This window comes from Artemia franciscana, chromosome 8, assembly GCF_032884065.1.
Source record: "Artemia franciscana chromosome 8, ASM3288406v1, whole genome shotgun sequence".
NCBI lineage: Eukaryota > Metazoa > Arthropoda > Branchiopoda > Anostraca > Artemiidae > Artemia > Artemia franciscana.
The window spans coordinates 34,121,975-34,194,063 of record NC_088870.1 but is presented as its reverse complement, the minus strand read 5'-3'; the positions used below and the strand labels follow the sequence as shown (position 1 = coordinate 34,194,063).

The window sequence follows — 72,089 nt, the reverse complement described above, 5'->3', positions numbered from 1 at the left end:
ATTAATAATTGTTTATGCTAGTTTTACGCTTGAATTATTATTTGACTTTATATCTCCTTGTCTTAGGTCTAGAATAATTCTTTGTTTTTCTTTCAAAACGTCTTTTATGGAAAAAATTTTGTTTTTTACCACTAAAAAGAGTTAAGTTAATAGTAAAATACAAAAGCTTCAGGTTGCACGAAAGCAAAATGGCTTTGTCTGTAAGTTTTGATTAAATTTCAGTGACACAGCTTTTGAAGATAGAAATTTTTTCTCTTATGAACAACTTATTGCCTCCCTGGAAAAATGCCACCTCGTAAATACCCAGATGGAGAAAAGTTTATCCACACGCTTCTTGCAATCTTCAGATTTTTTTATATATATCTCCTTTGTATTTTAATTAATTTGTCTCTTTTTGTGTTTTTTGGTTACATTCCCCACCCTCCCAAATAAAAATTGTTTTTACTCAGTCTAAGAGAATTCCAGATGTCTTTTGTTTTTTAAAGAATAGATATTGCGTATTTCTATGCAGTCTAATGGCTCATGCCCCAACATATTTTGGCCAAACTATTCGTTGCAAAGAATCCAATGTAAGAGATTATTTTATTTGAAACCAGAAAAACTTCGCAATGCAAAAAATCACCTGCTTTAGACATTCTTACAGACCTAAATAATGCCCTCAAAGGGCTAAAAAACACTTACCGGGATTAATGTTTATTACTTTAACGCCAAAACGCTTCGTTTCGACGCGGATCCCACGACAAATGGCAGCTGCTGCAGATTTTGAAGCAGCATAAACTGAAAGACCAGGTAAAACCCATGACCCACATGTACTTGAGACAGTAATTATTCTTCCTGAAACAAATGACATGGTAAGAAAAACAAATTTTATTTTCGCTATTAGTAATATTAATTTATTAAAAAAGCTAATAATAACATATGACGTTGTTATTTTCTTGCCTGCTGTTTGGCCTAATGATCCTACTATTTAGTTGCTTGAAGTCCAGAGTGTCTTTTCCTCTTTAATCCTTCTTTTGTTACATGGAGATAATCCTTTCATCAAATTTTTTCACGGGATATTGGGCAAGGGATATCCTGATTTTTTAGCACTCCGCTCACCTCTTTAAAACAGTCTTACTTCCCATTATCTTCGAAGGCCTTTAATTTATTCCAAAGTATTACGCACAAAAAGTAAAAGAAAAGTCTCCCTCACCCCCCCCCAAATCTTTCCCAACGGGAAAAAAAAATTAAATTTTCGGAAGAAAACTTGCCAATATTTAACTGATCAAATTTAATCGATAGAAGTCAATGAGACAACTCGTGAAGGTGATGGGTTGCCGAAGTATGTATCGGACTCTCGATGTCAGTTCTACTACTTCTACTAAGAATTCGTGTTCATACCCAAAATTGGTCTACACATACTTTCAGCCGCGTTTTAATTTCTACTGTCAATAACTCTAGGAAATAATTGTATTAAATAGGACATAATTGTAATTATGTCCATTACGTAGGACATAATTGTACTACATTAAATCACGCTATAGTAGTAATGATATTCATGGAAATTCTCCAAACTGTACATCAATTTTGAAACTTTAAGTGGGCGTGTGTTTATGCTCCTTATCTTTGATCGAGTCTTTTTTTAAGGAATTTGGGAAATACATCTTATTGTATTTAATTTTTTGCTGAGAATGTCACTTGCGGGTGGATAAGAAGTCCTTGACTCTTTTCAGTTTTCAAAAACAACCAGGAATCCATGTAAACAAGAATGTTAGGAAGACGTAGTGCTGTTGAATTGACAGCATTTTCCTTTCTACACATCTTTTCCTGCACATCTTAATTTTTTTTAATGTTAGCCTTAATGGAATTTGATATTCGGAATTTCTGTCGCATAATTTAAAGCTACAAATTCTGTCTTATCGAGATACTAAGAAACGGGACAAAGAAACAGAAATATTAGAAAATCCCGTTCGCCAATGTTAATATACACTAAACTCAAATGTAGAAATGGATTTTGAATAGCTGTGTTTTCCTTGGCTATCTGTAATTTATTATCGCTCGAAGGAAGAGATATTTTTCAATTATTTAAAACTGTTTCTAGAATATAAGTCATTCACTAAAGGCATTTAATGGCGAACTCATTGCTGATGTACGACCGTCAAAATAAAATTATTGATGGACAGTTGTTTTTGATCAACGATAATTTCTGCAAGAACGTAATGCTATTTTCGAAGATCGCTTACTTTCAACCACCCAATGTACATTTTGAAGTGCCACAAGTGTCACACCGTTTTGCCACATGTGGAACAGTTCTGCCACGCTTTGAACAGTTCCGCCATGCTTTGTACAGTCCCCACCACGTTTGGAAAAGTTCCGACACGCTTAACACGTGTGACCTGCTGTAAGCAATTTTCGAAAGTCAGTGACCTATCAGTTATTATTGCTGAAAATAAAAGGCAATAGTTTCGAAGTCAATTGAGAATTTCTTTACTGTTTTGTACTAGACTCGTGTTTATTCAAGTAATTTTTACTGTTTCTTCATTATATATTTTACCGTTAGATCCAGTTCCAAAAGTTTTAATTTGTTTCATGCTGCACTTGTGTTTATTCAGGTAATCTTATGGCACTTGGTATTAACCAAGTAACATATAGCAATCGCAAATTCTGTCGGTCTGTCTGTCTGTCGGTCCCGGTTTTACTACTTTAGGCACTTCCAGGTAAGCTAGGACGATGAAATTTGGCAGTCATATCAGGGATCGGGCCAGGTTAAATTAGAAACAGTCGTTTTCCCAATTTGATCATCTGGGGGGGGGGGTAAGTAGGGGACCCGTTAATTAGGAAAAATAGAAAAATTGAAGTATTTTTAACTTACGAACGGTTGATCAGATGTGATTTTTGGAAGGATGTCGTGACTCAGACCTGTTAATTTAAATCCCGACCGGATCTGTTGACATTGGCTGGGGGGACTTGGTAGGGGGAAAACTAAAATCTTGGAAAACACTTAGAGTGGACGGATCGGGATGAAACTTGGTGGGAAAAATAAACACAAGTCCTAGATACATGATTGACATAACCAGAACGGATCCGCTCTCTTTGGGTTAGTTGGGGGAGGGGGTTAATTCTGAAAAATTAGGAAAAAATGAGGTATTTTTAACTTACAAATGGGTGATCGAATCTCTGTGAAATTTGATATTTAGAAGGATATCGTGTCTCAGGGCTCTTATTTTAAATCCCGACCGGATCTGGTGACATTGAGGGGGAGTTGGGAGGGTGAAACCTAAAATCTTGGAAAACGCTTAGAGTGGAGGGATCGGGATGAAACTCGGTGAGAAAAATAAGCACAAGTCCTAGATACATGATTGACATAACCGGAACGGTTCCGCTCTCTTTGGGGTAGTTGGGGGGGGGGTTAATTTTGAAAATTTAGAAAAAATGAGGTACTTTTAACTTACGAACGGGTGATCGATTCTCAATGAAATTTGATATTTAGAAGGATATCGGGTCTCAAAGCTCTTATTTTAAATCCTGACCGGATCTGGTGACATTGGGGGAGTTTGGGGTGGGGGAACTTAAAATCATCGAAAATGCTTAGATTGGATGGGTCGGGATGAAACTTGACGGGAAAAATAAGCAGAAGTCTTAGATACGTGATTTACATAATTGGAACGGATCCGCTCTATTGGGGGGAGGAGTTAATTCTGAAAAATTAGAAAAAATGACGCATTTTTAACTTACGAAGAAGTGATCAGATCTTCATGAAACTTCATATTTAGAAGGACCTCGTAACTCAGATCTCTTATTTCAAATGTCAACTGGATCCAGCATCATTGGGGGGGGGGGGCAGATGGAGGGACCAGAAATTTTAGAAAATACTTAAAGCGGGAACAGGATGAAACTGGATGGCAAGAATAAAAACCTGTCTAAGATACGTAACTGACATAACCGGACTGGATCTGCTCTCTTTGGTGGAATTAGGGGGGGGGGTAATTTTGAAAATTTAGGTATTTATAACTTACGAAAGGGTGACCAGATCTTGATGAAATTTGATATTTAGAAGGATCTTGTGCTTTAAAGCTCTACTTTTAAGTTCGGACCAGATCCTGTGACATTGAGGGGGAGGGAGTTGGAGGGGGAAACCGAAATTCTTGGAAAATATTAAAATTGGGGTATTTTTATCTTACGAATGGGTGATCGGATCTTAATGAAATTTGATATTTTCGTTTTCCCAGATTCGACCATCGGGGGGGGGGGGGACTAAAGAGAGAGGACAAATCAGAAAAAAATTAGTTATTTATAACTTACGAGTGGGTGACCGGATCTAAATGAATTTTGAAATTTAGAAGAACATCGTGACTCAGAGCTCTTATTTTAAATCCTGACCGGCATTAAGCCTCTGATTTTTCTTTTAAGTCAATCTATTGGTTCTTAGAATTTTGCTAGAACTCATACCATATGAGCTCTTGGCTCTTAGCTCTTCTTGCCTCGTCACAAGTGCCATATGAGCTCTTAGCTCTTGTTTCACTGTATATTTCATAATTAAATTAGATTCCAAAAGTTTCTGTTTTGTAAAACAAAATTTGTTCAATTTTATCAAAGGTGAGTGCTCTTTTGAGGAAATAGAAAAGGATTATCTAACAAAAAGTACCTTTCCGTGTCTTATTTAGGTGGAATTTTAGGCTCATATTGAATGTCACAACCTTCATCTCAAAGTAGGTGCTTTTATTTCTTCTAAAATAGTAAAAAAAAAAAAAAAAAAAAAAAAAAAAAAAAAAAAAAAAAATTGAAGGGTAGCAGCGTTAGGTGAGTTTCGGTCTATTTTTTGTTGCCCTGTCCTTGGTTAAAACGGTATAAAAGTAAAACTAGAATTGAAAACAAAAAATCCTTACCTTTATAGTAAATAATTTCTGGCATAAATTTCTTTAAAACCCTGATATGTCCCAAGGTATTGACTTCCACTTGATGCTCAAGTTGCTCCTCTGTCTGCCATTGAAACTCACCAAAAACCAACACACCAGAATTACTTACAATCGCATATAATGCTGAAAATTAAAGGCGAAACACGGTTTTAAAACCACGGGTATAATTTTGTAGAGATATTTCACAACATCTAAGTTGCATAAAATGCTATAACTATACAGTGTTTCACTTTATCTTTTTCAATTAAGAAAAAAACAAGTTTTTTCTAACTGAAAGTAAGAAGCAACATTAAAACTTAAAACGAACAGAAATTTTTCCTTATATGAATGGTTGCCCCCCACGTCAATGCCTTGTTCTTTATGCTAAAGATCTTAGCACTTTTAAAAAAGTTTCCTAATTTAATTAAATAACCTTTTTGTTTCTGGAATCGGTCTTAGCAAACTGGGAAAAACATTCAAAGTTTAGTGTACAGAGGAGGGGACAACCCCTTCATACACAGAATCATTTCTGTTCGTTCGGAGTTTTAGTGTTTCTCCTTAATTTCATTTGAAAAAGACTGCTTTTATTATTTAATTTCTGGCCGTTTTTAAAATAATAATATGAAAAAAACTTCGTTTTCTTAAAGAGTTAAAGAGGCTGCGTCCCAAAGTCGAATCTTAAAACGTACAGGAATTAGGAGAGGCAGTAGGGGGGCTACCGCCCCCCAAACCCCCCGCTTTTAAAGACTCTTTTGTACAGGTTTTTTGTTGTGGGGGGGACTTCATTGTTACTAATTACTAGTTTCGGCGCAATGGTTCTCCTGTCCTCTTGTGTTTAACATTTTTCGAAGTTATTCCATTATTCATTCATTTCAATTTTTGTTAATTAAAAGAGGGCCTTTCCGAAGCCAAGAGGGGGGGGGGGGGTTAGGGGGTGGCAGCCCCCCACAACAAAAAACCTGTACAAACCTGTACAGGTTTTGAGAGTCTTTAACTCTCTAAGAAAACGAAGTTTTTTTCATATTATTTCTGTACGTTTTTCTACAATCCATGGTGGATGTAATTTAATAATAATTTTCCATGTTTATTTTCTCGCTTTCTGTATCAATAAATTCAAACTGACAAAATTATCTAATTTTGATAATTTTAATAGTTTAGCAGCTTAATTAAAAATTTAGCAGCTAGTGGTTTTTACCCAACCGCCTCCGGTTTATGGACCCAGCGTGATTCCGCTGCGCCAAGCTGCTGTTATGCTTGTTATCAAACAAGTTATTACAATAGAAAATTTCACCAACGGCTTCAACTAGGAAATCAATTTAAATGGTTCTTTTAACTTGCTTCCATCAAGCCTTATCCCCGCTTCATTATAAATTCTTGTGAACATTCCAGTATGTAATTCTGATCACATGTTTCCATGTTTATTTTCTCCCTTTCTGTATCAATAAATTCAAACTGACAAAATTACCTAATTTTACAAATTTTAAAAAGTTAGCAGCTAGCGGTTTCGATCCACGACCTCTAGGCTATGGGCCCAGCACGCTTCCGCTTAGCCAAGCCGCTGTTACTGTAAGAATTTTTCAAACAAGTGATGTTATTACAAGAGAAAATTTTACCTTCAATGGGGAAATGGGTTTTTCTAAGCTAGAAAATCGGGTGGTTAATACTTTCCGACGAAACTTTCCAGGAAAATTACTCGGAGAATTCCGCGTCGATGAGTCTTCGTACACCCAGATCCGATGTCGGCTGTGACCTGTAGGCGTGGCAGAAAAACAAAAAAAGGGTTTCTGTCATTTGTCTCAGATAAAAATTTTACAGATTAAGACAGAATTTTTTGAAGCTTTCAGTCAGTCTCATCATGTCGAGCTGATCATTTTGATGTACTTGATGTTGAAATTCGTAACTTTTAACAACAAAAAACTTAACATGGGCTCTTATAGGGAAATGGAGTTTTTCTAAGCTAGAAAATCGGGGGGTTAAGATTTTCCGACGAAACTTTCAAGCAAAATTACTCCGAGAATTCCGCGTCGAATGAGTCTTCGTACACCCAGATCCGATGTCGGCTGTGACCTGTAGGCGTGGCAGAAAAAAAAGAATATGAACATTAAGTGGCTATGCGTGGTTTCTGGAAAACAGGGAAGGAGTTATTGGATCGAGCTGAAATTTCGCGGATAAGCTTCTGGGCCCTAGGGGACTTTAACTTGTGAATTTCAGCCCGATCGGACAACGTTAAAGGGGGGCTGGGGTTGGTGGGTCGAAACTTTCGGCCAGATTTTTCCCATGAAGGGAAAGTCGGAGGGGGATGAAATTTGGCAGGTTTCTTAGTTGGAGCTCGGGCTACGAAATACATCCCTCCCCATTCCTCTGCGACCAATGGAACCGAAGATCGCTTAACATTGTCGTGGTTCGCCTCTTTAAAGAGGCACGAGTGTGCCTCCTTGATACTGGTGCACCTGGCTCACCGTCAATGCAAGTTCCCTCCCCTCACGGGAAAATCTTCCGTTGAAAGTTCCCTCCGCGTGATTTACACTGCCCCCCGTAAAATTCCTTCCGAACAATTTTATCCTCGCTGAAAATTCCTCCATTCCCCCTCCGTAAAATTGCTTCCAGAAGATTCAGCCTAAAAAATCCTCCCTGGCATACTTTGATTTGAAAAATCTTTTAAGTTCTTGCAGTTTTTCGATCACTCTGGAAATCCCCCTTCCATAGAAAATATTTAGCAGAGAACCAAAAACGCTAAGAATTTCCCCCGAAAATTCTCCCAGAACATCTTAACATGCAAAACTGAGCAGGCAAAGAGAAAGTAAAACAAGTAAAAATAATTTTATATAGGGATTCTGTTAGATCTCCCCAGTGTAAAATTTTCCCTGGAAAAATCATCCCCAGATACTTCCCTCCACACTGAAAATCATCCTTATAGTAACCCAGCACAAGTGCAGAATCCCCCCACCCAAAAAAAAATGTATGTATACTTTCCAATAACAAATCCTATACGTAAACATCAGGCAAACTTTTTAACTTGAAAACTATCCCCATGGATATCCCGAGAGGAGAGTAGGTCATGATATCTCCAAAGGCATGATTTTAGGACTTTTCAACAATGCTGAAGGAAATGGCTATCTCAAGATTTTTACCGAATGATTTTGAGGAAAAACGGGGCGTCAGAAGGAGGCTAGATGCCCTCCAATCTTTTTGGTCACTTAAAAATTGCACTAAAGCTTTTAGTTTCCATTCAAATGAGCCCTCTCTCGATGTTCTAGGACGATAAGTTCGATACGATCATCCCTGAAAAACAAAAGCAAATAAAAAATTTTTCCTTTAACAGAAAATTCCAGTTTTTTGCAGACAGGAGCTTGAAACCTCTACAGTAAGGTTAGCTGATTATGTGAATTTCACTAAGATTCTTCAACTTTTAGAGGGTGTTTCGGTAGTGTTGACATTGTGGAGGCGAGAATTAAGTCTGAGGCTCTAAAGATTATAGTCTAAGCTTCATTGAGTATACACTAAACCTCATTTGCATACTTGCATGAGCAAATATTCAAGTCAAGATAATTATATGAATGAAATTTTTATTTGGGTTGAATGAAACTGTTCTTTTGACACACGCTTGGTAAAGTAAATTGGAAACATTTTATAATACGCACCAAATTTTAATGAGTCAAAAAACTACAAATCTACCACTCTTTTTTCTTCTTATGACATGCGCTTGGGTAAAGTAAGCCAGCGAACTTATGTCATCAATGAATCGATTGCTATGGCATTTTTTAGAGGGAATTTATGGTCATCTGTGTCCCACCTCCAAGGGTCTCTAAAACGAACAGAAAATATTACGTGTTTGAGAGGGTTGCCTCTCCTCAATAGTTCGCTCTTACGCTAAAGTTTTTTTAACGTTTGAAAGAGGTTATTATTCTAATTGAATAGCCTTTGTGATTCAGGAGTCACTCTTAAATAACTGGAACAAAAATCAGACTTGGTTTATTTATAAGGTTAGTCGTATTAGTTAAAAAAAAAGTAAAATTAATATGCAAATTTTGTTTTAATTATTGATGTACGGTCAGTAAATTCAAAACCTGTATTAATTCCAAAATGTTCAGAAATTACAGGGAAAAAACAAGTTTTTCCAACTGAAAGTAAAGAGCGAAATTAAAACTTAAAACGAACAGAAATTATTCCGCATATGAAAGGGGCCGTCCCCTCCTCAACGCCCCGCTCTTTACGCTAATGTTTGACTCTTTCTCACAGCTCTACTTCTTAAAACAATAAAAAAAAAACTTTAGCTTAGAGAACGGGCGTTGAGGAGGGGACAGCCCTTTCATATACGGAGTAATTTTTGTTCGTTTTAAGTTTTAATGTCGCTCCTTACTTTGACTCTTTCTCACAGCTCTACTTTGTAAAAAAATGAAAACTTTAGCATAAAGAACGGGGCTTTGAGGAGGGGATAGCCCACTTCATATACAAAATAATTTCTGTTCGCTTTGAATTTTAATGCCGTTTACTTTCAGTTAAAAAACCTTGGGTAAAATTCTAGTCAATTGACTTCTTGCTATCTCGGAAAGGGTCTAGGTTAGGAAAATGAAACTTTCAGGGATGGGTCTATAGGCTAAAGCATGTCCCGGGAAGGTATTTTCAATTACCCACCTCCACTCCTTCTCCCTCTAGAGGGCCCTGAAATTTGCCTATGTGACCGGTCTATACCTATCAAAATTTTGACAAAACCACATTTTACCTTAATTTTCAGTTACTAGTTGCTTTTTCTCTGCCTTTAGTTCTGAAACTGCAATTCCTGTTATTTGAGTAGAATTATGTGCCATATCAATGTTTTTTGTTTTTTTTTTTTAATTTAGGAAATGTATTTGCATATCTTTAAAACCTTATAAAACAGAATTGAGGAAACTTGTGAAGCTGAAAACAATTTTGTTGTACTTCAATTAAGCAGAAGATCTATTTTGCAGAGTTTCAATTTTATAACACACATATTTTTAAGAGTCATCAAAGGTAAGGGCCCTCTAGAGGGAGAAGGAGTGGAGGTAGTTGCTTTAAAATACCTTCCCGGGACATACTTTAGTCTGTAGATTCATCCCTGAATATTTTATTTTCCTAACCTAAGCCCTTTCTGAAATAGCAAGAAGTGAATTAACTAGAATTTTACCAAAATTTGTTTTTTTATTTAATCTTTAAATTAAGAGCAACTTATCTGAAGACAGCCAAAAAAAAACTGAATTGCATGCTAAACCCGTCTCCCTTTTCAAACCCAGCCTATCTAGTGACCCATCGTTCCGTGAATGAGCTTGGCAAGGGTTGTGGAAAAATCAGCAGCTTAAAGTAAATTGGGTTCTCCTGAAATTGATATCCAAGAGTTCACCTGTACAAACGGACCTTTGACAATCTTTCAACATTGTTGAAGCTTTACTACTTACAATAATCGAGATTTTCCAACAGTTTAGACACCTTTAAGTGTAGATTTTGAACATCTTGCATTTGAGTAATATCACACTTCACTACTATTATCCTTTCGTCTTTCAAATTATGGAGGGCTTGACCCCCTTCACTGTCCAGGCTTAAGCAGCCGGCAACAGTGGTAAAGCCATTCTTGAAAGCTTCATTCGCAACAGCATAGCCTACTCCAGAATCACATCCGGTAATAACAACTATCTTCTCTTTGGTTGGTTTTAATATTTTGGGGTTGTTTTTAATATAAAAATACAAAATTAACAGTACTCCTAATGCAATCATAAAATAGAGCATAGCAGCTTGATAAACTAACTCTTTTAGTTAACTAACGGAAATGGACACGGATAGTTTATATACTGGTTAGATTCTTCATACCCTTAGGAACAGTGATTTGAATTATGACCGCATACGTAATTATCATTCGAATTTTGTACCGGTTCTCAAAGCTAAAGCTCTTGTTCATTTTTCTGCTCTGCTAAGATATTATTTCACGTATCTTGTATTGCTTTGCTCAGATTTTTTTCCCCACAATCACAATGATAATTATGGGGTCAATTTTGTAGGGCAGGGGGGTATTTGCTCTCCCTCGTAAATTTCTAAAATGCATTTTTTGATGTTTTCCTATATAAAAAAAAGACAAATTTACCCCTCTATATATTTAAAAATACACCCTTCCCCTAAATTTTCATGAATTGCCGCCACTGAGTGATAATATCTTTGATCTTGTTGATTTCAATCAAAAGTGCCTAAATCGAAAAAAAAACACCAACAGAACAATATAAAATAACAACTTGATTATTTCGTCATTAAAGTCTGTAGGCCCATTGGTCAGAGCAAAATAAACTTCGGTTTTCTGAAGCAATGACTGGAAGCAGAAGATCTAATCTTATTATCTTTTTTTCGTTGAAGTGGCCAAATAAACGTTTTTCACAATCAGTCTCTTTACTCACTGAATATAAAAACTAATTCATAGAGCCAGGTACCGTCCAGTTCTACCCCCAAAAAAAGTCCGAAACAACGAAAAAAATATCCGGAACAACGAGAAATATGTCCGGAACAAAGAGAAAGTCATCTGGACTAAGGCCATTAAAGACAAGGTAAATAGTGATACTTTTCCTCGACTCTAGAATGACAAGATAATTTAAAGAAACGAGTGAAAAACTTCCCGGTACTATACTTACAGCTTAACATAGAAATAATCAAGGTGCTGGATAAAAATTGACCTACCTAAAACAGTTTTTGCAGTTTAATTTTAGAAAGGATCAATCAACCAAACTGGGAAGTTTTCCTTAAGAAATAATGGCTAGATCACACTCTTACTAATGTATATAGGATTTTCACCAATTGGTGTCAATTCCGCTTTCCTAATGAAGCTTGAATTTGTTCTAGACACTTGAAACCTGTAGGAAAAACGTTAGCTAACTGCTTATTAAGGTGGGCTGGATCCGAGAATTATTTTGATATGTGTCCTGGCGACCAGCATTTAGGGAACCCCAGCCCTGAAAGGATTTGGATTGAATCACCACCCTGATAAGGCACACCACATAAAGTACCCATCATATTCTGTAAAATCTTCATGAAATCTGATAAATCTCCTGCAGTAGGTTTCCTAGTTTTAGAAATAAGCTCCTTCCCATTTTCCCCTTGAGGTAGGATTATGCCTAAGCCCCAAAACCTGATAAGCCACATCAGGATGCACATCCCAATTCAGTGACAAACTTGACAAAGACCCAATAGCTATTATTGGTAGATGTAGTGAAAAACAAGAGTTGGAGTTAGATTGCTTGCGATCACCAAAAGAAGCAACTAAGACTAGGGGCGGATCTAGAAAAATCTTGAGGGGCCACTGGACCAAGGGCACCAATATGATTCGAGCTTAATGATAGGTGGGGGTGTAGATATCGCTTTTGTCAGATCATTTAGTTTGTGTGAATCTGGTTGGTGCGTATGTAAAATGACAAAGAAACCTCTTTGAAAGCCAATACTATTTTCCGATAACAGTAAAATGCGTAACAACAGACGCGAGCAGATTCTTTGATGAAAAAATTACTGGGGCTTCACTGAAACGTTTTGAATGAGTAGGCTACACTATTTTTTTTTTTCTTTAGAGTTTTATAAAAAAAAAAATAATTAATGGGGCAACCTCTAATTACTAAGGGTGGGAATATAACTATTTTTACAAGAGGTAGAGATTTGTAAAGCAACCCCTAGATCCGTTACAAGATTCCAACGTTTTCTACAAAGAGACTGAAAACCTAGGTGATGTCGAATATCTGAGGAGCACTTGAAATGTTTGGGTCCTGCCTTGTTGCTTTGGCACCCAGAAAATGTTTTGAAGACGTTCCACGACAAGCAAAGGAATATTTGATTTTCACTTGTGTCAAGGGCTCCTTTCTTCGAGGATTTTTTCAACCGGAACCAGAAACAAAACATGAAATTGGTCGTGCCCCCCACTGTCGAAGCTGATTTTTTTTCAAAAAGGTAAGTATTTATATTAGGATGTTTAATATAAATCCTACCCATACCGCTGCAGGGTTCAATACCCAAATATATTTAAAGTTCCCAATTTCTTTGAAAACTATAAAAGTCTAATAATGACAGAGAAAAATATATTATATTAGTGTAAATAGATATTTTATATTGAAATATTGTCATGTACATTATCACAAAGTATTAATATTGTAATGTAAAATAGTTCCATTTCTTACTATTGCCATTGTAGATATAGCTTTCTCTTAAAATCATACGCCAATAGAAGGCTCGTTAACTCAGCCATTTGAAGTTTTTTATTATTTTTTTTTTAGCAGGAAAATTCTGACGAAATGACGTTAGTGTAATACCCCCCCCTTCCTTAATCTGAAATTTAAACTAGAAGAAAGATCAATTTACCCATCCATGAAAGTATTTTCTACTCCTTGTTTGAATTGTAAACTACAAAACAGTGTCTCATGGTGGCTGGGGCTTGAGAGTAAGGGGTAATAGCCCTTACAATACCTTAATACTAGCCCTGAATAGCCTTATATTGTATGATTTTTAACCTAAAAATTTAATGTCTCTTTCCTTTAAATTTCCTTAAGAAATACATAGATTTATAAAATACATAGAATTTATAAGAAAAAATTCTAATGAAACGTGGGAATTTGATTAGTAGTAACAGGGACACTAAAATGAAGGTTCTCCAGTGCCACCCCCGAATTAATAACAATAAAACCAACCCCCAACACCTAGCTATTTTTTCTATGATGATATGAAGCTATGTTATATTCCAAGATGTAAATTTCGAAAAACTGTTTGTCCTAGGTAATTGGATGGGTGAGTAAGGTTAATGCCTCATTCAACTGCATATCTGTCTTATTAGTTTTTTTTGTAGTAGTATTAGTAGAATAGAAAAGAGTGTAGGGGTGAGTATGTATATATGTATACCTAATCTTTTTGTGTGTGTGTGTGTTTGTGTGTGGGTTTGTATTTTATGTGTGTGTTTCTGTATGTGTTCGTGTGTGTATGTGGGTGTGCTTTTTCACTAATGTTTTTTTTTTACTATATGTCACTCCTATTCTCCCATTTCTAACTTTCTAGATCACCTAAATCACGTTCTAATCTAAATATCACTACGAGTAGTAGTAGCAAACGAATTTATTACATCTTCTCTTTTCGGCAATTTGTCCCTATATACTTGCATAAACAATGTGATGTTGTGATTGTGAGCAATGCAAAGATTTTCGGGAAAATCTGCTCCTGACAGCTGTTGAGACCGAAATAGCCGTCTTCAGCTTCTCCGTTTCTACGTTCGACTAGTGGCAAATCAGTACATGTAACTTTTGGAAGGTCCTTGTACTTCTCGTACCCTTCCTTCAGATCGTCCCAATTCTTATTATGGACAATTGTTGAAATTAGTGATGAAAGTCTACCCAAGTGAATAAAATGGGAGTTGTATCTTTCTGAGAAATCAAGGAGAATAGCATCCATGGCTGGGATAAATGCTGCCATCTTGTTGTGGCTTTCTGTATCCAGATTTAGTACTCCTATTTGGTACACAGAGCGTTAGGTTATGCGTGGCTGGACGACTTTCATGGCTACATCAATTTATTTTGCCATGTTCCCGACTTCCATATAAAGAGATTGGAACTTGATTTCTGCACCGGTTCACATTTCCTCTAATTTTGTCTTCAAGCTGCTTATGAGTTCTAAAGATCTTACAAGATCACCGTCCTTTTGTTGAAGTGACTCTGCCAATGGTTTCATTAGAGATGAAACCATCGGAAACGAATTCAAGTAGACCAGTCCGATCAACATGTCTGATTTCACCAAGCAAGAACGTAGTAGATGCGCTTTACTGTTGGCCTTTCGGTCTAGCCAACCTTCCATCTCCTCCAGAGGGGAAATAATAGACTACAAGGAAATACAGAACCGACTAATTGCCCCATGCCTCTCTAAAAATCTAGTGGTATAAAGACCAATCAGGGTCTCAGCTCTACAGCTGTCTGAAATTAGATGTTTCTTCAGAAACCTTGCTCGTTTGGTACTCCCGCTGAAATGAGAGATGGTTTCTCGTACGACATCTTGTGCATTCCGTAGAATTGGGACAGAAACTATTTTTGAGCAAGAAAGATTAGTGGCATGGCTTACACAATGAAAACAATCTGCAGGTTAGTAACTGCGCTTTATTTTGCCAATAGTCCCATTTACCAAGCTTGACATGCTAGCGGCTTTGTCATAGCCTTGGCCGACGCACTTTGTCATATCTAAATCAGATTTTTTTTATAGATAGGATTTTATTTTCACCAAAATTTTCATGGCGCTGCCAAATTTCTTTGGTATAGTCACATTAAAAACCGACGCAAAATAAAAGATCAAAAACAAAACAAAGAAAACAAAACAAATCAATCCTCCTGACTTTCGTTATATATTTTTACAAAGTTAGGTATAAAACTCTTCACTAACCACTGGTGGGCACAGCGTAGCCGCTGAAGTTTGTCAACAGGCACTGCAACCCTGCGTGGGAGTCGTATTGTTGTGGATTGAGGGGGAAAAAGGGTTTTTTGGATTGGGTGGATCAAAGATTTTCGTCGAAATCCATGCAGAGTTTCTCTCTTCTTTTTTTCCAGAGTTTGTATTTTAAACTTTGTCAGCAGCTCTTCATACAACATTTTTGCCTGCTTTGAAACTATCATTGGAGCTTTTTTCTGAACTCTTTCGAGCCAGGCACTTTGCTCAGCCGTCAGTCCAAAATGCTATACAGGAGCTGCATATTCCAGAATTGGGCGAATAAAAGATGTAAATAATCGGAGGAGGTGATCTGGAGGGGCGCTGTGTTTCGACATAAGCTTGAGCATCTGCAGCCCAGCATTACCCCTTTATACTAGACTAGTTGTGTTTGCTTCCCATTTTAAATCACTGGTTATAATAACTCCCAAGAGTTTAATCTTACTGACTTTAAGAGAATCAGAGATAGTTGGTCGGAAATTAAGTTCAGAAGCATTTAAAAATGAAATAGTTAAAATAGAAGATTTACTGTCATTTACTGTCATATTTGAATCGGAAGCTTTAGTCTTCACATTATCAATTAAAATTTGGTCTTACCCAATTTCTTACAAATCTAGTCTTACCCATCAAAAGTTACGAGCCTAAGAAAATTTGCCTTTTTGTAGAAAATAGGGGGAAACACCCCATAAAAGTCATAGAATCTTAACGAAAATCACACCATCAGATTCAGCGTATCAGAGAACCCTGTTGTAGAAGTTTCAAGCTCCTATCTACGAAAATGTGGAATTTTGTAATTTTTCTTGCCAGAAGGCAGATCACGGATGCATGTTTATTTATTTATTTTTTTTTCAGGGGTGATCGCATCGACCCAGTGGTCCTAGAATGTTGCAAGAGGGCTCATTATAACGGAAATGAAAAGATCTAGTGCCCTTTTTAAGTAACCAAAAACATTGGAGGACACCTAGACCCCCTCCCACGCTAATTATTTTCCCAAAGTCAACAGATCAAAATACTGAGATAGCCATTTTATTCAAAGTAGTCCTAAAACCTTATAACTATGTCTTTGGGGACGACTTACTCCCCCACAGTCCCCGTGGGAGGGACTGCAAGTTACAAACTTTGACCAGTGCTTACATATAGTAATGGTTATTGGGAAGTGTAGAGACATTTTCAGGGGGATTTTTCGGTTGAGGGGAGGGGCTGGGAAGAGGGGGATATTTTGTGGGAACTTTCCATCGAGGAATTGGTCATGGGAGAAGAAAATTTCTATGAAGGGAGCACAGGATTTTCTAGCATTATTTAAAAAAAAACAATGAAAAAATAAGTATGAAAAAGTTTTTTCAACTGGAAGTAAGGAGCAGCATTAAAACTTAAAACAAACAGAAATTATTTCACATATGAGGGGCTCACCTCCTCCTAATACCTCGCTCTTCACGCTAAAGTATTTTTAGTAATTTCAACTATTTATTCTACGGCTTTTGTGATTCAGGGGTCATTCTTAATGAATTGGGACAAATTGGCTGTTAAGAAAGAGAATAAAAAAAATCTGCCAGCAAAAGAAAAAAAACACAATCTGAAGATGAAGATCTAGCAAGCAAGTTTAATTATATGATTTAATTTTTCCCAAGAACGAGGTGTATCTTGTAATTTTATGAAGAAATGATTTGTTGATTCGACATGATTCGTAAACTTATCGTGCGAGCAGTTTCATGTCTAAATCTCTAACAGATCAAGAGCAAAATCTTGGGCGCTGGGGCCACTGGACCAAGGGCGCCAATGTTACTCAAGGTGGGCACCAAATTGAAAAGTTTATTTTAAAAAAGTTTAAAAAAGAATTGAAAAAGGGTGCCAGGATTGTCTTAGGGGAGGGTCGCCCCTCCGATCCCATGAATCTGTTCCTGGCCTAAATTGCTTTTAACTCTTTCATTCATAAAATTTCAACCAAATTAGCTATATAGTTAAAATAAATAGATGGATAGATTTATTCAAGCGAAAGCCCTGTTGGATCATTCGCTATTTAATTAGTCTCAAAACTACAATTAAGGATTTTTTGAGGGTGTTTATTGTTAGTCAGAACTTACCTTTCGATTTCCAAGTATTTTCGGATATTTTACCAAAATATCCGGAAATATCCTTCAATCCCCTTGCACATTCAGCCATCAATCTTCGTCTCTTATCCTTTCTATGCTCGTGTCCAGATATTTTATTTTTATCCATTTTGAAATTTTTGCTACAAACCTTTTGAATCTGTTATTGTGAAGACCAATAGCTATAAATTCAGTTTTCGTCTAGCATCAGTGTTTCCTTTATGGGGATTCCCCCCCCCCAAAAAATGGGGATTTTGAAGTCTTTTAGGGGCGAGAATTTTTTTAGGGATTTGGGGATTTTTCCTCCCCCATGGACTTTTAGGGAAATTTTGGGGTTTTTTTCTTTAATTTGTTCATCATCATCATCTTCTTGATCAGAGAAGCAAGATATTTCGATTTAGGATCTGTTTCCTTGCGAATTGAACTACTAAACACAGAGAAGAACTTCTTCAGTTGCTTAAAAATTTTTAACACCACACAGATTTTGAGATGTACAGGAGTCCTAAGTAACAAACTAGCAAGAAAGAACTGTTTGAAACAGTTCCATGCTGATGTGGGCTTCAAACAATAATTTCAGCTTGGACTGTTCTAGATTAATGAAGTCATATGATTTGTCAATTTTGGGTTGTTTTTTCATAAGATTATTTGGTAGACAGCATCTCATTTTTTACAGGTCAGATAAATAAAGTTATAATATATTATGTTAGTTTTATAGGGTACGTAGTTGTTCTTATTGTAGTAAAAATTTTTGACAAGCATTGCATGTACGATTCTTTTTCTCCACAGTACTTGTATGATGCTTACGTTTTTTGTGTAAAATCAAAAAACTTGAACTCCAACTTGTAGCCAGCTTTATAAGTAGGCCTACTGATGTGAATAATAGAGGTAGGTTATAACTATTTGAACACCGCTCTTACCGTTTCATTACCCTAGTTTTTAACAGTCAAACAAACTGACAACCATTTTTAAAAAACAATGGCACATGTAGGAATAAATGGATTGTGTGTTTTTGGCAAACCTACATACCCAGGGGAAAATCATGAACCTTCATACTATAGTTGATAAATTTTTTGTTTTTCATTTTTTTTACTTACAAATTACGTGAACATACCACTCGATGTCTTTTTTTATGTTCTTTACAAATATAACAATCACTTCTGTCACAAATTCAAATTTAAGCACAATTTGAGCTCTTGAAACCAAAATATTTCTAGTTTTGGGGCATAAACAAAGCTTAAAACATTGGTCTCAGCAATAAACTTCCTGCAGAAGGACTATGTGGAATCAACTAGTGCTTTAGAAATCGATGTGAACAATCGGAAGTTTTAACTTCCCCTTGAAAGCGTTTACATGGGTCCGAACGGACAAGATTCCCTCTGTACGTCAAGGTCAGATACCGCCCCCCCCCTGATTCAATCGAAGTAGCTCTCAAAGCTGCACAGGCGTTCCATATCAAAGCAGTAGGCCAGATGCACAAAAGGTTCCATTTCGAAGATGACATTTAGAAATATGCTGAAATGGTTGACCAGTGTCAGCCCAATCACTTCAGCCTGCCTCTCTGCTACCTTTTGTTAGGAAGTATGAACAGATCCCATGGGACGGAACCAAAACCGAGCAGGTGTGGAGGAGGCAGAGCCTCATCGATATTGAAAACGTCAAAACAATAGATGCCGTGACCTGCTGGTGTTTGGTATTGGTGAAAAAAAAATGCTGCCGGAACAGAATTTGTATCCTAACCTGAAACCGGCAGTACTATTTATTTCCACTGTTTCATTTTCAAATTTCAATGTCGAGAGGTTTTTCAGTGCTAAAAATGTAGTAAAAACTGACCGTCAGAATAAATTGAAAACATAAACTTTGCGGGGGATTCTAAAAACAAAATATGGAATGAAAAGGGCTTAAGAAAGTGTGGAATGTGAAGATGATTAGTTACTTCGCCCTTGAGAACGGTGAAAGCTTCAGCCAACATACAAAAAATGTTGAAGACACATCAGGGAAAAATAAGGTCTGATTACGTTTTACAAGTTACGATTGAACAGTATTAAACATCTTGTACTGTAATCTACATTCCAGTATTACATTTTCTTTTCTATTTGCTCAATATTATTTGAAGTATATTTGAAGCTATATGTATTTAGCTGATGATTAAAAAGCACTTTAAACGGCATGACAAGACATTCTATTATGGTAGTGATAGCTAGACTTCAATCTAAGAAGCCAAAATATGTTACCTTTCAATGATACGGATAAAATGAGATAGGGAGAAGCGGTTCAGGGAGTAATTAGGAAATGGGAGATTTTTTAGTTATTTTGGAACTGAAGATGGGTATTTCTAGGGATTTTTCAGCTCTTTATTAGGGATTTAAAAAATGAAAAAGTGGAAATACTGTCTAGCATCCAACGTGTGAGGATCTAGTGTTGTTAACTGCTGAGCCACGTTTTTCAGCCGGACCATTAACCTCTTAAAAAACAATGGTCAGACAAAGACTAGTTTGTACCGAATGTAGGCTTAGAGTTTTTTCAAACTCTGTGAAGTGTGGAGGGTGAAATTACTCGTTTCACGCAGGAGCGGAAAAATGTGCCAGAATTGATACAGCTATTGATAACAAAGAATAATAAAGTCAATCAAGTGAAAATAAAAATTAAGAAAATGCTATATTACCCTTCGTAAATTCATTTGAGAGGTCAAGGGCGTTTGAACCAGTGACAAACCAGGTGATTAGCAATAACATTGACCGGAACGGTCAAGTTAATAATGTTGAAATGAAATCAATTATTCATGAACGTAATCCCACTGACAAATCTTCTATTAGTATGGTAGAGGATCAGGCTCCCGAATACAGGAATAACTTAACGGCTTCCGGCTGTATGCTGAATTTGAAAGAGGATAATGACACTTTTGTTTTAAAGACTAATAAGGTTACTACGAAATCCGGTGCAGATATTGAAATTGTTTACGAGAAACTTTTGGCATATGAAAGTGAAGGAAGCGGAAGAATTAGCTGAAAAAAAAGGTGATCAGCGTGTAATTGAAAATAAAAAAAACGAAATCAGTTTGCAAGGATTTTTTACGTGCAAAATGTAACCACGGAAAAAGATGTAACCGGCTCCTTATTTGTAAATATTTTCTGACGGGTTCTTGCAATAAAGGTTCGTGCTCGTTCGACCATGTTTCAATTTGTTCTGTTTTTATGTCGGGTCGTTGTTTCGGTTGTGACAAGTATCATGTTTTTATACCAAAGTCTTTTAGTAGGTTATTCTCTAAGCCACAAGCTATACCTTCGCATAGGTACGATGTTAGTTCTAAGAATTTGACAAAAACACGGGGATGGCTTTTGGAGGGAGGCCCCACCCTTTCATATTATGATTTCAGCTCGCAGCCCCCTGTACCAAGATCATTACAACTCGGTTCCTCTGGAGCTCTCCCGAACGCGTCCGACTTCTCCCGCGTACCAAAAGCCGGAGTTTTACATACCCACCTAAACTCCCTCGCAAACTTTTTGTTCTCCCCTCCGTGTCTACCCAACCAACTTCCCCCGCCCCAATCTCGTTTACATCACCAGACAGCACTCCCACTGAACAACAGCAACTCACAGCAACCATCCCGCTTAGTAACAGGTTTTCGCTATTAGAAGAAATTGATTGTTTTGTAATAAATCCTAATTGTTCTCCTCGTGCTTCATCCATATAATTGCCCGTCCCCCACCTCCAAATCCCCAAGGCAAATCCTTCTCTTACTCTAATAATTCATCTATCGATGTTGACTCCAATAGTTATCCCATAAAAGTCAAATGTGCTCCCTCAGTCCCTTGTTCTGACTACATTAATCTGGCCCCCGCTACGAATCCCACCACACTCCCTGTACCCATTTGTAATTTAAATAAAGTCAAGTGTAAAAATGGTACCTTTGCAGGTCGTTTTAAATTTCCCACACTTTCGTTAAGCTGCGCTGAAAGTCTTAATTTTGAAAAAAAAACTTAATGAATTAGACTTCTTTTCTAAAATATATAGATCAGACATAATCGCTATTACTAAAGTACACGCTCAAAATACACACATGTTAAAAATGAATAATTTCTCCTAGTTTATTACTCAGACCCGAAACCCACCCTCTGGGTAAGAAAGGGGGTGGAAGTCTTTTCTTTGTCCGTAATGATTTTCATCCCTTTGATGAAATTTTGTGGGTTTGTGTTCGACCTAAGGTCCTATCACGTCCTTTCAATTTGATTGTCCTGTGTTGTTTTTACTACTCTCCTGGGCAGATAGCGGCTGAAAAAATTAATTTTATTGAAACATTGCATGGCAGCGCTGACTATATACTATCTAAATACCCAAATGCTGGAATTTTCCTCTTAGGTGTTGCAGATGAATTAAAACTTCAGTCTACATGTAATACTTTTAGTCTAAAACAAATTGTAAAAGTCCCTACTACCAAAGGCAATTCTACTCTTGATTTAATATGCACCAATATGTCAAATTTCTACAGACCCGTCACCATTCTTCCCCCTCTCGGAGGTAGTTACCACTTTAGCCTACTCCTATCTCCACTAGCTATAGTTAAACATTCCTTTACTATTACTGAAACCGTCTTTAGACCTCTAATTGACTCAGGACTCTACAATTTTGGCTCTTGGATCACTAGTGAAAATTGATCCCCTGTGCACCAAACAAATGATGTCGACTTCAAAGCTTTGCCCCTCCAAAATTTATTGAGGAGTAATTATGAAGCCCATTTTCCGGTGAAAAAAAAATTAAAATATGCTCTACCGTTAAACATTACATTACTGCAACTTTTAAAAAACTAATAAGGAAGAAAAAGACCAGAGAGGCCAGACAGACCGGACCAGAAAGACAAAACAGGCCAAACAGACAGACGGACAGACCAGGCAGACAGACAGACCAGACCAGACAGACTAGACAGACAAAACAGACCAGACAGACAGACTGATCCTTCTGTCTGTCTGTCTGGTCTGTCAATCTGTTTGTCTGTCATTAAAATGCGATTCTTTTGATGTAGCTATTCGTATAAAAATTCCATTTTTTTTTTAGTTTTTGTTACTATTGAGCCGGGTCGCTCCTTACTACAGTTCGTTACCACGAACTGTTTGACACACATGTTTCCAACATTGTTAAATAAACAAATGTTTCACTATCCATTTTTAAGCTGCTAAACAAATTTAATTGTCCTAAGATTCATTCCCTCCGTGTTTACTTGTCCTTTATCAGGCCGTTATTGGAATATGCATTTCTGGCATTCGCAACTTTCAAATGAACTTAGTGACCAAATCGAGTCAGTCCAGAAGCGTTCGCTCAGGATCATTTACAAAGAAGGCAAAATTCCATACTCCTTCCTCCTTAAAGCTGCAGGCATTACCACCTTAAAAGAAAGGAGGGGGAAAATTTGCCTTCTTTTTGCTAAATCAGTCATTTCCAATCCCTGTACTGAGGACTTACTCCCTGTAATCCCATTAGACTCCGACTTCCCCGGTCAGCCTCCTTAGCAATCCCAACTTACTCTCCGATCCATGCTGTTACACAGAGGTTTCGTAAAAGTTTTATACCCTTTATTCGGGAACACCTTAATAATAATTCGTGATTATATACTTGCCAAATTCCCCTTTTCCTCTATTGCCGTTTTTATTTTTTTTGATTTACTGCAATGTTTTTGTAATTTAATGGTTAAGTTTGCTGATTTGCCCTTTATCTTTGATGATTTTGCTTTTTTAATTTCTTTTTAATTTTAAGTGTTTGACTTAATGTACTGTTTTGAATTTTTTTTTCTTTGCTTTTACTGACATATAAAGCGAATTCGGCCCTATGTGATAGTCTTTTGAAAATAAATATTATCTTATCTATCTTATCCTTTATTATCGAACGTTTAACACAATAAAATACTGATTCATCCTCAACATGAGTTTGCATATTCGTATAATAGGGAAAAGATAAGAGTAATCAAAGATTATTATGCCAATTTTGCAGATATATACTGAACCAGCTGAAGATAAATAATTTTTGTTCGTTTTAAGTTCCGACTTTACTTTTTACATTCGTAGGAAAGCTTTGCTTTTTGCTATTAATTGGGTAAATCAGCTACGAATAATTGATCAAATTAACAAGTTTATTTAAAAAAAAAAGCGTAAAAAAGAAAAAAGAACAGAATGCAAATGAGGGCACCAGAAAAATTTTGGGGTGGGTCTAAGGCCCCCGTGCCCTCCTTCTGGAACCACCCCTTACTAAGACACTTATTCTTACTTTCCACCACGTTTACAAATCCGCTCATCGCTCTAACCGGTGTACTGACAAATACCATGGATCTTAGTTCTCGAAGAAATCATTTATGGTCTACACGAGTCCGAACTGTCATGATCGTCAAGAAGTTTATTTTTATACCTTGGACACATTTGTATTTTACAAAGGGAGGATGGAGCGGGTAGTCGGGTTTTTTATGTGTTATTCCGCAATTGTCATGACTTAAACAAACGAATTGATTTGATTTTGGTTTTGATTAAATAAAAAGAAACAAGTTTTTTCAAATGAAATTAAGGAGCGACAATAAAGCTTAAAACGAACAGAAATTATTCCGTATTTGAAAGGGGCTGTACCCTCCTCAACGCCTCGCTCTTTATGCTAAAGTTTGATTCTTTCACAACTCTACTTTTTGAAACAATAAAAAAACTTTAGCGTAAAGAGTGAGGCGTTGAGGAGGGGACAACCCCTTTCATATACGGAGTAATTTCTGTTCGTTTTAAGTTTTAATATCGCTCCTTACTTTCAACTGGAAAAACTTGTTTCTTTTTATTTAATTTCTGAACGTTTTTGAATTAATATATGTTTAATTTTGGTTCACCGCATATAAATAATTAAAACAAAATTTGTATATAATATTTTTTGCTAAATGGCTTTCTCATGGTTTTGATCGGACGATTTTGATAAAAAAAAGAGGTGGGAGAGAAGGCCTAGCTGCCCTCCATGTTTTGGCTACTTAAAAATGCAGCTAAAACATTTTGTTTTTTTATGAACGTTTTTATTAGTAATAAATATACGTAATCTACGAATTAACTTACGTAGCGAACTTCTATGTTTGTATATTTTTAGTTCATATATCAGAGGGTTCGTATATTTTCATTACGTATATGAGGGAATTTGCCCCCTCGTTAATACCACACTTTATACGCTAAAGCTTGAATTTTGTCCCAATTCTTTAAGAATGACGCCTGAATCTCAAAGGCCGTAGAAAAAATAGTTAAAATTACTAAAAATACTTTAGCATAAAGAGCAAGGTATTGAGGAGGCGACAAACACCCTTATACATGTAATAATTTCTGTTCGTTTTAAGTCTTAATTCTGCTCCTTACTTCTAGTGAAAACAAATTTATCTTCTCATTGTTTTTATTAAATAATGCAAGAAAATCCAGCGCCCCCTTCATGGAATTTTTTCCCTGATGATAAAATATTCCCTGGGAAGATCATGCGACATAACCCCCTCACCCCAACCCACCCAACCATCCCCCCAACCCAAAAAGTCCCCCTGAAAACGGCTGTACACTTCCCAATAATAATTACTATATGTAAACAATGGTCAAAGTTTGTAACTTGCAGCCCCTTTCCCGGGGGGACTGTGATGGATGAAGTTGTCCCCAAAGACATAGTTATTAGGTATTTCGACTATGCTGATCTATATGGCTAACTCAAAAATTTTAATCCGGTGACTTTGGGAAAAAATGAGCGTGGGAGATTGGTTTGTTCACTTAAAAAGGACACTAGAACTTTTATTATCCCTTAAAATGAGACCTTCTAGGACATTCTAGGACCACTGGGTCAATACAATCACCCCTTGGAAAAAAAAAATAAACATACATCCGTGATCTGTCTAATGCTAAAAAATACAAAATTCCACATTTTCATAGATAAGAACTTGGAACTTCTGCATTAGGATTCTCTGATACGCTGAATCTGACGGGGTGTTTCCTTCTATTTTTTAAAATAAGGCAAATTTTCTCAGGCTCGTAACTTTTTACCGGTAAGACTAAACTTCATGAAACGTATATATTTAAAATCAGCATAAAAGCACGATTTTTTATGCAACTATTCGTATCAACACGCATCTATTGGTTTCCGTTTTTCGGGGTCGCTCCTTACTACAGTAATGTTACCACGAACTGTTTGTTTAATACGATTTCAATTTTCTACGATATTGATCGGTATGGAACTAATTGGTGTAAATCAGACAAGAGTGAAAATTGAGGTTTCTGTTCAATTAATAGAGTAGTGAACGGGTCCACCGATATCACTGTCATTTTTGAACTGGAACAAACAAGGAATCCTATTTTGAACCAATGCGCACTCTCATTGTGTATGCATATGTATGGCGGTTATTATAAACCGTAACAGAGGTGTCAAATTCGAACCAGGAAAATGGTGAAATAGTCTTTGATTGAATGAAACTGATTGCATAACTTTTACTAATATTACTGTTAACAGGTCACTAACAAAATTCTAACACAGTTTCTCATACCCGTCATAAATGCGCATGCGAATTAAGAGTGCACAAGCGCACTGGTCCAAAATTCCAAAATTAAGATCCATTAGCATTCCGAAAATGAGACTTGTGGGACCACAATCACGACGCTGAGTAAAAAAAAATAGTGCTATCCAACGTTTTCTTAGGAAAATCATATTTATAAAATGTTTATAGTTATCGTTGCTACTGAACTGGGCAACGCCAATTTAAGAAACCCTAACATTTGCCAATAGTAAGAGTTGGTTTTTCTTTTTGGCAGAAGAAGTGGTCATAAATGGTGAATTTGTGTTTTGGTATGAATGTTTGCATTCCTTTGTTTGTTTTTTATGAGTCTTTTGCTTCTTGATAAATTTACGAGAAAGTAAGTAAAAACATTCCAATTGAACATAGGAATCCCTAAAAACAGTCTTTTTGGCTTTCTTGCACCTACCACCCGACTAAATTCTAAGGTATACTCCTGTTCATCCATGCACTAAAGTAAAAATAGTAATTTTCAATGCTATTTATAATTAAATTTACTAGCTTTCCATCATACGCAACATACATAGAACATACATTTATTTTGTATTCAATTAAGCAACAGACGCTAATGCTTTTTAAGCATCATTTCAGTTTCTGCAGGACAACAACGAGCCTTTTCTCCAGGAGGAAAATTATCCTTTTTTCTTGAACGACAATAGCATATTGCAAGAATAATGGCAAGGACCCAAATAAGAATTGCAATAACAGCTATAGTTACTATAGTAGCAACCCAATTGTCCTGAATAACTTCTTGAGTCTCAGTATGTTCAAGATGAGTGACACTATAGGGCTGGTTCACCGATTCCTGTTTGGGAGGCAAAGACGGTGGATTCATCAGCTGTGGTTTCACCGGCTTATGCGCAAGATCGCTGGTTGTACTGCAAAGTTGCTGGCTCCAAGTTTTCCCACTCGGTGCACATTTAATTGTATTCATACCAATAAATTGTATTCCTGTGGTTTCATCTTCAGCTATGGAACTGCAGAGAGTATTCAAGCTTGCACCATCGGAACAGTTAATCGTGGTATCAGAAATGTCACATTCAGTAAGCATTGGGAAAATTCCGGTATGGACTTGCTGGTCAATCCAGTCGATACTATTTAGATGGCTTCCGCGTATAATTAATTGTTTTAAATTGTTCATTTTTTGAACAATTTGAATATTTGTTGCAAGAAGCTCTACAAGGGCACTACTTCCTGTTAAGTCGAGACGCTGCAGATTTGGAGCGCAACTTTTTAGAGATTCGATATCATTTACACCTTTGACATTGAGTAAAGACAATGAGGTCAAAGTAGGTGGTAGGATTAATCGAGCAATAAAAGCATTTGTGATGGTGAGCTTGTGAATTAATTTTCCTTGAATATAATTCAGGACATTAGCAGGGAAAGCTCCTTCATTTTCTTGGAGAAACGAAATACTCTCCAATTTATCCAGACTTGACGATTGTAATTCTATGTTATCCCATTTGAGGTTTTCAACACCAAGACACAGAAAACGAAGGTTTGGGCATCTTAGAATACCAATTTTACCTAGTTTGTTAGAACAAAGGTCAAGACTGGTAGTTGTCGGAAGTGAGACTGGTGTAGTAATTTGTTGAATGTTATTTGAAGGCATTTTTAACTCTATGAGGGATGATGGTAGATGCGCTGGGAATTCAGTCAGGTGATTTTGTGACAGATCTAGGACTTGAAGACTCGTAAGTGACCCAAAACTTCCAGGTTCAATTAGAGCTATTTCATTTTGAGCCAAATTCAAAAATTTTAATTTTTCAAGCCCGTAAAAGTTGCTAACCCGAATGACAGCAAGTCTGTTTCCACTTAAGTCTAACACTTCTAGATTAGGTGTTGTCATGAACAACGTTTCTTGAATGTCAGTAATTCCGCATCCGCTAATGCTTAAGCTACTCAATAAAGGACTGTCTATGTATTTATCATGTGTAATTATTCCAAGGGTTGCGTTAAAAATTCCGAGATTATAAATATTTTCAAGCTGAAAATTTGATGGGAAGTCCATCAAACAATTTAAAAAGGTAGGACCTGTTGCACTTTGTTTCTCAAACTGGCAATATGGATTATCGAGTCGGGTGTTGACAGCTAAAATTCCTCTTTGATCTAAAGCGCCAGGGTTAATTTTCTGACTTTTAGTTATCGTGGAAATGCTGATGGGTGATCCTTTCTGAGAATTAGCCATAAGTATCCACGAAAATACCAAAATCATAGTATACCTGAAAGAAGAAAAGTACATTTTTTTCAGGATCCTAAGCCCTAAAAATTTACAAGAAGGGCTGAGGTCGCAAACGATGAAATATCCTATACCTGAATTAAATATTCCTTGTAAAATCCATGTTTTCTATATATGAGATGTTTTATCCGTTTTTGAATAGATGGCACCCATTATTTACTATAAGACAGGTGCAATATTTATAAGAGTTATAGTTAAGATGGTGGTGTAAAGAGTGGAAAAATCAATCATGTCAAAAAGAAATTATTTTTGACAATAAATAACCATTATTTACCTCATAAATAAGTTTTATGTGAACACAAATGGAATATCAAGTTTTGCACCAATTTGATATCAGTTCCAATCATTTTTTGGCGGATTATTCCATCCTAAAAATGTTAATATTTAGCTTCGCAAACCACAGTCAGATGAACGTGTTTTGAGGGTTTACGGTACCTAAAACTTATTTCCCGATTTTCCATCTTTCTATCTTGTCGGTGAATTGGTCAAAGGACAGAGCTTCAATTAGATATCTATCCAGGGGACAAGAGACGGAATTTTGACCGAACTGGTAATTTTATCTAACGAGGAAAATTCCAGATGGAGGAAGAACCTTCTGAGGATTGACCGTCAATGGAGGGAATCACCCGGGGAGGGGGGGGGTATTGGCCAGAGACTGTAAATACATAAACAACAACAAAACTCATTGAAAGCTGAATTTCAAAGGGTTCATTTTGGGTTGTAGGGCGGTTGAACACATGAACAAATTGGAGATTTTTGTTGAAAACCAAATTCAAAACTGCGTTTTTCTGCGGGTTTATAAATGGAAATCGCTCTATTATTTTTAATTACACTTTTGAAAAATGGACTAGGGACATTATCTGGGACATTGTAAATATACAAACAGCTAAAATGAATGGTAAATTTGAAGAAAACCGTACCAGGGTCTTATCCTAATCCGAATGGATGAACTTTAATGACAAAGACAGTAGTAAGGGATTTTTTGATTCGGACAGACCCTTGGCCGCTATTTTTTCTTCCTTAATAATTTTAAATAACGGAAAAGTTTAACGGGGATTCCCTCAAGACGATGGTGTTATTAATTTTCCTCAAGAGGCAGGTGGATATTACGTAATATGGAATACTATCTAAAAGATGCAGGGGTTTGTTACATAATAGAGAGGTTATTTTCTTTGATTGTTTAAAAAAGCACAAGGCCCAGGAAAATCCTTCAGGGGGTAACTTGTCAAGATACAAATGAAAGCGTTACGTAATAGTTTCTTTGATTGTTTAAAGACCTAAGGGTGTAGGGAAAAACCTTCAGGGCCCACGGAATCAAGATGAAAACGTACGGGTTATGTAATTGGGAGTGTTTTGTTCAAGACATTCTTCAAGACATCTCAAAACGTTTTAAATATATTTTCTTCAAGACGTTTTTTCAGACGTTTCAAGACATTTTATGACGTTTTTCAAAAAAATTTCTTCAAAACTTTTTCTTTAAGATTGCTTTGGTCGTTACGTAATGGATAATGCTTATTTGTGTAAAGAATGACGCATTCTCGAGTGAATTGTTTCATTTTCTTTTAAGGTGTTTTTTTTTTCTTCTAATTGTTAAAGCGTTATTTATTTTTTAACGTGACCTAAACAGTTCAAGTTAGATATTTTATCAGTGAGATGCTAAATACCATTGGCTTAAGATATTTCATTGCCTAAATCATTACGTATTGAAGATTCATCTTGGAAAAAGAAATATAAAAGACGCAGACTTTTTATTGTACATATCTATATATATATAAATAAGTTGTTTGTCTGTGCGTCTGTCGACTGACGTCATGTTTGTGTGTCAACTGACGAAATTACAGACCGGGACATCGGGACACAAATGAAGACCGGGACACCGAGACATAGGGAATATAAATGACGACCGGGACACTCAAAGAGAAAGCGACCGGTACACAAGGAATGTTCGATTAGCAATCACCATCAACAAAGCACCGGGACAAAAATGACGACCGGGACACAGGGAATATAAATGACGACCGGGACACTCAAAGAGAAATTACAGACCGGGACACCGGAACACAAATGACAACCGGGACACAAATGACGACTGGGACACCGGGACACAGGGAATATAAATGACGACTGCGACATTCAAAGAGAAATTACAGACTGGGACACCGGGACACAAATGACGACCGGGACACAGGGAATATAAATGACGACCGGGACACAGGGACACAACTGCAACGGGGACGCCGGGGGGCACAGGGGGATATATAAATGACGATGGGGACACAGGGAATGTTCGATTAGTAATCACCATCAACAAAGCTCAAGGGAAATCATTATAATAATGAGGTATAGATCTGAATACAGATTGTTTTTCCATGGACAATTATATGTTGCATGTTCAAGAGTTGGTAAACCTGACAATCTATTTATATACACAGACAATCGGACAGCCAAGAATGTTGTATATTCACAAGTTTTATGTAGTTGAAAACATATATATATCTATCTATATTCACAGGTGGGACACAGGGACACAACTACAATGGCGCATAACTATTATGGCGCGTAACGGCTTACGCGCCCGGGGGAGGGCTTGGGGGGGGGTGTGAAGCGCCCCCATCAACTAGGTATTGGGATGGCGTGAAGCCATCCCAACACCTTATATATATATATATATATATATATATATATATATATATATATATATATATATATATATATATATATATATATATATATATATAACTAAGCAAAAATAGCACGAACTAAGGAAAGGAGTGAATCCAAGCAATCAATTTCAAAAAGAGAGTTGTTATAAGAGGAAAATTTAAGTCATGTTAAGAGATATTTCTGAGATCATGAAAAGCCCTCGTTTTTCTTAGCCAAGACTATTTATTTCTGGTTGACAAGCGCGCTTTCGGATAATATTTTGCATAATCTCGTTAGGGGTTATGCGACATTAATACAACATTAAGAAATATTTTTGAGACATTTTAATGAAAATGCTCCGTTTTTGTGACTGGGTGTAAGATTTCAGTCCCCCTCTGCTGAAAAAATTCTTTTAACCCTTCCCACCTTAACTTTAAACTGTAGAACATGGTATTCCAAAGTAATTTACGTCACTCTGGCAAATTTTAGATGGCACATGGCACCCTCTGGCACCCTTGATCATTCCAAAGGCATTTTCTGATATTACCATGATAAAAATATGCTTTAAATCCATTTATTTGTGTTTTAGCAACGCACCTCCAACAAAATCCCCCTCATGGCAATTCACGCTACCGTGGCATCACTCCTAAGATTTTCAGGTATTTTCCTGTTAAAAATATAATTTAGATCCATTGTAGTGTGTTTTCACAAGCCACTCACAACTTGACACGCCCTATCAATTCACACCATCGTGCCTTACTCTGATGGCCGTCTGGTACCCTCCATCATTCCTAAAGCATTTTCACGTATTTTCTTGTTAAAAATCATGCTTTAAATCTACTGGCTCATGTTTTCCCAAGCCAACCCTCAGTGATACACCATGTCGATTCATGCCATTATTTCATAACACCATTATTCATGCCATTCTTCATAACACCATTACAGGACCTCTGGCACATCGCATCATTCCTAAGACATTTTCCAAATATTTTCTAGTTAAAATTATGTTTTGTAAAAACAATACATTGGTTCATGTTTATGCACCAACCCTCCGTGATTTATCATGTCATTTCACGCTAACGTGCAACACTGTGACTGTCTCTCTGGTATCCTCTGGCACTCCTCATCATTTCTAAGATATTTTTCGGATTGTTTTTTTTAAATACAGTGATATCTAATTCCACTCCCTCCCACTTCCGACCCCGGTTACAAGGGATCCATCTCTGATTCTGCTGGCTTCCACCCCAGTTCAACTGATCCCAGTTCCAACTAAGCCCGCTCCGATCCCAATTCAAAATACAGCACTGGTTTAGTCAGTTCCAGATTTCCCACTTCTACCCTCGGATTCCGCAGTTCCGATTCCATCAATTTCGGTCCAAGCTCCACCGATTTCAAAATTGTGTGTACAGCTGCCACAGTAGTAATCTATGGCTAGCACAAGGCAGCCCTTTGGTGTACACTATCACACATAAGACATTTTTTAGGTATTTTCCAGTAAAAATATCTGTTTTTACAAGGATTATTAGGTTAAACTTAAAGAAAAATTTCCAATAGCGTTTCTTCTGCTGACTTGTGGCAGTTGAAACCACTGTGGCACAATGTACCCATCCGATGGCCCTTTCTGCTTCGCAATATCTGACCTAGGGCATTTTCAATCTTTTCCCCACAAAAATAACTTTATAAACTAAAAATAGCAATTGTTTTTTTTTTTCGTACAAAGGAAGCAAGCCATTTCATGGTGAGATTGTGATAATCCATAGTGATTCCCAGCCTGTGACAGTCAATGGCTGACACAAGGCACCCTCTGGCAAATATTATCAATCATATGGCATTTTTTGGGCATTTTCCTGCAAAAAAATCTTTGAACAAGAATCAATTGTTTAAACTTAATGAAAAATCTCAATTATCGTTTCTTCTAATGACACCTGAGAATTGAGGCCAACATAGTACAACATGCTAACCTGATTCACCCACTGGAGTACATTATCACGCATAATGGTTTTTCAACCTTTCAACCTTTTCCCCACAAAAATACCTTTATAAACCAAAGTTACCATTATTTTTATTTGAACAGTGAAATCTTGCCATATTGCCACTCCCTCGTGGCAATATGTGGCTGTCTGATGGCATCACTGTGACACATATTATCATTCTTAAGGTATTTTTCGGATTTTTTCCAGATAAAAATTACAGTTTAAATCCATTGATTCATGTTTTCTCAACCCATATTCTTGTGATACACCATGTCAATTTAAGCCACTGGAGCAATTTGTGGATGCTCTGTAGAATCCCTATTATAAGTATTATCATTACTAAGGTATTTTCAACCTTTATCAAGCCATCCCCTTATGATAAACCATGTAAATTCACGCCACTGAGGCGATCTGTGCATGCTCTGCAGCATCCCTGTTATACATACTATCATTCCTAAGGCATTTTCAGCCTTTCGCTGATTCCAGTGTTTTTATGCGGCTACCCCCCAAGATGATCTATGGCTTGTTATAGACAATAGCTAGTTCATTCTTTGTTTTTGAGCAGCATCATTTATGCAGAACTTAAACCCTTTTAATGTTTTACAAGTTTTACTATTATCTTTTTCAAATTTCTAGTTTTAATAGTTTTATTTTAAGGTTTTAAATTTAAATTATCAGTTTTAAAACTTAGGTTTTATTTTTTTATTTTAATAGTTTTAAGTTTTGAAATTGCTTTGTTTCCCTTGAAGTCTTAATCATAGCTTAATTTTTAAGTTTCAGCAGAATTAGCTCCAGGAACATGCGGATTTTAAGGTTTTAACTTAGAAACTTAGTTTAAAAGTTTTTTTTTATTTTACAGTTTATAGTTACAAAGATTTTTCTTTGAAGTTTCTCTGAAAATTTGTTTTTTTAGTTTCAGGTCTAATGTTTTACAAATTTTTTTTTGCATTAAATTTTCAGTTGTAAAGTTTAAATTCTAAGGTTTCAATTTTAAAGTTAGTTTTAGAAGTTTCAGTTTTAAATTGTCAGTCTTAAAGTTTAAAGTTTTTATTTTAAAGTTTCTTTTTTAAAGTTTAGTTCCAAGATCTCAAGTTCTAGTTTATCAGTTTTGAAGTCTGGGTTTAATTTTCTCTTAATTTAAAAAGTAGTTTTAAAAGGTTTTTTTCTATAAGATTTTACGCTTAAAGTTTTAATTTTTGTTTTAATAGTCTTAGTTTTATTGTCTTAGACATCAAATTTTAGTTTCAAATTATCATATTTAAAGTTTAGATGTAATTCTTTTAATTTAAAAGTTTTAGTTTTAAAAGTTTATATTCTAAAGTTTATATTTTTAAAGATTTTAGTTTAGAAGTTTAGATCTTAAAGTTTCTTTCAATTTTAAAGTTTTAGTTTAAAAAAAAAGTTCATGAGTTTTACTTCTAAGGTTTTATATATAAATTTTTAGAGTTTTTTAGTTTTAAAATAATGGTTTTAAATAGTTTTTGGTTTTGAGGATTTTGTTTTAAAGTCTTAGCTTTAATATTTTACTTTTCTAGTTCTTAAGTATTAGTTTTAAGCTTTTGTTTTAAAGTTTTAGCTGTAAAGCTTAGTTATACAATTTTGGTTTCTAAATTTTAATTTTAAAGGCTTTAGTTGTAAAAGTATTGGTTTTATGATTTAAGGCACAAAGTTTTTGGATTCAAATTATCAGTTCGAAAGTTTAGGTCTTAATTTTTATTTTACAAGTTTTAGCCTTGAAAGTTTTTCCAAAAGTTTCAGTCTTAAAATTTTAGTTTTAAAAATTTCAAATTATCAGTTTTAAAGTTAAGGCCTTAATTTTTTTTAATTAAAATTTTTGAATGAAATTTTCTTAGATTTACTATGATAGTTATAGTTTGAAAGTTCAAGTTTTAATAGTTTTATTTTTAAAGTGATAGTTTTTAAATGTTTTTGGTTTTAAGAATATTAATTTGGTTTTTAAGAAAAGTATTTTAAGAATAAATTGTACAAAATATCTAGGAGTTTTAATGGATGAATGTCTTAGTTTTAGAGAGTCTTAAGAGAGTTTTAGTCAGTCTTAAACTCGCTAGGAATGTGGGCATTTAAAGAAAGTTGAAGTACATTTTCCCAAGAGATATTTTAAGAACACTGTATTATTCCTTAATTCATCCTTATCTGCTAAATTGTTGTACTGTTTGGGGTAGTATATTTCCTTCTCAAGCAGATAAAAATAAGTAATTTTTATAAAACATAATATACATCATTTAATTAAGGTTTAAACCTTTTAAGTTAGGCTAGTTTATGCTAGGTTGACGTGGTGTGCTAAGCATGTAAACGTGGCAAACGTATTTTGCCACGATGGCGTGAATGGCCATTAGTGGGGCATCACGTTGTGAGTTGATTGCTAAAACACAAATCAATTGATTTAAGGTATATTTTTATTATGAACATATCAGAAAAATGCCTTCGGAACGATGGATAGTGTCAGAGGGTGCCGTTTACCATCCATGGTTTGCCATGGTGGTATGAATTGCCATGAACTAACACGTTCTACAACTTAATGTTAAGGTGTGAGGTGTTAAAAGAATTTTTCGGTGAAGGGGGACTGAAATCTAACAACCAATCAAAGACACAGGGCAATCTCATTAAAAGATCTCGAAAATAGCTCTTAATGTGCCTTAAATTTACCTCTAATGAGATTATTTGAAATATAGATAAAATATTATTTAAAATGAGCGCATGTTAGTCAGGAATGCATAGTTTGCTCAAAAACGAGGTATTTTCATTAGTACCACACAGAAATATCTCTTAATATGACTTAAATTTACCTCTGATAACAACTCTCTCCCTGGAATTGGTAACTAGGGTCTCCCCTTTTTTTATTATTTGTTTTTTTGCTTATATTTTATCCTTTATTAGCTTTTTCAGGTTTGTTCTCCGTTTGTTGAGTTTTAATTGATTTTTTCAGTGATTTCATTACTTTATAATGCTTTTTTATCAATGAAACTTGTATATACAATAAAAAGTCTGCGTCTTTTAGGTTAGTTTTTTTCAGGATGAATATTTGATACATATTCATTTACGCAATGAAACATTTAAAGCCAATGATATGTAATATCTCACTGATTCAATACCTAACTTAATCTGTCTCGGTAACGCCAGAAAATTAATGCCACTGTAAGAAGCAGATGCATGTCAAAGGAAACCAAATTCTAGTAGCCGATTTTCTCTCCCGTACGTCAATTATTCCAGACATAGAAAACACGCGATCCAAAGATTTCTTTAAACATTTCTAGTAGAAGGTATTCTCCGAATCAAAATAATAGGAAGGTTTTCTTGGCCCTGCTGTTTAGCGCACCACTTCGTTAAGGATAAATATCTTTCAAATCTTAATGCGGACAAAAATCTTTGGAATATAAAGGGTCCCTAAGAAAAAAACATCTATAAAGAAAATTAAGTCTCTGAGGAAACCTTGAAACAAAAAAACGCCTTTAAAGAAAGTGGAATCTCTTAAAGTATTACGTAATATCCCCCATGTGCATCTTCATTGCGTAACAGTCACGTGTGCACCGTTTTGTAACATCTTACACGTTGATTACCATTAGGTAACACCTACGGGTGCGCTGTTATTACGTAGCACCTAACTGTGTGCCGTGCTCTTTTACAAGCGGGTACCTACGGGCCCCCTGAAGAAACAATTTATACGAGAATACGTTATCCTTAGCAAAGGCAAACATTCTCTATTAGGTAACAGCCAAAGAAATCTTGAAGAAAAACGTCTTAAAAAAACATCTTAAAGAAAAATGTCTCTAAACTTCTTCAAATGTATTGAAACGTCATGAAAAACGTCTTGAAGAAAAAGTGTCTTAAAAAACATCTTCAAATGTCTTGAGAAGAAAACACTATCTGTTGCATAGCCCCTTTGCATCTTGATTCGGCAGGCCCTGAAGGTTTTTCCCTACAACCTTAGGTCTTTAAACAATTAAACAAACTATTTAGTAACGCGTACGTTTGCATCTTGATTAGTGACCTCCTAAATGTTTTTAGCGGCACTTGTTAGTTTTTAACAACACTCTCTTTTATAATATAAAGAAAAAACACTATCACAGAGAAAAAACACTCTCTATTATATAACAAATACCTGCATATTTTAATCATTACCTATTATGTAATAAGCACCTGTGTCTTGAGGAAAATTAATAACCCTTCCGTCTTGGGAAAATTGCCGTTAAACTTCTTCATAATTTCCAGAATTCAAAACGCTCTCACCACTGAGGACCGCTGCACTGCACACCTAAGTATAAATTAACTCAACTAGAAACTAACCTAGCTAGCCTAACCTGAATATGTGAGGGTTTTACTTATCCGTTGACTCGCCCAGGAAGAGCTTACAGATTACCATATTATGTGGCACTGTTCCGTCCACATTTTCAGGTAACAAAACTTCCATATAAAATTTATGGACCTTCGGAAACATTTTCTGTTGTCAGAAATTTTTGTCGTGGTTGATTTTTTACGCATGAATATCTCCTTTAACGAAGTAAACAACTAAAAATCTTAGGTTGAGACCACAAGACTTTAGCTACATCTGAGCTTGATAAAAATATTTACTGTTCCTGTTTAAATAGGCTCTATTTTTATTATCAAGGAAAACACCATTATTTCTTTACTTTGGGTTCGGCCAGGACACTCGTACTAACATGTAGAACATGTTCGAAAAATATGCGGGAGTGAGAAGGGGAAGTAGCCAGATACTATGCATATACAAACAACTAAACTAAAAAGAAATTTTTCGGTATAAACCTCAACAGGGTCTTAACCTAACCTAAATAAAAAAGTTCCATGATAGGGACAGGACGTCGACAAAAGACAGAGTAAAAACATATATAAGTGTAAATTCACTAATTTTTAGCATTTTATTTATGCGTGCAGTATATAAAAACTAACGTCGGAATACATTTTCTTTGAAGCAATGCATGCAGTTTCATTTACACCTAAACTTGTCTAGAAATTGCCCACGGATTGCCATATTACGTGATTCTATTCGTTCTCAGAAACTGAATTAAACCATATTATTCGTGGTTACATTCGTTCTAAGAAACTGAATTTGAAAAAAAAAGTAACTGAAATTATGGAGCAGCATTAAAACCCAAAACAAACAGAAATTATTCCGAAGAGGTTACCTCCCTCTTCAATAACTTGATCTTTACGCTAAGGTTTTTAGCACTTTTAAAAAAGCTTCCTCTTTAAACGGCCCAGTAGACATCCTTAAGAAATTGGGACAACAGTCAAACTTTAGAGCAAAGAGTAAGGTATTGAGAAGGGGGTCAACCCCTTCATATACGGAACAATTTCTGTTCAATTTGAGTTTTGATGTTGCTCCTTACTTTCCACAAAAAACTGGAGTTTTTTATTTAGTTTCTGATCATTTTTCAAATAAGACCGGTAAATCTAAATTACCCTCCATGAAAAATTTCCCCCTCCTTCACAGCAAACACCTCCAAGGGAAATTACTCCCATGTAAAATCTAACCCCCTCCTCCATCTGTAGTTTCCTCCAGGCAGTTTCATCCTCGCTGAAAATTTTGTAAAATTTCTTGGAGGCAATTCAACCTGGAAAAATTCTCGTTGGTATACTTTCATTTGAAAAACACATTCCGCAACGCAAAAACAATCGTTCTGCAATACAATTTTTATAATGGCTGAATATTTTATGAAATGTAACTCTCTTATGCTCGCTTTCTCCCATCACGTTTGTTAAATATGGGAATTTTATCTTTATCTACAATTCTCATTTTAAATAATTATTACAATCTCCCCCTAACAGTCCTCAACACACCTTATCCTCAAAACAAACTCTTTAATCAACTTCAATGATTAATTTTTGTTCAACTCTAATTTTGAAACAATAATAATACCACATGTTTTCAACAGCCTCTACCTCCCTCCAAATACTCTTTAATCATCTTTTATAAATAATATATTATCTTTACCTTAGTTTCACTTTCATAATATCTAAGCATACCTTGAAATCAGCTATTCGCGCTTCTTAAACTCGTTATTTATCTCCAAATAACCTTAGCTTTCTTTCAAATTTATTTTTAAATACTAATAATACCTAATCCCCTGCAAGAAGCCTAACACATGTAATTACCCCCTCCCCTATCTCTCTAATCACCTTCTATGATTTTTATCTTTTTTTTACTCTGATTTTAGATATTAACAATCCCTTTTCCTTCCAAAAAACGTTTAAGAAAATACAAAAAAAAATCTTAATCCCTCTTAAGAATCATATCCTTGTTTACTTCTAACATAATTTTTTAAATATCTAAACATGCAACGCAGCTTAACTCAGCTATACGCGCTTCTTTAACTCTTTATTTACTTCCAATAACTTTATATTTTTTCGACATGATATTAGCACGCAACATCCTCACGTCTTCGAAAACCTCTAAAATCAACATAAAAGGTACATGGACAAAAGCTCCTCTAAATTTTTATTTTATTAATAAATTTGAATTAATAAATTTCACAAAATAAAGTTCACAAAAACCGGGAACAATGGACATTTTCCGATAAATTTGTAAATCCAATCGTGGGAAACCAGCTAGGATTATATTTTTAGTTCTTATGCGAAAGAAATGGTCTGATTTTTCTCTAAAGTGTAAATATTTTTTAAATTGCAAAAAACAAATAGATTTGGTTGAATATCTAAGCCAAATATGAAAAGATGATTAGCTTTAAATAGTAATAAATATTCGAAACTGGTAACATTTTAGAAAAAACTTTAGTAGAGTGCCTGCAGCCTTTAGGCCATAATTTACCTACTTCTGCCTTAAAAGTCGACGGCAAGGCCAAAATGAATAACAAAATCGTTTTTTTTTTATAAAAAGGTGGAGGACACCTTTATTTCTGCGGAATTATCAACTTTCTGGCAGCATTTATTGAAAAAAGGTAAAACTTACATTTTGCTTATATTCCAAGTTAAGACTGTGTGCACTATCATTTCTAAGGAAAAGCCACAAGATTTTATTGGTATTTCGTTGTCATTATCAAAAGTAGGAAATGCGGTTATCCCTTTTTCTATTGAATCTCAAATGTTTACGTTAATTACAAAATCCAGGCGAAATTACAAGGAAAAGGGGAGATTTTCAGAAATCGTATTCACAGAATTGTCATTTCGAGAAAAGAATGGATATATAGCTCAACCATTTATGCATTAACTATTCCTTTTTAGCTTAAAGATAGTTTTCATTAGAATGGACAATAACTAATATTTTTTTAGCCATCCCCTGAAGGTCCAGGCTCGAAAATAATCAATGGGTTGAATTCATAAGTTCGAGAATGGCTAGGATTTTGTTCTGTATAAATACGCTTTAATTTGTTTAATGGTTATATATGTTATATAATAGTTATATGGTTATGTAGAGTTTAATTTGTTTAATAGTAAATATGTTTTTACAGTTTTAATTTGAATTCTTTAGTATTTCTGCTGATGAGGATCGCTGTATATGTGGCAGAAATATCAAAACTTTTGTATCTGTTTTTACGGTCTAATAAATAGAATTATCTCCATTAGAACCTTTGTTTGTTCGTCAAAAAGCCTACATCTACCTTCACCTACCGCTGACGAATAATAATTTATAGCTTTTCTGGTGACTTTGTCGATCAACATTGTTGATCAACAATCTGTTCTGGCTAGACATAGCTGACCAACACTCACGTTCTAGCGACCAACAAACTTTTTGTTGATCAACATTGTGGATGAAAGCAATCCACAATTGAAATCGTTGTTTGTCATACTTGCTGGTCAAATTTAAGCGGGAAATTTCAAGTTTGGGTGACATTGGGAAAATTATTTTTATTCTTACTATTTTTGAAGGGAAAAAAACAGTCACTTTGCAATAAAGTTTGTTATATTTATTATTTAATTGATCTCTTACCTAAAGTAATACATGAGAAAGTACAATTTCTTCATTTAACCACCCTTTTCCCCCAAAAAAGCCTTGATAAGATTTTGTTATGCTTAGGTGAAACTCAGAATTTCGTCAGACAGTGAAAAAGTGCCTAAACAATGAAAATTATAGGAGTGAATATGAGTTTAACTGATAATAATAAGACAATGTTTAATTGATTTCGAAAATATTGCCTTACCCTTTTTATCATGTCGAGAAGCAGCAAGACGTATTTCTTTCTTCATTTGCTTATGGAGGGTCACTGCATCATCTTTCTTTCCAAGGTGAAAAACTTTTAGTTTCAAATTGACTAGTCCTTTTATTTTTTCATTAATGTTGGGTTTAGCTGTGGAAAATACTTTCTTGGTGACCTCTGGGAAACATTTTTGGTAGGTTGTCAATAATTTTGTTTGAAACAAACTAACCTTTGAATTAAGATTTACAGCTTGACCTACAAATCTTAATTCAAGAATTCTATATTTGAGAATTATATGCATAGCCAATTCATTCTTGATTTTATCCCTTTTTGCTTAGTAGCATTAATAATGGTTCTTGCGCTATTGGTCTTTTATAGAGTAGCATAGTTGTGTTAGAGAACCAACATTTTGGCTATTGTCCTTTTTCCGGACAAAAGCGTTGTCATATTTACTGGATGAATTTTGCTTCTATACTTTCACCGTTAAACGCGGTAATGCCGATGAAGATATAATATTGCCCTAAAAACGCCATAGTTTTGGAACAACCAAAAGATAAATCTTAGAAAATTGCGGTTTTTATGTATAAATAGACCTAACTTTTTTCATAAAGTTTTTCAAACTTCGTGAGTTTTTCTAACAGGAACTCAAATCAGACATTTACTTCTACTTTAATTTTATCAACTATACAAATTCAACCATTTATTCTTTTTGTTATAGTGAAAAAAAAAACTATATTTTGGTATAGTGAAAGACAAAACATCATCACAACTCTCATAAGTAATCCAACATCCGATATAAAAAAGACCTTGACTTGGCATTGGGCCAGAAATTTAGAGACTGAGTAATTTGTTTTAATAACTAGCTAGTTCTTGACTCTAGGAACAGCAAGTATTAAGAACATGATAATCTATAAGAATACGGAATAATTCGAATCTTTATTAAAATAAAGAGAAAATAAATGTTTCAATTTGTTTTTTTTTGAGACTTCACAAACTTCAGGAGTAGAGACTTCACAAGGAGTAGAAGAGCTGGGATGAGCAGTAAATTCACTTAGCAAAGAATGAGCAAAAAATATAATTAGTTCAAAAATGTTAAGGTCTCTATTTCTTTTAAAATGTGAAAAAAGAAGGAGAAAAAAGGCATAAACAGGAATTTTACGGATAATGAAACGAATTTAAGGCTAAAAGACCTTGATTTTTATTTTAACTTCAAAATGACAAGAAGCCAGGTCTGTTACACGACTTTTTCTGTGAAAATGAAGGCTATCACACAAAAAGACGGCAACAGTATACAGGCTTACACGGCTAGATTTTTACTGCCAAATTTAATGCTCGGATACTGCTTAGCCTAGAAAAGAAAAAGGACGTTAATTGATTAGAGATAAAGGACATGTAAAGAAGTGATAAAATAAACAAATAAATAAACAAAGAACAGATCATTACTTTAATGGAGCGATTTGAATGGGTCATCGCGTTAAGATCAAGATTCTGACCGGGTGCAAGGAAGACTAGAACCACCACTGGTCATCTTTAGGCAATATTTTCTATTATTGTGCTATTATTATGCTCTAAAAAAACTTAAGTATCAAGATTCGAACCCTATTACATTTGTTGTTTTATAAATTATCTTAAATACCTTCCCACACAGGAATGTAAGGGCATGTTCAATATTACATTTGAAAGTATTTGCAAGCAATAAACGCATTGAGTGTTCTGGTTCAAGTTATTTCAGGTTTATATATTATTACTTAATAAATATTTGCAGTATTTATCTGATAGAGAGTCAAGCTCGTTGATTAGTTCCCAAAAAAGAAAAGAATAGAGACGGAGAAAAGTTTCTGAAAGACAGAGTTAATTTCTGAAAGGAGACATGAATGTCAATCTCAGAGTAGACTATCCTTTGACGGAGCCAAGGGTCACTGAAATTCCCCTGTAAGCCAAGTAGGGAAAGGGTACATGTCATGGTCAAGGGTACTGTAAGCAATACATACTTCATATTTATTTTAGTGCTATTGACTAGGAACTATTGATTTCCAATTGATTGAGCTCCCTCCAAAGTGTACACATTCACCCTTCCAATGAAAACCTTAAAAACGATTTTAAAAATGGTTAACTTGCATAGTTTACGGCCCTTGCCTTGGGGACTGGAAGGGAATATACCAAACCTGGAGGTATGGCTATTTGATCTTTGGAATATTTTTAACAAAATGGCTATCTCGAAATTTTGGAATTTTCAACTGAATTCAATTTCCCTTCCAAATATATACGACCACCCCTTCCATTTGAAATGCCTCTGGCAAAGAAAAATAGTAATACATTAAACTCTTAAGGTCCTTTGCTATAGACAATGCAATAGTATTGTTTCTGACGTGTGAGTAGAGCTTTGAATTCCCCTTCTAATAAACTTGCAAAACGATCCAGGGAAAATATTCCTAGAGAGAAAAATGCCTAGAACCCAAGATACCATGTTTGGTGACCTATATCTCACACCATTTATTATTTGTGTTTATTAAAAAAAAAAAAAGAAATAAGATGCCTTACTGTGTCCAGGGTAAGTTTCAACGTGTGCTTAAATTAAAAGTGCCTCAGTTTGCAAACTAAGAATCTTTTGCTGGTCAAAATTGATATAGAGTGTGTCATATTCATTACTGTTATACATCTAAATTTTTACCAATGAGAACATAACTAGCTTTTTTAATCCTTAAATTTAACTTCTACTTTCACTTTAGAGCTGAATTACAAATCTGTTTTAGGACAACACAACTGTTTTCAAACAGTTCCTGGTAATGAACTGTACACGCATAGTAATAGTAACCAAGCTATAAAAAACGTGACCAATAATTAACCAAAATAACGTAACCCAAAATAGTTTCAAAAATAGTAACCTAAACTAAAAAAAACAGAATTTTCATACAAATAGATCCATGAAAAGAATTGAATTTTATGCTGATTATAAATATATAAGTTTTATTTAATTTATTCTTACTTATCAAAAGTTACGAGCCCAAGTAAATTTGACTTATTTTAGAAAATAGGAGGAAAACAACCCCTAAATTTCATATTATCTTACCGAAAATCACTACATCACATTCAGCGTATCAGAGAACCTTTCTGTGGAAGTTTCAAGCTGCTATCTATAAAAATTTGAAATTTTGTATTTTTTGCCTTACGACCGATCACGGGTGCGTGTTTATTTATTTATTAAATAAAAAAAAAGTTTCTTTTTTTAACTGCAAGTAAGGAGCGACATTAAAACATGAAACGAACAGAAGTCAATTCCTATATTAAAGGGGTTGTCCCCTCCTCAAAACCCACTCTTTACGCTAAAGTTTGACTCTTTGATACAACTCTACTTTTTCAAACAACAAAAAAACCTTATTGTAAAAAGGGAGGTGTTGAGGAGGGGAAACTCCTTTAATATGTGACATAATTTCTGTTCGTTCTAAGTTTTAATGTCGCTCCTTACTTGCAGTTAAAACAACTTATTTTTCTGAACGTTTTGGAATTAATGGATGTTTTGATTTTGGCTCACCACACATGAATAATTAATACAAAATTTGCTCATTATTTTTTTTACCCCCTCGTCAATACCTCGCTCTTTACACTAAAGCTTGAATTGTATCCCAAATCTTTAATAATAATGTTAGAAAATCCTGCTTCTCTGAAAATCCTGAAATTCTCTTCCGAACAGACATTATTACGCATATGAGGGGTTCTAAAAATACTTTAGCATAAAGAGCGAGGTATTTAGGAGGAGATGAATACCTTGCTCTTTATGCTAAAGTATTTTTAGTTATTTTAACAGTTTATTCTACTGCCTTTCTGATTCAGGGGTCATTCTTAAGGAATTGGGACAAAACTTAAGATTTAGCCAAAATCAAAAATGCATTAATCCAAAAACGCTCAGAAATTAAATAAAAAAAACTAGTTTTTTAAACTGAAAGTAAGGAGCGATATTAAAACTTGAAACGAACAGAAATTACTCCGTATATGAAATGGGTTGTCCCCTCCGCAATCCCTCGGTCTTTACGCTAAAGTTTGACTCTGCCACAATTCTACTTTTTAAAACAATTAAAAACTTTAGCGCAAAGAGTGAGGGATTGCGGAGAGGACAACCCATTTCATATACGGAGTAATTTCTGTTCCTTTCAAGTTGTAATATTGCTCATTACTTTCAGTTTTAAAAAACTTTTTTTTTATTTAATCCTAATAAAAGAGCATGCCTACTTTTTTGTTTTTATGTCTGTCACTCGACAGGCTTTCCCGGTAGTTTCTAATAAAGTTTGGCCCGCTTTCAGTGAAAGACAGATTCCAAAGGTAGTTTAAATCTGTACTTTACAAGGGTTATTATTTTTGGGTTATTTTTCTTAGGGGGGGGTGGTATTTATTTTGGCACTTTACATGGGTTATTATTACTCAAGGTTTATTATTTTTGCAAGAAGTCCTAGAAGGTCAGAAACATCGTATGATAATAATCGAAAAGAACTGTAAACAAGATGACTTGGAATCCCAACAGGGCTAAATGATTAGGAGGCCATACTAAAGTAGAAATTCGTGTAAGGAAGTTCCTAAAGATCAAACTTTCTGGAAGTTACACAAATCAGAGAGTACCATATTTGGTAAAACTAGAAGAAACCATCGAAGAAGTTTTGCAAAGTTCTAATTCTATTAGTTACTTGATAACAATGCACAACCTACAATATTGTTGAAACATTACATAACATATATGTCCCAATAATGAAAAGGTCTTACAGTCTAGCGCAGATACAACTACATCTATAGGTTGAACAATTGACCGCTTGAGATGCGAGTACACAGGGTTTCTTTAAATGGGGGTAATTTAGGATAAATATTTCTGAACACTTAATCAAATAGTAGTAAAATATTGAGCACCTGATTTTATTTGAAAGTAATGCCAAAAAAAGAATGTACCTGACCACTCCAATATAATTTAGCAGTCTCAGCTGCAAGTTTCTTTGTACTTACACAGTTCGAGGTAACGAACTGTAGTAAGGAGCGACCCAGCTCAATAACAACCGGAACTCTAAAAAACGGAGTTTTGATACCAATAGATACATCAAAAGAATCGCATTTCTATGCTGATTTTAAATATTTAAGTTTCATCAAGTTTAGTTTTACCCATCAAAGCTTACGAGACTCAGAAAATTTGCTTTATTCTCGAAAATAGAGGGAAACGCCCCCTAAAAGTCATAGAATATTAATGAAAATCACAGCATCAGATTCAGCGTATTAGAAAATGTTAATGTAGAGGTTTCAAGCTCCTATCTGCAAAACTGTGGAATTTTGAGTTTTTTCTCCAGAAGACGATTACGGATGTGTTTTTATTTGTTTTTTGGTTTTGTTTTTTCCCCAGGAGTGATCGTATAGACCCAGTGGTCTTGGAATGCATCGATAGGGCTCATTTTAACGGCACTCAGAAGTTCTAGTTCCCTTTTTAAGTGACCAAAAACACTGTAGGACAACTAGGCCCCCTCCCAAGCTCATTTTTTCCTCAGTCACAAGATCAAAATTTTGAGATAGCCGTTTTGTTCAGCATAGTCTAAAAATCTAATAACTATGTCTTTGAGGACGACTTCATTCCCCACAGTCCCCGGAGGAAGGGGTGCAAGTTAAGAACTTTGCCCATTGTTTTACATACAGCAATGGTTATTGGGAAGTATACAGACGTTTTTAAGGGAGATTTCCCTCCTAAAAACGGTTCCTATCAAAATGGTTTCTGTTGGTAGTGGGGGAGGGTCAGAAGAGGGGGTTACGTGGAGGAAATTTCCATAGAGGCATTTATAATGGGGGAAGAGAATTTCTATGAAATTCTATTTTTTAGCATTATTTAAAAAACAACGATAAAATAAATAAAAAACAAGTTTTTTCAACTAAGAGTAAGGAGCAGCATTAAAAATTAAAACGAACAGAAATAATTCCTCATATGAGGGGGTTCATCTCCTGCTCAATACCTCGCTATTTACACTAAACAATTTTTAGTAATTTCAAAAGAGCCATTTATTCTAATTAAGCGGCATTTGTGATTCAGGGGTCACTCTTAAAGAATTGATGTAAAGAGCGAGGTATTATAGAGGGGGAAAACCCCCTGATACACGTAATAAAAATATTCGAATATAGAAATTTATTATGTAAGTTAATTCGTAAGTTATATATATTTATTACTATTAAAAATGTCCGTGAATTAAATTAAAAGTTTTAGTGGCCTTTTTAAGTAACCAAAAAATTGGAAGACAATTCGGCCATCTGTCCTGCCCCCTTTTTTTTCTCAAAATCGTCCGATCAGAACTTCGAAAAGGCCATTTAGTCAAAAAAAATTAAACATGTAAATTTCGTTTTAATTATTCATGTAGCGTACGGTGAGCCAAAATCAAAGCCTGCATTAACTAAAAAACGATCAGAAATAAGTTTTTTTTCTTATAAATTATTTTGTATAGGAAAGGGGCTTTCCCCTCCTTAACGTCCCACTCTTTTACTTTTACAGCTCTACTTTTTTTCTCAACTCTACTTTTTAAAACATTAAATACTTAAGTTTAAAGAACGGGGCGTTGGGGAGGGGACAGCCCCTTTCATAAACAAAATGATTTATGTTCGTTTTAAGTTTTAACGGTTCTCCTTTCTTTCTGTTAAAAGAACTTTTTTTATATATATATATTTAATATGAACTAAAGGGTATATCTGAAAGTTTCCGTTTTCAACAGAATTTCGATAGGTTTTCCGTCAATCACTAAAAGTAGCTTAGAAATGTTTCTTGGCGTTTACCCCCTCCATCAATTTCCCCTCCCCCCAAAAAACCTCCTGCCCTCGGAAAATACCCCTGGAAAACACAACCCCGTGGAAAATACCCCCCCCCCCTGTTGGAAACATATCTCTGGAAATACCCCCCCCGTAAAATACCACCCCCAGAGGAAAATATCCCCCAGAAACCACTTGGCAATTACCCCCCCCTGAAAAATAAGGCTTTCCAAATTTGAGAATTTTATATGAGTTTTTTCTTATTTCCGTAGTGGGAAGGAAATTTTGGTACTTGCGTATTATGCGGTATTCACTCATGTTTATGCTGTTTAAAACTCAAGAACAAACTGGTTTCTTTGTTTGGTTCTTTCAGCTTAGCGCTAGACAAGACAAAGACGAGTGACAGAATATATTGGAAATGCAATTGGGGTTATATGTTTGCATATTAGGGGTGGGGTAGGGACAAAGTATTTGAACAGTTTGAAAGTCAGAAAACAATTCTTACTTCAAAATATGCAGAATAATTGTAGGCTATCTAACACATCTTGCATGCAGACCCGCTATAATTTATCACCCCCCCCCCTAATGTGCAAATCTAAAGCCCAAATTTGTTTCTAAAGTAACGAAGGAACTAACGAAAAACCGGATTGCTCACGAGTTTTACACACTGTAAACTTGAGTGAGTGGCGCATAATACACAAGTTCCAAAATTCCTTCCCCCTTCGGAAAAAAATGAAATAAAATTCTCAAATTTGGAAAGCCTTATTTTCTATGTGGGGTGTTTTCTGGGGGAAGTGGTATTTCCCGGAGGGTTAATCGCCAGGGGTGGGGTCGCCTGTCACTCTTAGAGAAATGCCTGCAAGATTTTTCACTTAAATCATCGGGAAAACAAAAGGATTATCACGTTTAACTTAAAAAAATGTATTTCTGATTTCCTTTAAAATGTGAAATGCCAAGCACATCCTTTCTTTTTGATTAAATAAAAAACAAGTTTTTTTTAACTGAAAGTAAGGAGCGACATTAAAACCTAAAACGAACAAAAATTACTTCGTATATGAAAGGGGCTGCTTCCTCATCAACGTCCCGCTCTTTACGTTAAAGTTTGGCTCTTTCTCTCAACTCTACTTTTTAAAACAGTAAAAAACTTTAGCGTAAAGAGCGGGGCGTTGATAAGGAAGCAGCCCCTTTCATATACGAAGTAATTTCTGTTCGTTTTAAGTTTCGTAGATACATGACTGACGTAACCGGACTGGATTCGCTCTCTTTGGGGGAGTTAGGTGGTGGGGCTCAGTGCTTTGGCGAGTTTGGTCCTTCTGGACGTACCAGGACGATGAAAATCGGTAGGCGTGCTAGGGAGCTGTACAAATTGACATGATAAAGCGTTTTCCCCGATTCGAACATCTGGGGGGCAGAAGGGAGAGGAAAAATTACAAAAATTGAGGTATTTATAACTTACGAGTGAGCGATCCGATCACAATGAACTTTGATATTTAGAAGGTCCTCGTGACTCAGAGCTCTTATTTTAAATCCCGACCGGCATTAAACCTCTGATTTTCTTTTTAAATCAATCTAAAGGTTCTTAGAATTTTGTTAGAGCTCATAGCATATGAGCTCTTAGCTCTTGTTTTTTTAGAGAACGTATCAAAAATTTGTTTGTGTCAATTTTTGCTACTAGACAAAAATTTGGAGGGGGTTACACTTTGTACTACTACAACTACTAACAACTCACTGGTGCACCAAGCCACCTGAGGCCAACACAGCTACGCACGATCCTCTTCCATCCCAATCTGTTCAAAGCCTCCCTCTTTACACCCTCCCAGGAAGTTCCCATTTCCTTTAAATCTTTCTTTATAAGATCCTCCCACCCCAGACGATGACGATCTGCTTTCCGTTTAACCTTAGACGGTTGGCCAAAAAGTACAATCTTCGGCAATCTGTCATCCTTCATCCACAAAACGTGCCCTAGCTATCTCAATCTTTCTTTCATTATAGACCTAGAAAGCAGGATTGAACCAAATTTTTCGTACAGCCTACTGTCTAAAATACGGTCAGTCAGCCGGGCACTCAGAACAATCCGCATAAAATTTCTCTGAAAAACATCTGGTAAATCTTCATCCGCTTTTCGAAGCGCCTATGCTTCAGAGCCATATTTGACCACGGTCATCACTCTACCTTCCAATATTCTTATCTTGGTTTGCAGACTTGTCTTCCTATTCTTCCAAACTTTTTTTAACTGTGAAAAAACACCCTGAGCCTTGGTTATTCTACTTTTAACATTTTCGCTGCTCCCACCGTGTTTGCAACTCCCCTGAACACAATCCTGATAATGGGATTAGAAACCATCACCAGCTCTGTAAAACCAAAATGAAACTTGATACTCTTAAAACGTTCGGTTCTGGCCCCTTTTAAAACATTATTTATATATACCACCAGCCATGTAACCTTTTAGGGGGATAATTAAGGCATGGTTTGCTCACGAATAAATTAATGAATAAATGCTGTTGGTTGTGAAACAGTGGGGGTAAGAAAAACCGCAAATTGGATAATCAACAGCTGGACACCTAGAATGCGTGAAATATGATCTTTCTGGAGAGTTCCACACATATTCCTTTATCATCAAAAATAGATTACAGATTAAATGTTATCTGTGTACAGAGATGACACTATTTTATTTCAGAAAGAAGAAAAGAGTTTTTGGCGCAAATTTTATGACTTTCTGATTTTTAGGAGACCATTCCCTGTAACGATGCCCCAGACAGTGTCCGCTGACAGTGACGGTGGGTGCGTACGACTTTTTAGTTTTATCCCTACCTTTGGATCTATCTCTAGTATATTTGACCTTACCGCTTGCGTTTTGAGACTTCCAGAAGATTTCATTTTGACTTCATAGGTTGAAAATGTTCTTTAATGACTGAGAAAATTAAACTAGATGCGGTAGTTATGACCTTGAATAATGAGAAATGCTTTTTGAGAACCATATACTTCCATAAGTTGTTTTTTTTTTCTAAGCAGAGTTTACAATGATTATGCTGGCAGCAACTACTATGCTGGCAGCAACAATTGCTGCCAGCATAGTAGTGGAGAAGAAGTAATAGGAGTAGCTTTGGTTCGCTACACAACTGAGAGCCTTTCAGTTCGTCTCAAAAAACTAGATAGAACATATAAAAAATAGAGCATTCTTTGGCAATGACTTTCGATTTCCAGCACAATTTTTATTGAAGGATTTTTGAAGCTGGTGATTACTAATCATAGGCTAATATTAAGGGGATTCAGTATTTTAAAACTATTACGCAAGCCCCAGCATTGGTAGAGCGTCTCAAAGATAAAGGACCCGTTAGCATATTCTATCAGAGGACTAGCCACCATATGGTGTCTATCAGAAGGTGTCTTCAAAGTATTGAAACAACTGAGAGCCAATTTTATTTCTGCTCCTATTTCAGTGCGTCATTTTTTTTCTGATCTGGTATTCTAGATTCCTGGTTTACTTTTAATTGAAGCGTCCAACTCTTCAGTATTTGACAAGAATAAATTAAGAAAAATAATTATGAACTGTAAAGCGGAAAATTCAAAAATAGGTCCCAGCAAAACACATGCTGATTGTAATCTAGCCCTTTGAAGAGCATAATCAAATAACTTGAAATCCATAATATACTATCCTTTTCTTTCTAGACGTTCGGTCACCTAATGGAACCGGTTCCCAGGAGAAATAATACCTGATCACTATTTTTGACTACTTTAAAAGGAATTACAACCATTTTTAGGAGAGGAGAGTTGATTACTACCACTAGTGTTGCATAATCTATTATTCTTCGATGACTTAAAATCTAATTCTTTTTTTATTTTATAAAGTGAAAAAATATGTTAAAAAATTTCAAAGAAACATAAAAAGAGCAAAAGTAAAGTCATATAATAAGCAAAACCAAAAATTAATAGAAATTAATGAAAGTATTAATAAACTAATAAGCCTAAAATAAACAGAAATTGAAATGTATAATCAAGCCAAACTATAAAACGTAAAATTTCTTAAATGTATAATCAAGGGAAACTACAAAAGGAACTGAGATTACAGTGATCAAAGAACTGAAGCTTAAAATCAACGGATATTAAAATCAACAGCCAAGTTAAACTTGAAACAAACAGACACTATAAACAGCAAGAGAACTGTCATGCTTCCGACCCCCCAATAACTGAAGTTTCATTTGCATTTTGCTGAAACACTGGATTGTTATTTGTCATAGCATAAGAAAAAGAAAAAAACAAACAAACCAAGTTTAAAGGAAATAAAAAAAAATTCTTAAAACAAATTACTTTCAATTTAGCTCAAAGGCGTATCCAGGATTTCTGTTCTGAGGAAGCGAGGTACTTTTCTAGGAGAGATGGCATTAGAAAACAAAATTGAAAAAACGTATCAAAAACGTTTTATTCATATTTTTGTTACGTTTTTACTAGCCTGAAAAATTCGGGGAGGGTTCAAAACCGGGTACCCCCCTAGATATGACCTTGATTTAGGTTAATCATTTTCAAGGACAATTTTCGTATCACTGCCTGTTTGTTGAAAAAAATCATAGCTAAAAAACACACTTAAAAAATTTGTTGAAAAAAATCACAGCTAAATAACATACTTAAAACGTTAATTCATGAGGCAATTGTTTGGTTTGCTGCGGGCTAGCGATCTTTCATGCTGGTGAATCAATAAATCATTCGATCTTCTATGCATTTGAAACGAATGGATTTAAAAGAATAAATCAAACAGTTCGTGGTAACGAACTGTAGTAAGGAGCTATCCGGCTCAATAGTAACCAAAACTCTAAAAAATTGAATTTTGATATCAATAGCTACATCAAAAGAATCGCATTTTAATGCTGATTTTAAATATATAAGTTTCATCAAGTTTAGTCTCACCCATCAAAAGTTACGAGCCTGGGAAAGCTTGCCTTATTTAGGAAAATAGGGGGAAACACCCCCTAAAAGTCGGAGGATCTTAACGAAAATGACACCATCAGATTCAGCGTATCAGAGAATCCTACTGTAGAAGTTTCAAGCTCCTATCTACAAAAATGTGGAATTTTGCATTTTTTGCCAGAAGACAAATCACGGGTGCGTGTTTATTTGTTTGTTTGTTTTTTTTTGTTTTTTTTTTTTCCCCAGGGGTCATCGTATCGACCAAGTGGTCCTAGAATGTCGCAAGAGGGCTCATTCTAACGGAAATGAAAAGTTCTAGTGCCCTTTTTAAGTGACCAAAAAAATTGGAGGGCATCTAGGCCCCCTCCCACGCTCATTTTTTCCCAAAGTCAACGGATCAAAATTTTGAGATAGCCATTTTGTTCAGCATAGTCGAAAATCATAATAACTATGTATTTGGGGGTGACTTACTCCCCCACAGTTCCTGGGGGAGGGGCTGCAAGTTACAAACTTCAACCAGTTTTTACATATAATAATGGTTATTGGGAAGTGTACAGACGTTTTCAGGGGGATTTTTTTTGGTTTTGGGGGTAGGGTTGAGGGAGGGGGCTATGTGGGAGGATCTTTCCTTGGAGAAATATACCATGGGGGAAAAAATTCAATGAAAAGGGCGCAAGACGAATCTGGTCACGTTAGAAAAAAACGTCAAATTCAGAGCTTAATATACAATGCTGGGTGTTCGGAGCCTCTCTATTATGGAGTATAATTTGAAAATAACACAACTATACGAGCGATAAAACATATATACCACAACCATAACTCAACTAACGAAAGAACTGCTAAGAGATAACACAACTATAAAGCGAAAACAGGTGAAAACTAACGGGAAAATAAACGAACTAAGAGGTGGAAGGGGCCCAGAGAAAAAATATAATCATTTTTCAATTTTGAGCCTAACTTCCGCAAAGGAGTAATAATGTCAGAAGCCCCAAAATACCGAATTATTTTCTTTTCAAACAGTTCGTGGTAAAGAACTGTAGTAAGGGGCGACCCGGCTCAATAGTAAACGGAACTCTAAAAAACGGAATTTTGATGCTAAAAGATACATCAAAAGAATCGAATTTTCACGCTGATTCTAAATATATAAGTTCCAATTAATTTAGTCTTTGTCATCAAAAGTTACGAGCCTGAGAAAATTTGCCCTATTTTGGAAAAAAGGGGGAAACATCCCCTAAAGGTCATAGAATCTTAACGAAAATCACACTGTCGCATTCGGCATATCAGAGAACTCTATAGCAAAAATTTCAAGCTCCTATCTAAAAAAATGTGGAATTTCATATTTTTTGCCAGAAGACAAATCACGGGTGCGTGTTTATTTGTTGGTTTGTTGTTGTTTTTTTTTCCCAGGGGTCATCGTATCGACCAGGTGGTCTTAGAGTGTCGCAAGAGGGCTCATTCTTACGGAAATGAAAAGTTCTAGTGCCCTTTTTAAGTGATAAAAAAATTGGAGGGCAAATAGGCCCCCTCCCACGCTAATTTTTTTCCAAAAGTCAACAGATTAAAATTTTAAGATAGCCATTTTGTTCCGCATAGTCGAAAACCATAATAACTATGTCTTTGGGAATGACTTACTCCCCCACAATTCCTGGGGGAGGGCTGCAAGTTACAAACTTTGACCAGTGTTTACATATAGTAATGGTTATTGGGAAGTGTACAGACGTTTTAGCCAAAAAAAAATTAATATACTAATTTCATTTCAATAATTTATGTGCGGAGACCCAAAATCAAACATGCATTAATTCAAAAACGTTCAGAAATTAAATAAAAAAAACTAGTTTTTTTAACTGAAAGTAAGGAGCGACATTAAAACTTAAAACGAACAGAAATTACTCCGTATATGAAATGGGTTGTCCCCTCCGCAGTCCCTCGCTCTTTACGCTATGGTTTGACTCTTCGCCACGATTCTACTTTTTAAAACAATTAAAAACTTTAGCGTAAAGAGCGAGGGACTGCGGAGGGGACAACCCATTTCATATACGGAGTAATTTCTGTTCGTTTTAAGTTTTAATGTCGCTCCTTACTTTCAGTTAAAAAAACTAGTTTTGTTTATTTAATCTTGATAAAACCTATTGTACTTTGTTAATGAAAGTAAACGGGCTGTTTCAAATATACAGATGTACACAAAAAAAAATGAACTCTAGGACTAATGAGTGGCATTTGATTTTCTTTAATTTTATAAGGGAAAAACAGAAAAAAAAAACTGAAAATAGAAATTTGTATTACAAATTAGTTTTAAGTGAAATTCTAACCTTTAGGTGGCTTGTTGTAACATCAGCCTCCCGACTCCCTTTCGAAAAATTTTCGCTCAAATTATACTCGGTAATTTATTTTAATTGTAAAGAAAAAGCATCCCTGAAAGCTCGAGCAGTATTTAAGCTCAATTTTAGTGTCATAAGTCGGATATATATTTATTCAAAACACAATTTTTTATGTTAAGTGGAAAGGACACTCTAGTCCTTAGAGATCTAGCCAGGCCTTCAACCACCCTTGAAGATAGACAAATAATATTCTGTCTTCTTAATAAAGAAGCTATTCCGTTTCTGTTTCCTTTTTATGGCACTTGGTAATAACCAAGTGACATATAGCAATAGCAAATTCTGTCGGTCTGTCCATCGGTCCTAGTTTTGCTACTTTAGGCACTTCCAGGTAAGCTAGGACGATGAAATTTGACAGGCGTATCAGGGACCGCACCATATTAAATCAAAAATAGTCTTTTTCCCGATTTGACCATCGGGGGGAGTGGGGGGCCGGTTAATTTGGAAAAAAAGAAGTATTTTTAACCTACGAACTGTTGATCAGATCTTCATGAAATTTGAAAATTGGAAGGATATCGTGTCTCAAAGCTCTTATTTTACACTCCAACCCGATTTGGTGACATTGGGGGGAGTTGGGAGGGGGAAGCCTAAAATCTTGGAAAACACTTAGAGTGGAGGAATCGGGATGAAACTTGGTGGGAAAAATAAGTACAAGTCCTAGATACATGATTGACATAACTGGAACAGATCCACTCTCAATGGAGTAGTTGGGGAGGAGGAGTGTAATTTTGAAAAATTAAAAAAAATGAGGTTTTTTTACTTACGAACGGGTGATTGGATCTCAATGAAATTTGATATTTAGAGGAATTTCGTATTTTAAAGCTCTTATTTCAAAACCCGACCGGATCTGGTTACATTGGGGGGGGAGTTTGGGGGGCCTAAAATCCTGGAAAACGCTTAGAGTGGAGGGATCGGGATGAAACTTGGTGAGAAAAATAAGCAGAAGTCTTAGATACGTGATTGACATAATTGGAACGGATCCGCTCTATTTGGGGGAATTGGGGGGGGGGGGTTAATTCTGAAAAATTAGAAAAAATGACGTATTTTTAGCTTACGAAGAAGTGATCAGATCTTCATGAAACTTCATACTTAGAGGAACCTCATAACTCAGATCTCTCATTTTAAATCTCAACCAGATCCAGCGTCAATGGGAGGGGGGCAGAAAATGCTTAAAGCGGAGAGATTGAGATGAGACTGGATGGGAGGAATAAAAACAAGTCTAAGATGCGTGACTGACATAACCGGACCGGATCCGCTCTCTTTGGTGGAGTTGGGGGGGGGGGGTAATTCGTAAAAATGAGGTATTCGTAGCTTACGAACGGGTTATCATATCTTAATGAAAATTGATATTTAGAAGGATCTTGTGCTTTAAAGCTCTTCTTTAAAATTTCGACCAGATCCTGTGACATTGGGGGGAGTTGGAGGGGGAAACCGGAATTCTTGGAAAACGTGAAAATTGGGGTTTTTTCTTACGAATAGGTGATCGGATCTTAATGAAACTTTATATATAAAAGGATCTTATGTCTCAGATGCTCCATTTTCGACTCGAATTGGATCTGGGGACATAGAGGGTTGGAGGAGGGAAACAGAAATCTTGGAAAACTGTTAGAGTGGAGAGATCGGGATGAAACTTGATGGGCAGAATAAGCACAAGTTCTAGCTACGTGATTGACATATTTGGAACAGATCCATTCTCTTTGGAGGAGCTGGGGGATGTTAATTTGGAAAGATTAGAAAAATTGAGGTATTTTTAACTTAAGAACGGATGACCGGATCTTAATGAAATTTGATGTTTAGAGGGGATTCATGTCTTAGAGCTCTCATTTCAAATCCCGACTAGATCCGTTGAAATTGGGGGGACATGGAGGGGAAAATCGGAAATCTTGGAAAACGCTTAGAGTGGAGGAATCGGGATGAAGATTGGTGGATAGAATATGCAAATGTCGTAGATACGTGATTGACGTAACCGTACTGGATTCACTATTTTTGGGGGAGTTGGGGGGAGGGGTTCAGCGCTTTGGCAAGTTTGGTGCTTCTGGACGAGCTAGGACGATGAAAATCGGTACGCGTGTCAGGGAGCTGCACAAATCGACTTGATTGAGTCTTTTTCCCAGATTCGACCATCTGGGGGGCTAAAGGGAGAGGAAAAATTGGAAAAAATGAGGTTTTTGTAACTTACGAGCGGGTGATCGGATCTTAATGAATTTTGATATTTAGAAGGACATCGTGACTCAGAGCTCTTATTTTAAATCCCGACCGGCATTAAGCCTTTGATTTTCCTTTTAAATCAATCTATTTATTCTTAGAATTTTGTATGAGCTCATACCATGTGAGCTCTTGGCTCTTAGCTCTTCTGGCCTCGTCACAAGTGCCATATGAGCTCTTGTTTTATATATATATATATATATATATATATATATATATATATATATATATATATATATATATATATATATATATATATATATATATATATATATATATATATATATGAAGGTAAGCTGTGTGATTTTTCACTGTAAAATTCAAAATAAGTCTCCGACAAACCTATGTTCAGCAAAAACAAGCTTCTGTTTAAAAATATTCTGGGGGAGGGGGAGGATTGGAAGGGCTACGCATGTTATTTATCTTGGGTACCATAAGAAGATTCAATGTTAATGACACAAACAGGTTATCAGAGAATGGCTTTGGGTTAGGTAGGACACATCAAAGCTGCTAACTCAACTGAAGCTGCTGAGCAGACCCTTTTGCATCGAGTTCTTGCTTTGTTTCATTGCTGGTCTCTTTGTTTCTACTTCTAAAATATGATTAAATTTGCTTCCTTTCATGATTAGCTTTTTTTTTTCTGCAGTGAGCCAAGACTTAGATCGATTTGAATAGATACATAACTTAGGTCGCTGCTTGTCCGTTCCTTGGACTCAGCTTGTTGGTCCAATGAGTCAGGAGTCGACTGGCTTTTCAAACAAGTCGGTTGGCAGTTTGAACTTAGTTTTACCACTGACCAATTTTGGACTGAGCTTAATTTTGAACTGGGATTCAGAATAATTGCATTATTCTGGCTTAAAACAAGGTTTAAAATGCCTAGCTTACTGCTAAAAAATTGTCAACCGAGGGAGGAAAGATTGGCATAGATATCTCAGGGGTCCAATATATAATTCTAACCCTATTTATTTTGTTTTCTTCGGCATTTAGTTCTGCATGATTCTACTTTTAACAAAATGCAATATGCAGACCCTCTTTTACTTAAATGTATCAGTGAAGAATACACCATTTGGACCATACATAAGTCAAAATGAACATGGACCAGAAAAGGCTAAACCTTCCCCTCTTCCCCCAAATATTAGTCAGATCATATTTGATCTTGCTTTAGTCTATCTATATTCCCGAGCTTTAAACAAATTCCAAGATCAAATTCGAATATTTTATGAAAGAGCTAGATATCGCAACTTGCTAATTTAAATCCAACTCTGTGAGAGCTATTTCTTGAAAATCTAGAAGAGATATAGAATTTCCATTCTACAGGATAAACATTTAAGTTAAACAAAATTCTTTACATTATATGATCTCTAAGGAGGATATTTTCGGAACAAAGACACTTTTTTTTGTTTCTTTGTTACTTGATTTAATAGGCTAGAAAAAAAAATTCTGGTAAACTACTTCCGATTATGCAAACTTCAGAAGAGCCATTCTTCCCTGTTCCTTGATTCCCATAACAGAAAATCGTTCCAGATCTTCCTCTTTTACTGTTGCCGAGACACAGAAAGATGTTCCCCAAAAGAAAAATTTGACTGGGCAGTGTTGCCCCGCAGCACAATTATAAAGAAACCTAGGCCTGGTTGTCGATTTTTGTTTTCTATTAAATGAGAAAAACAAGTTTTTCTTAACGGCAAATAAGGAGCGACATTAAAACTTAAAACGAACATAAATTATTCCGTATATGAAAGGGGTTTCCCCTTACTCAACAACACGCTCTTTACGCTAAAGTTTGACTCTTTGTCAGAACTCTACTTTTTAAAACAATGAGAAAATTTTAGCGTAAAGAGCGAGGTGTTGAGGAAGAGACAACCCTTTTCATATACGGAATAATTTCTGTTCGTTTTAACTTATTTTTCTCATTTAATTTCTGAACGTTTTTCAATTAATTCATGTTTTGATTTTCGCTCACCGCACTTGAATAATTAAAACGAAATTTGCATATCAAAGTCAGAAACAAGCATCAGCATGGAAACCAACCGATAACACTGAATTCCAATAATTGCAAATATTTAAAGAGAATTGAAAATTAACAAATTAAAATAATTTATAGAGGCAAATATCCGAGATCACAAAAAATTTCCGAGAAACAATAAACGCTGAAATTCTTGTTAAAGAATTAAATAATTAAATTCTTTTTAAATATTCTTTTTCTTGTTAAATAAACGCTAGAAATTCTTTTAGTCCTGACAGACTAAGGGGAATTATCAGGATTTCCAAAAGCAGAGATTAATTCCTAATAGTCTGCATCAAAAGTTTCCTTGGGAAAAGCAAATGCGCCAAACAGATATAGTCATACAATTTGCGGCTGATCAGATATTTATGTACCACCCTTAGAAACCGGCATGTGTTTCTAGTAATAGAAGTGATACAGTTCATTTACTCTGAAGAGGCTATGTTGTGGCTCGCCTTTCTCAGAATCTTCATTTAATAGTTTTTTTCTCCGATTCTCTTGGGATGAAAGAGATTTGTTTGAGATGGGGATTTTCTGGTGAACACATGCCTAAGGGTGTCCCTCGAAGTCTGTCTATCTAATAAATAAATGAGAAAAAAGATCGATTTTGATTTCTTACAAAGCTAAAATCCCTGCCCAACATAAATAAAATAAAGTAGAGGTTCCAGCGCGGAACCTAGAGGCACTCCCCGCTTAACACCGAACTCTCTGCTTAAGATATCTGATAAAGCAACTTTGATAATGTGGTCATGCAAGTATCATGAAAACTACTTTACACAAGTACTACCTAGCCCAAGCCCACTTAGTCTACTTAGAAGTGTATTAAATTCAACAGTATCAAAAGCCTTACGGAAATCTACAAAAACAGTTGAAGGAACAATATTATTTTCAAGCGCATTATCAACAAAACTTAAAATATCTTTTGAATAATATATTAATCATTTTTAGTTAAACTGATTCTTTAATTTAAATATTGAATATTTTAGTGAATAAAAATGTTTAAGTAATATCATTATCACATTTGATTTGTTTCAGTACCGGTACCAACTTTATTCAGAAACTAAATTACATAAGCCTTGCTCATAAACTATATTGCAAGAAACAAATAATTATGCATAGTCTTTGTTGGCATATATAACAAAATAATAAACCAAGTATGCTAGGAAACTAACAGATCAAATTCGAATATACAGCAAAATATTCTAAATTAATGCTGAGTGTCTGTGTTGTCATGTATTAAGAAAATTCGTTTGCGTGTTGTCATAACTTGGGAGATCAAATTTTGATTTCTAAAAGGAAAAACTCAATAGAGATTTGGTTACTTCAAAAGGTTATTTTTTTATTTCAGAGAAAAGCTGACACTAGATACTTGGAACCGAAATGCTTGTTGTTGCAAAAATACTATGCATTAGGATTAAAATTCGTCACCAGTTTTTTGAGACTAGTAGACTTAAATGCGACAAAAGTGATTTATTTCATTGAGAGGTGTTCTTAGTAGAGATACCTTAGTTCTACTGCCTTAGGAATGACGCATGAGCGGATAATAGATAGACTGATTTATTAACAAATGAACTAACATCAATTTTATACAGTCCTAATAAGGGCGATTAATGCTAGAATTGTCTCCCACTCAATTGGACTATCTGTTTTGGCTCTTTCTACAATTAAATAAAAAAAAAACAAGTTTTTTCAACTGAAAGTAAGGAGCGACATTAAAATTTAAAACGAACAGAAATTACTTCGTATAAGAAAGGGGCTGCTTCCTCATCAACGCCCCGCTCTTTATGCTAAAGTTTGGCCCTTTCTCTCAACTCTTCTTTTTAAAACAGTAAAAAAAAATTGCGTAAAGAGTGGGACGTTGATGAAGAAGCAGCCCCCTTCATATACAAAGTAATTTCTGTTCTTTTTAAGCTTTAATGTCGCTCCTTATTTTTCAGTTGAAAAAACTTGTTTTTTTTTATTTAATTTCTGAACATTTTTGAATCAATGCATGTTTTGATTTTGGCTCTCCGCAATGGAATAATTAAAACGAAATTTGCAGATTTATTTTTTTGTTAAATGGCTTTCTCATAATTTTGATCAAAATGATTTTGAGAAAAAAAGAGCAGGGGAGGAAGCCTAGTTGCCCTCCAATGTTTTGGTTAATTAGAAAGGCAACTAGAACTTTTAGTTTTTTACGAATCCTTTTATTAGGAAAAGAAAATTTTGTCGCAATTCATTAAGAATGAATCACAAAATCCGTAGAATAAATAGCTGACATTACTAAAAATACTTTAGCGTAAAGAGCGAGGTATTAGGAGGAGGTGAGCCCCTCATATGGGTAATAATTTCTGTTCGTTTTAAGTTTTAATGCTGCTCCTTACTTGAAAAAACTTTTTCATATTTTTTTCGTTGTTTTTTTTTTAATAATGCTAGTAAACCCTGCCCTCCCTTCATGGAAATTTTCTTCCCCCATGACACATTCCTCGATGAAAAGTTCCCCCAGCATATCCCCCTTTTCTCAACCCCTCCCCCGAACCAAAAAATCCTCCTGGAAACGCCTGTACACTTCCCAATAACCATTACTATATGTAAGCACTGGTCAAAGTTTGTAACTTGTAGCCTCTCCCACGGGGACTGTGGGGGAGTAAGTAGTCCCTAAAGACATAGTTATAAGGTTTTTTGACTACGCTGAATAGAATGGCAATCTCAGAATTTTGATCCGTCGACTTTGGGAAAATAGTTAGCGTGGGAGGGGGCCTAGATGCCCTCAAACTCTTTTGGTCACTTAAAAAGGGCACTAGAACTTTCCATTTCCGTTAGAATGAGCCCTCTCGCAACATTCTAGGAAAACTGGGTCGATACGATCACCCCTGGAAAAAAAACAAAAAAAAAAACAACAACAAACAAACAAACAAATAAACACACATCCGTGATCTGTCTTCTGGCAAAAAATGTGAAATTCCACATTTTTGTAGATAGGAGCTTGAAACTTCTACAGTAGGGTTTTCTGATACGCTGAATCTGATGGTGTAATTTTCGTCAAGATTCTATGACTTTTAGGGGGTGTTTCCTCCTATTTCTTAAAATAACACAAATTTTCTCAGGCTCGTAAATTTTTATGGGTAAGACTAAACTTGATTAAACTTATATATTTAAAATCAGCATCAAAATTTGATTCTTTTGATGTAGCTATTGGTATCAAAATTCCATTTTTTAGAGTTTTGGTTACTCTTGAGCCGGGTCGCTCCTTACAGTTCGTTACCACGAACTGTTTGATTAGCCAGGATTTGATGCCCACAAATATTTCATTTTAATTCAAAATCTTTACATCAGTAGTTAATCCACTGCTGGTAAGAAAATGAATCAATTAAAAACATCATAGGACATTTTTTTCCATTTTTATTTAAATTAGACTATGCACCCTTTGAATGAAGCCTTTGATGACGAAATGTTTCTAATATGCGTAAGGTAAATATTTCTGTAATAACAGCTTTTTTCAATAACAGTTGACAAACCTCTTTTTTCTGCTCTCCTAGAATAAAACTGTCCTGCAATCTAACACCTTATAGTTACTAAGAAGGATGAGTGGCGAGGGGCGCCAATCGGGGGAAAGAAGAGGAAATTTCTTCCTTATGTTTGGAAAAAAATATTTTTGTTTTTGTCTATGAAAAAACATCCTGTCCCCCTTTCGTGCATTGGCATCCCCTTTCAGCGGCATGGCTTAAGAAAAAAAAATCTATCGCATATCCAAAAAGGGAGCCACATCCCAACTAAATAATGTCTATTCCCATCCACTCACTTTCCATTACAACATAAAATTTCATTTACAAAGAATTTATTGAAACCCTGTATATCCCTCCAATTACTCAAGTTTACATTCAGCGGTAGATCTGGACAAGGAATATGGACAAGGTTTCACGATATAATTACTTTATTGAGGGCACTTGTAAGTAATTTAATAGTGGGGACAAAGAAGAAAAAACACTTTGGCTATTTGGAGGGACAGGATTTCAGGTTTTGTACAATGAAGAATATGTTTTCCGGTATAGCCTACTAAAACAGAAATTAGTTTCGATAATATTTTAAGTTACACATTCAAAAGAAACCGGAGAGAAATGTTGCGTGTATAGTTAATATTTAACGCCTTATAGAAACTTTCAGACATATTTCCAAGTCATTAATGATTAATATGAACATAATAGTTTTTCTTTAGAATAAAACTTTTGTTTCTCTCCGAGGAACCTGTCTAGAGAAAGAATTTGAAATTATTACTAAATGTATACAGAAGTTTTATTTGCAATATTAAACGCTGACAATATAATAGTGTACTGATAGTTGAGAATCAACACAAGAGCTATTATATTTATGAATCGTGTTTGACAACGACAAATTAAAATGAACCGGTATCCTATTATTCATTTCATCAATGTTTTAACACAGATGGGTGGCTCCCTGGGATTGGTCTGAACAACCTCCCCTGAAAAATGTTTGGCAGGAAACCGTACTTACTCCATTGTGAGCTTCAGTAGGAAAATTCCAGTTTTTGGGAACTAGTTGAGTTCAGTAAACACTACTTTCAGAAATAAATCCATTGGCTAAATTATGTTCCGAGAACGTCGTTTGAAGTTTTTGCCTCCACTTCTCCCCTCTAACCTTTTATGAGCTTGAAACAGTACTGAGCCTCGTATCTTTGCTAAAGCCTTAACTTGAAGAAGGATTTTAAAAAATTTGAAAAGTATCTCTCAAATTAAAAAAGAAATCCAATTATGGCTTAAGACCCTACTCAAAGGATTGGAATTATGCTTTCAAATATTGAGTACCAGTGAACTTTATTCAAACCAAAATTCATCAAAAACACATTTCCTAGAGTCAAAAATGTATATCCCAGAGTTGAAACAGGTCTTCTTCTAAGCCTTAGAAATGAGACAAACAAGATAGCTTGTAAACCCTGGCTGGACATAGTTTAGAGTCAAGATTCATTTCTGAAAGTTTCCCTCTCCTAACCTTCTTTCCAATCTACCAAGAAACCTTTCCCCCTCAATGCCCCGCTCTTTACGCTAAAGTTTGACTCTATCTCTTAACTCTACATTTTAAAACAGTAAAAACTTTAGCGTAAAGAGCGGGACGTTGAGGAGGAAAAGCCCCTTTTATATACGGAGTAATTTCTGTTAATTTTAAGCTTTAATGTCGCTCCTTACTTTCATTTAAAAAAACTTTTTTTTTATTTCTGGACGTTTTTGAATTAATGCATGGTATGATCTTGGCTCTCCGCACATAAATAACTAAAACAAAATTTGCATATTAATTTTTTGGGGCTAAATGGCTTTTTCATAGCTTTAATCGAAAGATTTTGAGAAAAAAGGAGCAAGGGAGGAGGCCTGGTTGCCCTCGAATTTTTGATTGCTTAAAAAGGCAACTATAACTTATACTTTTTTACGAACCTTTTTATGAGTAAAAATATACGTAACTTACAAATTAAATTACGTAGCGAACTTCTATATTCGTATGTTTTTATCGCGCATATGAGGGGGCTCACCCCTCGTCGATACCTCGCTCTTTACATTAAAGCTTAAATTTTGTCCCAATTTCATAAGAATGACCCCTGAATCAAAAAGACCGTAGAATAAATAGTTGAAATTACTAAAAATACTTTAGCGTAAACAGCGAGGTATTACAAAGAGGTAAACCCCTAATATGCGTAATAATTTCTATTCGTTTTAAGTTTTAATGCTGCTTCTCACTTTGAGTAGAAAAAAACTTTTCGTATTTATTTTTTCATTGTTTTTTAAATAATGCTAGAAAATCCTGCGCCCCCTCCATTGAAAGTCTCTTCCCCCTGAGAAGTTTCTCCATGGAAAGATCCTCCCCGGTAAACCTCCCCCCTCAACTCTTCCCCCCAAACCAGAAAATCCCCCTGAAAACGTCTGTACACTTCCCAGTAACCATTACTATATGTAAACACAGGTCAAAGTTTGTAACTTGAAGACCCTCCCACTGGGACTGCGGGAGAGTAAGTCGTCCCCAAAAACATAGATATTAGGTTTTTCGACTATGTTGAATAAAATGGCTATCTCAGAATTTTGATCTGGTGATTTTGGGGAAAAAATGAGCGTGGGAGGGGGCCTAGGTGCCTTCCAATTTTTTTGTCACTTAAAATGGGCACTAGAACTTTGAATTTCCGTTAGAATGAGCCCTTTCGCGACATTCTAGGACCACTGAGTCGATACGATCACCCCTGGGAAAAAACAACAACAACAAAAAAACAAATAAACACGCATCCGTGATTTGTCTTCTGGCAAAAAATGCGAATTTCTACATTTTTGTAGATAGGGGCTTGAAACTTCTATAATATGGCTCTCTGATACGCTGAATCTGATGGTGTGATTTCCGTTAAGATCGTATGACTTTTAGGGGGTGTTTCGCCCTATTTTCTAAAAAAAGGCAAATTTTCTCAGGCTCGCAACTTTTGATGGGTAAGACTAATCTTGATGAAACTTATATATTTAAAATCAGCATTAAAATGCCATTCTCTTGATGTAACAATTGGTATCAAAATTCAATTTTTTAGAGTTTCGGTTATTATTAAGCCGGGTTGCTCCTTACTACAGTTCGTTACCACGAACTGTTTGATTGTCATATTCTAGAAGATGTGTTTGCTACTGTCGGTATAATACCCCAGTATTATATTTTGATGTTAATTAGAAGTACTATATTTACACACCCAGACGATTTTCTTAAAATGCTATTCAAAATTGTGGAAAATAAGAAAATAGGTTCATAACGCTAGAACTAGTTCATTATCTAGATATTAAAAATACTAGACTTTTTGTTAGGAAAAACACCAAAAAAATATTAGAAATTCCAATTCGGAAATCAGCGTCCCAATTACCTTGGAACGAAAAATCAATAACAGCTGTTTGCAACGCAAGATTGACATTGTAATACTTGACATTGATCACTTGACATTGTAATTTGCGGTACCAAACTACTCGAGCCAAACTACTATTATTCATCAGGTAATCATGTTTTTTTGTATAATATTTTTTTTTACCTTTGATTGGATTTGGAATGGATTTTGATGAGCTTTGACTGGAGGATATGAATTAACTTAAAACTTGAAATGAGCAGATATTGGCCTGAATAGGAAGTGATACCTACTAGAGCACATATAAGCGAAGATATGATTCATAAACAGAAAATACACATGATGACAGAAAATATAATGATGACGCCACATTTAAAGTGACTAGGAAACTACTAAAGTTAGGGTTGTTGTTGCTGTCACAAACGACAAAAGCGTTGTTTCCACTTTGCTGAAAACTATACAGATTTATCAAAATGAAAGTAAAATTAGAGAGAATCAGGTTTGAAAGGAAGGTCTTTAAAAGGAAATGCAATACAAATTAGAAAAATAATAATAATAATAATTTTAAAAAAATGGCGTTACAGATGTTCTGAAATCAAAGAATTCCTGAAAAGTTAAGTAACAATTACATTTTTTAGTTACAATGGCAAAGGAAGAGCTAAACAGACAACATACGCTGTTTTCATGAGAGCCCATATTACACCCCATCCTTTTGGAGGTTTTAAGGGGGTGACAACGCCACCCATATTTGTAATGATTCATAGTTATTTTAAGCTTGGCTTCATTATGCACTGTGATTTCTGTTTGTCTTAAATTTGCATTTCTTCGTTTACGATCATCGGGGCCATATCCAGGATTTTTTTTCGGGAGGGGGGAAGAATATTCTTCAGGAGGGGGATGGATTACAAAAAAATAAAAACATATCAGAAGTTTGTTTACATTTATTTTTGTTATGTTTTTACGAGTCGTACAAATATTTCAGGGAGGGTTCAAACCCCTATCCCCACCCTGAATACGGCCTTGCGGATAATCCTTCTCTCTGACGTTTAGTTACTTACATACGCCAATCACAACCCATTTTAGGGTTTAAATTCGCTCTTCACTTATAAAAATTGATATATTTTGCATACTAGAAAGCAAATGTCTTGACTTGAAAAAGAAAAACCATCAATAATAGTGAAAGCGTAAAAAACGAAAGAAAACAGCTAAAAGTTATTGATAGAAACATTGTGGTTGCATTTGTCATGAGAATAGTTGTGATGGGAGTTACCTCTCATTGATTTTCTGGTATATAACGCAACAATAGCCTTTATTTTGTAATTATTGTCTTCAAAAATCCTTAAATACCAACTATAGAAGAAATCAAACACTATTAATGACATATGTACTTAATACGCGCTGATCTTAGATTTCGATGATGCCACATTTGCCTCAAATTGTAATCAGCAAATTCTCGAGTCCTTAAAAACAAAGTTTTGTGAGAATCGGACCCAATTTTCGAAACCTGTACTTTGTGTATTACGATCGTTCCTGCGTTAAAATGTTACTTCAGATTTACAATAAAAAAAAAGTTATAAGCTAAAATTGATGGATATCAAACAACGTTTTAATTTAGAGCAGTCATACTATGATATTAATGATTTTAATGTTAAAATCCCCTTCCGAACTAAAAGCAGTTACACCAGAACTCGAACCTCTCTCCTCACGGAAAAAGGATTTTTAGTAAAGTGCGCTAGCCACTAGGCTAGGACGGCTGTAGAACGACTTAAAAAGGAAATATAAAAATCATAATTTAAATTATTTTTTAAGTTAATATAAAATAATATTTAATCATTTCTCTAATTTTTTTTATTTGTTCAGTAAAATAAGAAATCAAAGATTAAATTAAATTTGTAATACAGTTATGTTTACAAAGTAAGGGAGAATGAGATTTCCCAAAGATTGCACGATTTTTTGTAAAATATGCCCAATACATTTATTTTTGAAATAATTAGAATAAAGATAGGAATATTAATGGAATAAACTCTCGATAATACCATAGCAGATGTTATCCTAGGTGGGATTGAGGCTTTAAATTCTCAAAGATTTTATTTTAGTATTGTTTCTCATTTTTCAAATACAATTTGGCTATTTTGCCATTTCACGAATTTACACAGCCCCCAAGAAATTAATAATAAAACAAATCTTGCGTGCCTGCCTACCACATGCTACAACCCCATAAATCGTTAAATTTTGAAATGAGGACATGCAGCTCTTAACCTTACAACTGTTCGAAAACAAAATAAATAAAACTACAAAATTCCAAACAAATTGGATTAATATACTACAACTTGTTGACAAATATAAGAAATACCATTATAGCTTCCAGTTGACATGGGTCCAACATTAATTTAAAATTTTTTATTATTGAAAAAATTATATTCTGATATTATATTATCAAATTAATCACCCCCTTACAAACTTCCCAGCCAAGAGAAACTGGAAATTTTTATTAAGATATTATAAGATATTGCACATCTGAAGTAATTTAGGTCTCCAATACTGGAGAGGGAGAGGGACTTTCTAGGAATTTCATAAAATCTTGGCCAAAATTCAGTTTAAAAAAAGACGGTAAAATTTGTTAAAATTAGGCATCGGTTTGGTAAAATGTACGATCCCCCTCGTCGTGATATTTGGCTGAGGAAACCACTGACCCTACATAAAAACAGAATAGTGGTAAATATCGCTTACCAGTTTGATCCAGTCCAGCAAATGCCTGGAATTTTATAAGCGTCATCTTGAAATCATCAGAAGATTTCAAATTTGCAATTGTCGAAGTCGAGGCAAGTTGAGTCTCTGTACTTTGATCTACGTAGCCATAACGAGTTAAATAGCTCTAAAAATGGAGCATTGATTAACTTACTATGAATATAACTCCCAACAAGGAATAGGCAGACCCGTTTTAGCAAAAGCAGTTGTGATCGTTCTGTTCAGGAAACTTCAGTTGAGAACCAAATTCTAACATTTGCGAATGGTCAAAACTTTGTAGCAAAAGGGGTTTTATTCTGTTTACACAGCTTTTTTTTCCTTGGCGTATTTAATTTAAGATCCAAGGTTAAAATTAATTAACAACAAGAGATTTGAAGCAATAAGTTTTGGAAAAATGCAAATTTATTCGTAAAAAGTAAAAGACAATGTTAAAACTCAAGACGAACGTAGTGCAAACATTTTCCCATTATTACGGGAAAAAATTTTTCAAATGGTCCATTTTCACTTACCATGGCACCCAATTCCTATGTCAAAGCTTAAGAGTATTAATAATAATATTTGAAGGTTTGGTAAAAAAATTAATTTCTAGTTCATTCAGTTTATGTAAATTTTATCCTAATAGACAGAACTTTTTTTATATTTTTTTTAACATTCTTCCTCGTCTAGCAAATAATACCTAGAACCCCACGAATACAAGGAAAAGTAAAAAAAAAAAAAAAAAGGTCAAAGAATGCTTCGGCCAAAAACCCACTTAAAAAATCAAATAAATCCCGAGGAAAAAAGCTGATCCTCCGACAGACGGTTCGGCTTTTGCATCAAGGAATCACGTTCTGTCAGGAGTAGGTATACATAAATCTATGCATGCTGTACACTCTGTTAAATGTGCCACAACATTTTTAGGGAGGGGGGTACGAAGGGTACGAATGAATAAAATTTTTACCAAAGTAGGGAGGTCATGTTTTCTGGGATGTTAGTGACAGGAGGGGATTAAGCTGAAAATTTTCATTCTTCCCTTTAGAAAACCAAAAATGGACAACTGTTAGATTTAGTTAGCATATTCGGGAATAACATATCCTATTTGCCGACAAAAGAACATTTTATTCCATTTCCAATGCTGAATCCCCTCTTCCTCCTGCAGTCAACCCCTAATTAAACCCTTTTGGCTGGGCTTCATATTCACTTTCTTATTCCCTGAACCTGAGCCTCTGGGATAGACAAGGCAACCAAGCCTGTATCCTCTTGCTGTATGAAGCTTTTCTTGTTAATTAACCTCAGAAAAAAATGTCAGGACTAAACTTGCCTCTCTTAGATAGTTGGTGGTTTTATTAGCATTTGAGTTGTAGCGTTGAAATGAATCATCTTTTTGAAGTTAGCAAAATATGGGGCAATTAAAATCGCTCTTGCTGAACCCCTGTAAAATACAGCGGTACGAATACACGAAAAAGTAGGAGTGGGGGTATTCTTCAAAATTTAGGGGGCGGAGGAATTTTTTCCATGAAAATACCAAAAAAGCGTTTTCAATTAAATAACAAAAACAAGTATTTTTGAAATGTAGGAGGGAGTAAGTGTCCCCCTATAATTAGCACCACTGATGAAATAATTTCTAATTTGCAGTAAATCGAGCATTTAAGTCCTACCTTTTGGTTATGAGGTCCCTAATGACTATTCTGAGGCACACAATGGAATATAGGATATTCCTAAAGCCGAACACAGTAGGTAAATATTTCCCGATGGATGTTTATTTTTAACTGGGGTTTGTATCTAAAGGATAGTGGCTATCATTGGAGGCTTTTCACAAACTGGATATGGATTATGACCGACAGAGAGAGAAAGAGAGAGGAGAGAAAACAAGAACCATCAAGTGAAAGAAAAGAAAACATAATAAAAAGACAATTTTAAATGAAATATTTCGTTGACAGCCTGGTCAACAACGGCCAGAAACAATAATAGATGAACCTACAGATAGTTGCGCTCCAATTTGGGCAATATTAAATCCGGAAGCTCTTAATCCCTCAGTCATCAACTCCGAATGAGTCACTCATTAATATTTTACACTACTTTGATAGCTATGGTATAGTACAAGCGTACTTCCAGATTCGGATCAGGTAAAAACTAGAGGGAAGGTGTAGCAACAACAGAAGATCGAACCTAGTCTTCATCTGCCTTTATTTTACTTATTAAGGCTTACTTTACACTGAAGTGGTTAGAGGATGAGGAAGTGGTAGTGGCATACAGTATCTACTCTTCTCTTTTTAAACGAGCAACTGTGTATGTACGTATAACATTTTTCTTGGAAACAGCTCCGATTTTTTTTCATTCATTTTTTCTTATTTGCACCCTGGGATCTTCTGGCCTGCAAAAACGATCTAGATAGGTCACGAGTTTTAGAAAAGTCGTTTAGAGCCTCAATTTCGGAAAAAGTCATAGGAGCGACGTCATATTTATGAGCATATTTCAAGAGCAACGATTTTACTCCCAGGAGTGGTCGAAAAGTTTTTAGTATCTATGACGCCTGCACAATTACAAAAGATGACACATGACTTTGAATAGCTAAAGAAAGAAGATACAGGACATATTGAATTACAAAGGAAAATGTTGCGCAGCAAAAATCTGCTGTTTGAAACAAAGCAAAATTACAGTAGAGCGAATGAGCGTGTTGGTTTAACGTGCGTGAATATAAAAAGCAAATGTGGATCTAGCTTGGGAGGGGGGCAATAAGACAAGGACGATACTTGAAAAAACTGACAAGTTTACTTAAAGAGTGGATAAAAAAGAGAAAAACAATGAGGGCGCACATGAGGGGGTTCATGTCCATCCCAGACATCCCCTGTATCCACCCCTGCTTGGAAAGATAAACAGAAAGTTGGAATTCAGGCCAGAATTACTTAATTCAATTGAAATTGCAGATTTTTTCAGCCTAGAAAGAAGAAGTGTTATTTTAGCGTCTACAAAAGTACACAGGAAGAAGAAAATGAATGCGTGCCTGAATTTCTCAACCACCCTGGAACGAAGTGAAGTTGATTTAGCGTCAGTGAAGGATAACCAGGAAAGAGCAGACAAAAACATGTGAATGACGTCACATTTATATAAATTCAAACAACAAAAATTACATTTTTTATCTCCAGGAATGGTCCTATCGTTTTTGTATTTATGACATACGCAAAATTACAAAAGAAGACACATGACTCCAGATAGCTAAAAAGGTAAAGAATAAGAAACAGCGAAACTGACAATGAATGGCAAACGACAATTTTGTACAGCGGAATCTACGATTCAAAGAGAGAGCAAAATTACAATGGAATGAAGGAACGTGTTAGCTTAGCGTGTGTGAGTCTGTGA

At 35.3% G+C, this 72,089-nt stretch overlaps 2 protein-coding genes and 1 long non-coding RNA gene across 3 annotated transcripts in view; all 3 read right to left on the bottom strand.

The window, feature by feature from the left end:
* The window catches only part of LOC136030333 (estradiol 17-beta-dehydrogenase 2-like), a 15,751-nt gene extending 5,091 nt beyond the window's left edge, over positions 1-10,660 (bottom strand). Inside the window, exons 1-3 of the mRNA XM_065709248.1 lie at positions 10,289-10,660; positions 4,866-5,018; positions 682-834 (exon numbers count right to left, since the gene is read on the bottom strand). Coding sequence (XP_065565320.1) covers positions 682-834; positions 4,866-5,018; positions 10,289-10,616 — 634 coding nt within the window. The 5' untranslated portion in view covers positions 10,617-10,660. The remainder of the gene's footprint in view (positions 1-681; positions 835-4,865; positions 5,019-10,288) is intronic.
* A 15,740-nt stretch (positions 10,661-26,400) lies between these two features.
* Positions 26,401-39,812, bottom strand: LOC136030332 (toll-like receptor 5). Its single transcript, XM_065709247.1, has 2 exons — positions 39,733-39,812; positions 26,401-28,156 (listed from the first exon to the last, which is right to left on the bottom strand). The coding sequence occupies exons 1-2, from the start codon at positions 39,771-39,773 to the stop codon at positions 26,500-26,502; spliced, it is 1,698 nt and encodes a 565-aa protein (XP_065565319.1). The 5' UTR covers positions 39,774-39,812; the 3' UTR covers positions 26,401-26,499.
* A 2,023-nt stretch (positions 39,813-41,835) lies between these two features.
* LOC136029824 (uncharacterized) lies at positions 41,836-68,871 on the bottom strand. Its single transcript, XR_010618122.1, has 2 exons — positions 68,733-68,871; positions 41,836-42,266 (listed from the first exon to the last, which is right to left on the bottom strand). It is a non-coding gene; the product is annotated as an uncharacterized LOC136029824 (long non-coding RNA).
* Between the last annotated feature and the right edge of the window lie 3,218 nt (positions 68,872-72,089).

Bases quoted from the DNA above. Each gene is read 5' to 3' on its own strand.
- LOC136030332 (XM_065709247.1), bottom strand. From the start codon at position 39,773: ATGATAGTGCACACAGTCTTAACTTGGAATATAAGCAAAAT. The intron at 28,157-39,732 runs GTAAGTTTTACC...TTCTTCTTTCAG, and splicing joins ACTTGGAATATAAGCAAAAT to GTATACTATGATTTTGGTAT.